At 40.9% G+C, this 72,089-nt stretch overlaps 3 protein-coding genes across 5 annotated transcripts; 1 reads left to right on the forward strand and 2 right to left on the reverse strand.

The window, feature by feature from the left end:
- The first annotated feature begins 14,861 nt into the window (after positions 1-14,861).
- On the forward strand, positions 14,862-25,970 carry LOC307045341 (general transcription factor II-I repeat domain-containing protein 2-like). Of its 3 annotated transcripts, XR_013809872.1 has the most exons (10): positions 14,862-16,962; positions 17,496-17,903; positions 19,139-19,305; positions 20,603-20,875; positions 21,939-22,001; positions 22,529-22,596; positions 22,728-24,619; positions 24,744-24,981; positions 25,133-25,273; positions 25,889-25,970. XR_013809872.1 is itself a non-coding variant. In XM_079690959.1 (9 exons), the coding sequence occupies exons 7-9, from the start codon at positions 23,294-23,296 to the stop codon at positions 25,156-25,158; spliced, it is 1,590 nt and encodes a 529-aa protein (XP_079547085.1). In that variant the 5' UTR covers positions 14,862-16,962; positions 17,496-17,903; positions 19,139-19,305; positions 20,603-20,875; positions 21,939-22,001; positions 22,529-22,596; positions 22,728-23,293; the 3' UTR covers positions 25,159-25,970. The 3 variants fall into 3 exon arrangements, 2 of the variants coding, with proteins under 2 accessions (XP_079547085.1, XP_079547084.1); XM_079690959.1 differs by having other exon boundaries at positions 25,133-25,970; XM_079690958.1 differs by lacking the exon at positions 25,133-25,273.
- A 13,285-nt stretch (positions 25,971-39,255) lies between these two features.
- On the reverse strand, positions 39,256-46,839 carry LOC307044593 (uncharacterized protein; the record flags this gene model as incomplete). The annotated part of the gene is made up of 7 exons (XM_079689904.1): positions 46,714-46,839; positions 46,455-46,572; positions 46,287-46,378; positions 46,058-46,175; positions 45,608-45,724; positions 45,312-45,490; positions 39,256-39,729 (listed from the first exon to the last, which is right to left on the reverse strand). Exons 1-7 carry the CDS (start codon positions 46,813-46,815, stop codon positions 39,256-39,258), a joined length of 1,200 nt encoding a protein of 399 aa, XP_079546030.1. The 5' UTR covers positions 46,816-46,839.
- LOC307044594 (uncharacterized protein) lies at positions 46,822-48,386 on the reverse strand (the record flags this gene model as incomplete). The annotated part of the gene is made up of 6 exons (XM_079689905.1): positions 48,300-48,386; positions 48,111-48,209; positions 47,693-47,878; positions 47,433-47,611; positions 47,249-47,342; positions 46,822-47,058 (listed from the first exon to the last, which is right to left on the reverse strand). Exons 2-6 carry the CDS (start codon positions 48,111-48,113, stop codon positions 46,822-46,824), a joined length of 699 nt encoding a protein of 232 aa, XP_079546031.1. The 5' UTR covers positions 48,114-48,209; positions 48,300-48,386.
- Positions 48,387-72,089: the final 23,703 nt, after the last annotated feature.

Below are 72,089 nucleotides of genomic sequence, written 5' to 3' on the forward strand. Positions count from 1 at the left end.
TAAAGGAAAGAAGGGCGGAAAATGTTGACAATAATTTATATATCTGGCTACCTTTCTCATGTTTTTAAGGTTCCCCAAAACCGGAGAGAGGAGGAGGCAGTGGGTAGTTGCAGTGGGAAGTTGCCCTAAGAAGGGACAGTTTTGTTTCCTATGGCAGGACAGACTTTGACAGGACGGGGCAGACTGTCCGGCTTAAAGATGGTGTTGTGCCAACAATATTCAACTATGTGTATCATTGGCCAACAAGAATTCAAGGTTTTTAAGATTGATATATAAATATGTGATTAAATGTCACACTTTAGTTTTTCTTTCTGAAAGTTTAGGAATAAATAATGTGTTGTGTATTACAGCACATTTTAAACACACAAAATGTCTTTGATTATGTTTATTTTAGCCGGAAGCAACAAGAAGCACAACCAGTTCTAGAAAAGCGGAAGATGACCTGCCAATGGACTTGTCTCAGGATGAACCTCAGCCTAATGTTGTGAGTATTCTGAATGTGGCCAAGACCAGAGAGATGGTCTTTGATTTCAGGAGGGTGAGGACGTCTCCTCTACCCCTCTAGTAGAGGATGTGGCTGTTGTGGAGGACTACAAGTACCATGGAGTGCACTTAGATAACGGGCTGAGCTGGAGGATCAACACTGATGCTGTGCACAAGAAGGGGATGAGCAGACTCTATTTTCTGAGGATGCTGAGATCCTTCCACGTGTGCAGCAAGATGCTGGAGATCTTCTACCAGTCTGTGGCCAGTGCACTCTTCTTTGCTGTGGTCTGCTGGGGGGAGGGGGGCAGCATAAGAGCCGGTGACACCAGCAGGATCAATAAACTGATCAGGAAAGCTGGGTCTGTCATCGGCATCAAGCTGGACCCCTTTGAAGCTGTGGTGGAGATCTTATCTTATTTGCATGTGGAATGTCAGTCACTAACGAATGAGAGCATCATATGGCTTGTCATATTAAATCCTTTATCTCGGTGGTACCCAGGAAGGTCGGTGGTTGTGAAAGAATACCAAAGCTGAGGCTGGACGATGATTGATTGTTGGTGTGCCATCAAACTGATATTTACAAGCTATAACTTGGCAGTAATGAACATGTAACATGATTTCTTTGATATATTAAAAGACCATCTTGTGTCTTCACAAACCGGTTTCCTCTCCTTTTTTCATTTGCCCAGTTGTTTAGTATTTTGTTACTTCCCTTTGGTTCCCCTAGTCCAGTAATTTTTTATTTTTTGCTTCAAAGTACAGTTGTAACTCGAATCCGATTCTCTAAGAACAGAGAGTTTAAGTGGTTAATTGGATTTGGCCATTTTAGGTGATGCTTGTTGAATGTGAGGTGTTGTACGTGTGTCTTATTGCTTTTGTGTTATACTGTATTTTATTGTGTGCAGCTGGTCCTTATCTCCAAGACTCATTTAAAACAAAAATAACCTTGAACCTTGAAGCCCCATCTCTCCCCACCTGCCCCTGCTTCCTACATCCCCTCCACACCACACCAAGTTGTTCTTCTAGAGCTTTTTTCGACTACAAGAACTCAGCGCACCGTGCTGTGAAATGGTAACGTATTTCAAAGGTTCTGGATTTGTTTACAAATCTAGAAACCTATACAAAACTCGGACGACATGAAGATCTCATGTCAAAAATAATTGTGATAAACAGGAAGAACTGCCGCCAAAACTGAAAACGTGACGTGGATCATAAATATATCAGCAATTAAACAACATCTTCCATTTCTTTTCACACAATACGTCTCCTCGCAGTATCAACCTTTTATATTTTATCCAATTGGTAGATTTGTCATATTTACACCATAACGGTGCGCAGCTGATAGAAAAGGACTTGTAGTTTTTAAAGATATTGCTGATTTTCTTTGAATATAAGAATGTAAATACTGAGTTGAAAGAATAGTCAGGGGTTTTGGGTGATGGGAGATACATCTATGGAATCACAATTTCAATAGCTTACCATTAAATGACGGATATGCCTTTCTGTCTGTGATGTTTTATAAATCAGATTTTAATTTTAGAAGTAAAACATGAGAAATAGTATAGCAATATCCTGTAAAATTATGTAAAAACATGAATAAAACTACACATCTTCAGATGTTATACATACATAAGTGTCCTACACTAATAATACAAAGTTATTATTAGTATGCTGTGTGTACCTTGTGTGCACCGCCTAGTGGTTAAAGCACGTTATTGAATTATTTGTGTTGAATAATGTTATTTTTGTTGAATAACGTTATTTGATGAAAAAAATATTAAGAGTACATACTTTCATAGGGGGAAAGTAGAAGGTCAATGATAGAAATATAGAATATACAAAATCAAGAAGATACTGTAAGTGATCTCTATAATAAAACAGTTTAGTGTCGGATGTACAAAGATATTAATAGGAGGATGTGCAAAACAGACAAACTAATTAACCTTTGTTAACACATTAAAGAATACTTTAGGTTAAGGTCTTTTTTTAATTAAGAAAAAAGCTTTGGGGGTATCTATCTACAGATAAATATTAAGCCTGACAAAGTACTTAATGTCTAATATATTGCTTTCCTGCAATGTTAACTATGTTGAAGCACTTATTTTAACTGATATTATACACATTAATTATACTCTTATGTATATAGATAGTAATAATTGTGCAGAATTTGACAGTTTAATGTTGGAGGTATACACATATTGATAGATGTCTTGTAATGCACTGTTGAGGAACCTGTGACCCAAGTTTTTCATTCATTGCATAACTACACCGTAGTTGTGTATGATATGTCAATAAACCTTTGAAAATCTTGAAATCTTGAAAGGGATGTGCAAAATAGCAATTATACAGTCTTTAATTTACTATTAGTAGAGAATAACGAGTAATGAATATACTTTATAAAGATCTGCAGATAAATGTTTAGTCTTCTCAAGCACCAACTATCAAATATCTCTCCTGATTGTTGGCACTTGACAATCACCTTTTCCTGAATTTTACTCAGGTGTAACTAAAGTCTGCTTTAAGGGTTGTTTATATTTCACATCATTAATCAGAATCTGGAAAGTAACTAAAATAAATGTAGTGGAGTAAAAATACCAAGTTAACCTCTGAATTGTAGTGGAGTAGAATTACAAAGTAACAATGAGCTGTCATGTGGGTATATATTAATGCTGCCCATTATGGATAAAAGCAATTTTCACCCATTTAGTAATTACATGTTTTAAATGTGTATATACCAATTTGTTTCCTATCACCTAAACCTCCAGGGCTGTACACAGTTTAATACTGTCAACTTCTAATTTTGGGAACAACGAAAACGCCTTTTAAAACTACAATTCCCAGTAGAGACGTGCCATAGTAGAACATGTTGCGAAACACGATAGCCAGCATGTGTAGTTCTCGGGGGGCGTTCGAGTCCAGTTTTGAATAGTCTGCCATGGTTTCGTTCCATTTCAAAGAGCTTGAAGCTCTACGTAACCTTGGCGCACTGCCACTCCAACATCCAATCCCAGAGCTTGAAGATTAATCAAGGGGTTTGTCAATGGGACTGTAGTCCCAAACGATAGCTGGGGATTATGGGTAGTGTAGTGTCTTCGGCCATCCTAAACTCTGATTTTTTTTCGGATGTCATATCGCATTAACACCATATCCCAACGTGCATTGCGGCTAAAACATTTCGAGCTTCAAGCTGATGATCTTGGGTAATCAGTTTACCATCTACGTCTGTTTCCGGTGACGGCTAAAAAGCATGCTAAAAAGCCCAAGATTATAGAATCAAACGAATAAATAAAAATAAGGATAATTGTGTGTTATTGTTGAGTAAGTAACAGTGTGTTATTTAGAAAAGAATAAAAAATTAGAAGGAAAGATTTTTTTTTTAAAATACAGATTTCATTATTCTGAAGCTCTGGGGCCTCATGTATAACGCCGTGCGTAGGATTAACGTGGGAAGGTTGCTTATGTAGTAGAAATCCGAAAAATAGGTACATACTGTTACGGTGAAATAAGCAAGCAACCCAAATGCAGATAACGCTGAAAACTAGGGCCACCAGGGTGGGTGGAGGGGGTCTGGAGGACGGGTTTTGGGGAGACAGCCCAGGAGCACAGCGGAGGACCCGGAAGGGATCTCGGGCGGACGGCCCGGGGGCAAGGCAGAAGCCGAGAAGGGGGACTCGGGCGGACGGCCCGGGGGGCAAGGCAGAAGCCGAGAAGGGGGACTCGGGCGGACAGCCCGGGGGCAAGGCAGAGTCCAAGGTGGGGGACTCGGGCGGATGGCCCGGGGGCAAGGCAGAGTCCAAGGTGGGGGTCTCGGGAGGACGGCCCGGGGGCAAGGCAGAGTCCATGGTGGGGCGAAGGCCACAGCGGGCGAACTCAGGGGGCCGAGCATGAGGGCGAAGGCAGCGGCAGGAAGAGTCAGGGGCCGGGCCCGAGGGCGAGGACCGCGGCAGGAAGAGTCAGGGGGCCGGGCCCGAGGGCGAGGACCGCGGTACTCAGGGGGCCGGGCTCGAGGGCGAAGACCGCGGCTCTCAGGGGGCCGGGCTCGAGGGCAAAGACCAGACAGCTCCGGAGGCCGGGCAGGACCCAGTGTCGGCCGAACAGGAACCGGAGCCGGTGGGACAGGCATCGGCAGGATCCCCCACGGAAGAGGACCAGGAGTTGGCAGGACCCCGGCGAGAAAGGTGATGGCGGGGCCTCCAACGGAACAGGACAAGGGGTTTGCAGGACCCCCGGCAGAAGAGTTGTCGGCGGGACCCCCAGAGGAACAGAACATAGGATTGGCAGGACCCCCGGCAGAAGAGTAGTCGGCGGGACCCCCAACGGCACAGGACATAGGGTTGGCAGGACCCCCGGCAGAAGAGTAGTCGGCAGGACCACCAACGGAACAGGACATAGGATTGGCAGGACCCCCGGCAGGAGAGTAGTCGGCGGGACCTCCAACGGGACTGGACATGGAGCTGGCAGGACCCCCAGCAGAACCTCCAACAGCACAGGACACAGGGTTGGCAGGACCCCCGGCAGAAGAGTAGTTGGCGGGACCCCCAACGGGACAGGACATAGGGTTGGCAGGACCCCCGGGAGAAGAGTAGTCGGCGGGAACCCCAGCGGGACAGGACATGGAGTTGGCAGGACCCCCAGCGGAACCTCCAACGGCACTTCAGTAGGGACTTGAGTTGGGACTTGAGTAAGGACTAGAGGAGGGACTAGAGGAGGGACTAGAGGAGGGACTGGAGAAGGGACTAGAGGAGGGACTAGAGGAGGGACTAGAGAGGGGACTAGGGCAGCTGGGGCCAGAACTGGGTCTGGAACCATGGATGCTGGGGCCAGAACAGGGGCCAGAACCATGGCTGCTGGGGCCAGAAATGGGGCCGGAACCATGGCTGCTGGGGCCAGAACTGGGTCTGGAACCCTGGCTGCTGGGACCAGAACCGGGGCTGGAACCATGGCTGTAGAGTCCAGTACTGGGGCCGGAACCATGGCTGCTGGGGCCAGAACTGGGTCTGGAACCATGGCTGCTGGGGCCAGAACCAGGGCCGGAACCATGGCACTTGGACTTGCGACTCCTTTTCCTGGACAGGAGCAGGAACTGGGGCAGAAGCAAGGGCCGACTCCAAACGGAACACACCGATGCGCGTGCTGTCAAAATGGGAATTGGGAGGAAGGGAGCCAGCATGCCCGGGGCCAGCAGGCAGGGGATAACAAACCGAGAGGAAATCCAGAATCCAGCTAGGTAGGAATTTCACCCAGTCTGGTTTCTCCAGTCATCTGGCGCGCCTCTGCCAGAGCAGCCTCTCGCAGCTGAACCCCGGACGCTCCCCTCCATCAATCAGAGCAGTTAGCCAAAAAAAAGGAAAAATCCAAATATTCCTGCTCAAAAGGATCTGCTGGGCCCATATCTGGTGGGTTCGTACTGTTACGGTGAGTGAAGCAAGCAGGACCCAAATGCAGATAACGCTGAAAATGCCTTTATTTCAAGGATAAAATAGACAAATGGAACACTCACCGGTGAAGACGAACCCACACTGAACACAGGAAGAGACAAGACTAAATACAAGGAGGGGTATTCACAAGACGAGAAACAGCCGGGCAGGGGAGGAGAAACACAAGGGCAACAGGTGAACACAATCAGACAATTAGACACACCAGGGAAACTAACGACAGGGGAAAAACACAGGAAGAAGGACCAGACAATATACAAGGAGGAAAACACCCATAACCAGACATACAAAACTACAACCGTGACATAACATGAGAATCCTGACACATACATTTTCCGCCACTTTCCGATTCACCAAACATTGCGTACCGGCAAGGAAAGTGCGTATGGCACTTCCTACGCTGGTTTCCCTTTATAAATCACAACCGACTCGAAATGCGGTGCAGCTTTTGCGGGCTTCACGTAACGCCCATATTTGCCTATAAATAGTCAAAGAAACGCCCATTCATTCATTCATTTTGACTGACTGCATGAAGAAGATCGCAGGAAATGACGACAGAACAGCTAAAAAAGACAGATTTTGGTTATTTTGGGGAGGTCGAGATAAATCATATTGTTTGGTGGATGCAGTTTGAACCAGAGTAACAGCATGGAGGTCGGATCGTCACCAAAATAAATAAATAAATGGTCCGAAAAAGGTTAAGGACAAAAGAATACACATAGCCTTTCTCAGGCAGTGTGTTTGTACCAGGGACAGGAGACCCCCCCTTGATGAGAAACTAAGAAATGATCGGGGAATCCCTCCGGAGTGGAGTCATGACGACTGGATCTGAATTATTTTTTTGTATTTGGTGGTTTGTGTTCCAGCTGTTGATCAGAAACCATATATCCATAATCCACCAGTTAAAGGAAATACAACTAATGTGTTGTGTTATATTAGCTGTACTACAATTGACCACATATGGTGTTCTTAGTTTCCATACCTCCTGTGTTTTACGAGCGACTTATCAAGTCTTGGCAAACAGCATGAAACATGATTAAACATGATAGTATATAAAACCATGCTCGTATCTACAATCTATAGAAATGCAAAACGGCGTCAGTTTAGATGTAATTCTTTCCTTCTGCTTACCGCATCATTTATGAGACAGCATTTCATAACATTAACACAACATATGTTTGTATCTTTTATTTTAAATTTATTTATTTTATGTTTTGTGAGCTTATCCCTCTGTATAGCACTTTGGTCTGAAGGTTTTAAAGTGCTATATAAATAAAGTTGGATTGGATTGGATATTCGAGGTGGTTTTAAATAACATATCCGTATTTCTTTATTTCTCCAAGTTATGTTTTTGTGTGCACTGAGGAATCTCAAATAGGCGTTTGTTTAATCATTTTAAGATTGGCTTTAATCAATGTTTGAAAATGAATTCTTCATATATGATAAATGAGAGGTAACATTTCATTTATGGTATTATTTCCACATATTTCTCTCCATTCTTCCTTCTGCCAACGGTGACGCAGTTTCTCGTCCCTCCCGTGTTTGTGCTCAGTGCGTACGCATGGGTTAGAGTTTGCGTGGAGGACCGCACATTTTCCTGCCAAGTTAGTATTTTATAAATCGCAAACATTGCGTAGAAACTGGCGTACGCCATTTTTTTTAGCGTATATGCCTTTATAAATGAGGCCCCTGAGCTCTATTTCTTTTCCTCACAGACGGCAAAAAAAGTACGACATTATACGATTTAAAATAAAAGAAATAATCGTGGCTTGGTATTGAGTAAGAACATGTTTTTATGAACCACACAGCTTCCAGTCTATAAGACCCGATGGACAAAACGTGGCGTATCATATGCACGCAAAACTCGGCATCAGATCTCAATGGGAATGCTTAGCGTACTAATGCACGCAAAATCGGACTTCTGTGTATCTATTGCACACATTTCCAATGTGTAAAGTCGTGTCATTTGTACGCAGACTGAAGAGAGTGGGTTGATATATATATATATATATATATATATATATATATATACACATATACAAGTATAATTAATACAACTGTTAATTAGAGCTTTGACACATATATCTTTATTTATATATGTATAAGTATGACGACTTCCTCGGGCGATATCATATGGTATAGCTAATTAATCTGGGTCAAAACGTGTTGTGCCCACATGCAAAGGTTGTAAACTCTGGCTTATCCCTGGTGGTATTATAGTAATAGCAAACAGCAACGTTCAACTCCTTTAATGGTATATTGCATGTGCAATAAGAAGCTACAGGGACGTTAATCTACGTCGGTATATTAACTTTATTGAATACAAGATTTACATCATAAAGCCCATGTAGCATAATATTTTACAAATGATGAATTACAGCGAACGTGTGCAATATATCCATTATTACAGCTCCGTGGGCTGGCAGTAAGGTGATATGGGTCCGTTCTTATTGTGCATCCAGGGCCGTATCCAGGATTTCCTAAATACCTAGGTCCAAACATGTTAGGGGGGTTCGGGGGATACCCCCCGAGATTTTGGGGATTTTCATGATCTAGGCCCCGGCCCCACGACGATGAAAACGGTCGTTTGCGTTACTGTTTAGTGTCATATAGACCGTTCGGCCACACAAGGACGACCGAATACGACAGTAAACAACTGCGGAAACTATAACGGGTCCCAAGGTGGATAGAACGGCATACGCAACGCTCTGGGGTGTCCAATGGCTCCGTGTGTGCGCCCTATACGATCATTTTCTGATAATGATGACGCAATAGCCCCACCTCTCCCCACCTCTGCTGCTCATCCCCGTGTCAAAGTAAACTGCACACTGAATTCAGATTATTTATCTTTCTCTCGATATGGAGAAGACTTTTGACCGGCACTTTTATAATTTTGTCCGGAAGATTTAAACTTTAATACACGTTGACTGGCGAAAAACTCTGCCCGGTTCCTTCGGCCCCCACCGCGGAGAATAAACAGAAGGGCAACCATGACAACCATGCTTCTTCGCTGCATTTGTGGAGGAAGTTACAGCGCCACGTATAGGCTCCTGCATATGTACTGCAGCTTCTCCAGCGGTTGGAGCTAAACGGAGCTGTCTCGTGTGGACAGACCAAGCGGCAAACTCTCATTTCATCAAATTCCCCTCCTCGACTCCTTGACTCCTCGGTCCTCCGGTAGTGACCCGGAAATGAATTTCAGCGCACCATGTTGAAGGACATCTAATTTCTCTAAATGCACTTCGAGGACCGAGGATCGAGCGTCGAGGAAGCTCTCTGGAGGAGCTCTAACCGAGGATACACTGATGGGTCCTCCACGGTCCTCCACGACACCTTCGTGGATGCATTTCCGGGAACAGAGATGTTTCAAAGAGTCGTGACGCACGGCCGGACTTATCTCAGCCAATGACAGCTCTGCATGCATCCCCTGGATATTATTTTATTAACTGCTCTCATCGCGACGCAATGTTTACAGTGAGAACAGCTGTGAGGTCCGTGCAGAAAGCTGAGCAGTGTGTATAATATATATCACTCAGTATAACAGGCCTACTCTCTTTATTTGCTTTAGTTTGGTAGATATCTACAAACCAAAGAGTCAATATTTTTCTAAAACCATTTAGTGCTTCACATAATAAAATACACAACGGCTGTAGCCTGTTTTAGGAGCTGTAGTGCGTGTGTGTGGTACAGTGTGTAGGTGTGTGTGGTACAGTGTGTGCGTAGATGCAGCGGACAGACAGGTCTCAGTTGGTTTGGTGTCCTCTGCTTACTTTTAATACTTGTAAATAAAACTTTTGGCCCGTAATTTATATTCCTCATTGTAGCGACCAGAGAGGGGAGAGGGGATATATCCAGTCTCTGATAGTGTTACGTTATTATCGGTTATTATGCGAGTGCTCTGTTTGATTCTGAAATTGTATATATTTATATAAATATATACATATATGTGTGTGTGTGTGTGTGTGTGTCCGCATCTGTAGCATGTTATTGTCTCATTATACCGCACTGTGAATGAATTCAAAGTAAATATATAAGTCATCATGAACACATATGTCCATCTGCTGTGCCTCCTGTCATCATTAATGGACGTCTCTTTAAAATGACCGCTCAGAGGAGAGGAGTTCTCATTTCTCTAACCGCCTGCTGCTTCCCCTCCTCTCTCCTCGGTTCCCCTCCTCGGCTCCTCCGCTCGCATCTCCTGTGGGCGGGACTAAGTATCGAGGATAGGAGTCGAGGAGGGGAGTTAGAGAAATGAGAAAGGGCCCGTGACGCCAATACGGAAGTGCAACACACTGCAGTTCATTCATGGGCCGCTAGGGATTGACTGCAGAAAGGAGCAATTTCCATAGACCCCCATGTTAAAATGCCCAACTTTACAGCAGAAAAAAACATGTTTCTACCCATGGATGAAATAAATATTATTATGATTATGAATCTGTGAGTGAATTGTTTTATAACACGACCCTTTTATTTATATTAGGTCTTAAAGTTTTTGCATAAATTAGGGCGTGGTCACTTTGATGGACATGTACATGCCTCACTGTCAGCTAACAGCAACTTGTCCACTCTGCTAGGCTACAACGTTAGTTAGTCATAGACTAGTACTGTACTTGACCCTTTAGCTTTAGCCGTGTTCGTGGTGATTGTGCCTTTTAGGGAAAATTGTTACGAATACCAGACAATTAAAATGTCGTACTGTGCGCTTCAATGTACTAACAGAACTTCCAAGAAGTCTAAAATGATAATATTATACATGTTAATCCCGTTCGCAGGTGTTTGTGTGCTTGGTAGCTTAGCTTGTTACTTATTAGCCAGCTAAGGACGTAACCCTTTATACATACACAGAGCTCTCATGCATTTCACTCCATTCACATTCCAGGGTGCCGCCCACCAAGTTGCGCCGCAATTTTGTAAAGGCACTAGGCTTGTCTGAGACGCATGCACTCCACTAGCACAAGCCCCCCCCCCCCCCCCCCCCCCCCCCGTTGACATTCGCGTTACAGAGGGCTTCATGGGAACTGTGCCAAAATCTCACTCTGAACTCTGTTCAAAACTTGAGAGCACTGCATACATATACATTTTAGTTTATGATTACGCCTTGGGTAAGACTTTTATAGTCTATGGCTATGACGCCCATAATGCTAAACGGGAGCAAATGTTAATAGGGGACCCAATTATCCCAGTGGTGGCCGCCGGAGCTAACGGAGCCGCAGGGGGCTAGCTCCAGCCGGTGTCCCGGAGCTAGCCCACTGCGGCTCCGTTAGGTCCGGGCGATGGAGTCCGTCGTTATAACTGGAGATCAAGGAATGCAGCGAAACGCAGACTTGGTTAGCCTGCTGTAGTATTAGCTAAATCAATTATGTTGAACAAGGCTTATTAAGCTGAACATCCAACCCAGTCTCACGGCATTTCGTGTTCACCAACACGATTTTTAATCTATTGATTCGTGTTCACCAACACGATTTCCCCCTTTTTTTCGTGTTGCACAGCAAGATTTTAAAAGCAATGTATTTCTATTGGTAGTCTTTCCCCTTTTTTTTTTCGTGTTGCACAGCACGATTTTAAAAGCAATGTATGTCTATTGGTAGTCTCACGCCATTACGTGTTATAGGAAGACCGGAAGCTGTGTGGTTCATAAAAACATGTTCTTACTCAATATCAAGCCATGATTATTGCTTTTATTTAAAATCGTATCATTTCGGACTTTTGTTGCTGTCTGTGAGGAAAATAAATGGGGCTCATTTTTCCTTCTAATTTGTTATTCTTTTCAAAATAACACACTGTTATTTAGTCAACAATAACACCAAATTATCCTTGTTTTTATTTATTTGTTTAATTCTATAATCTCGGGCTTTTTTGCCGTCCTTCAGGAACTGAATTTCAAAATAAAAATAACCGGAAACAGACGTAGGCCTATAAGGGACATTTCGAGCATCATCGAGTTTAGGACGGCCGAAGACACTACACTACCCATAATCCCCAGCTATCGTTTAGGACTACAGTCCCCGTGATTAAACTTCAAGTGGAGGCCAACATGAGTATGGGAAATGTGAAAAAGAGGCAAAGATGAAATGCTGTAATTGTGGAGGAGAGCACAGTGCGGCGTTTGGTGGATGTGTAGTGCAGAGAGAAGCCAGAGAAGCTCAGAGGGTCAAAGTACTCAGTAAAGTCTCATATGCAGAAGCTCTAAAGAAGGTTAGGGAAACGGAAGCAAACAATCAGGCTTCTAGTGGAAGGGTTCAAAGAAACTTAGTACAGAGTGGTAGCAACATTTCAGAAAGGCAGGTTACAAATCAAAGCCAAGTACCTGTGGAAATTAAAGAAGATGATAGCATTCTCGTGGTAAAGAAAGTCAACTTTATGACATTCATCTGCCATACCATTAATGTTGCAGCACAGATGAAGAAGAAAAGTGACAGAATCAAAACCATCGTGCAGGCAGCGGAGAGATTCCTTAACATTAGAGATATAAAAGCAGACCAGATACATGAATTACTAGCAACAAAAGATGTGGGAGAAACGGACAACCAGGATGAGGGTTAGCACGTTGTTAATGGTAATTCACATACTCCAGTGGAATGCTAGAAGCCTCATAGCTAATGGACAGGAGTTTAAAAAATATGTCTATGAGTTACAAACATTGCCAGATGTAATTTGTGTGCAAGAGTCTTGGTTAAAACCTCATCTAGACTTTATGATTCCAGGGTTCAGCTCTATCAGATATGATAGAGTTAGCAATCAAAATGGTGGAGGGTGTGTTACTTTCATAAAGGATGGGCTGGCCTATAGGGTAGTCCCATCCCCTGACGACAAGGAATGTGTCATAATAGAAATATGCAGCCCAAGGAAAGAAGGGAACATAAAGCTTATCAATTTCTATAACCCGTGTAAAAATCTGGACATTGAAACCTTACAGACAATAGCAGGGACGGCTCATAGAAGGGAAGTATGGTGTGGTGACTTTAATGCTCACAACAGCCTATGGGGAAGCAGTCAAACAGACAGTAATGGGGATGTCGTAGAAGAAATGCTCGAGGAAAGATCACTGTTTTGCCTTAATGATGGACAAAAAACAAGAATAGACGTGAATAGGGGGACACAATCATGTTTGGACCTCACACTGGTGACGGATAGGTTAGTTAAATCATGTGAATGGTATGTTAAAAGTGATTCTACCATAGGAAGTGATCATTACCCAGTTTTCACAATCATCAATACAAAGGTATGTAGACAGGAAGGGAGTGTATTTACCAGGTGGTGCTTTGGTAAAGCTGACTGGGAAACATTTAGGCTTTACTGTAAGGAGTCAGCGCAATTGTTAACATTAGAAGGAAGTATAGAGGAGTGCTCAAATCAAGTCACAATGCACATTAAAGAAGCAGCAAATAAAACTATACCTAAAAGAACAACAGAGGGTAGGAAGAAAGTGGTTCCGTGGTGGAATGAGGAATGTAGCAGAGCCATTAAAGAACGAAACAAGGCATTTAGGTCTTTAAAGAAAAACTTGTCACAAGACAATATTTCAGATTATCAAAGGAAAAGGGCAGTAGCCCGTAAAACAGTAAAATACACAAAAAAGACGTCATGGAGAGAGTATTGTTCCACCATTGGAAGAGGAGTAAAGTTAGGGGATGTATGGTCGATGTTTAAACGGATGAATGGGAAAAGGAAGTCGGTTAAAATTCCCGCTTTGATTGATGGGGAGAAAGTGGCAGTGTCAAATGAAGAGAAGGCAGAATGTTTAGGTAGGGCATTTGCTGCGGTGCATAGTGGGGAACACCTTGATGACAAACATAGACAGCAAAAAGAGTGTGTATTAAGAGAAAATGAAAATGTGAGGGAAAAGAGACGGGATGATAATTCAGCTCTTGATGTAGACTTCTCAATAGCAGAACTTAAAATATCTTTGCAAGGTGCAGGATACTCAGCACCAGGACAAGACCAGCTATGCTATGCCATGTTCCGGCAGCTACCAGAGGAAACATTCAAATTAGTCCTGAGACTATTTAATCAAATCTGGAGAAACGGAGTCTTACCAATGAGTTGGAAAACGGCAGTTATATTGCCATTTAATAAGCCAGGGAAGGATCCTGCTAATCCCAATAATTACAGACCCATAGCATTAACATCACACTTATGTAAATGGATGGAGAAGATGATAGTGCATAGACTATCACACGTCTTAGAACAGAGAGGGTTAATAAGTCATTTTCAGAGTGGTTTTCGTAAAGGAAGATCCACAATAGATGCTTTGATTAGAGTAAGCAATGAGGTGGAAAAGACAGTGAAAATGAAAGAGGTTATGGCAATAGTATATTTTGATATTGAAAAGGCTTATGATTCTATGTGGAGGGATGGGTTGCTCATCAAATTGAGTAGAATGGGTGTTGGAGGGAGAATGTATAACTGGATCATGGCTTTTTTATCAGACAGAACATTCAGAGTTAAAGTAGGGGCAGAGGTTTCAAAAGAGTGCAGTATAGAAAATGGTATTCCTCAAGGGAGTTCAATCAGCCCGATATTATTTAATGTTATGATAAATGACATTTTTAGTAATTTGGATGGATGCATAAAATCTGCACTATATGCAGATGACGGGGCCATATGGATACGGGGAAGAAATGTTCCATATGTGTTTGAAAAAATAGGGAAAGCTATAAAGAAAGTGGAGAAGTGGTCATACAACTGGGGTTTCAAGCTGTCAGCAAGCAAATCTTGCTTTATGAAATTTACGAATAAACGCAAGATGGAGACTGAGAAGCTTACATTATATGGAAAGCCGATGAGTGAGGTCAATGAATTTAAATATCTGGGGCTATGGTTAGATAGTAAATGTACATGGAAAACTCATATTAAACATTTGGAAACAAAATCCAAAAAAGTGTTGAACCTATTAAGAGCAGTGGCTGGATGTGACTGGGGGGCAGAGAAACAGGCATTAATCGACATCTATCGGGCAATTATGAGGACAACACTGGATTATGGGTGTTTAATATATGCAGCAGCAGCACAAACGTCATTACTAAAAATTGATAGGTTACAATATAAAGCGTTACGGTTGTGTATAGGTGCAATTAAGTCAACCCCTACTAATGCAATATTAGTTGAAGCAGGAGAGACTCCATTGGAGCTAAGAAGAGAGAAAATTGCTCTTGCTTATTGGGTCAGGTTAAAAGGAAGTGGGGAAGGAAATATCACAAACAAAATACTACAGGAGTGCTGGGAATATTCTAAGTTTCAGGGGCGTGGGTTTGGATGGACAAATAAAGAAAAAATAAGGACATACGGCATGCATGAGTTAGAGTTTTCACCATCAAATCCATTCAGTAGTGTACCCCCATGGCTCTTTCCAATAGTAAATATAGATGTGAGTATTGTAGAAAAGAAAAGAGAGTGGCAAATAAATGAAGTAGGACTCAAAACAAGTTTGTACCTCAGGAATAATTATCCCAATTACCTCAAAATATATACAGATGGTTCTAAAAACAAAGAAGAGTGTGTCGGAATTGGTATATATATCCCAGAATTTAAAGTGTCAATATCAAAAAGAGCATCAGACCAACTTTCAGTGTATACAGCAGAAATGCTGGCAGTAGTAATAGGATTACAGTGGGTGGAAGAGGTCAGACCAGACAGGGTGGTGATATGCACAGATTCATTATCCAGTTTACAAAGCATACAGTCAACAACAACTGCCAGAGAAGACATACTCATAGAAATCAATCACAGCCTGTTAAGACTTCACAGAAGCGGCATAGATCTGCGGTTCTGCTGGGTGCCTGCGCATGAGGGGGTGAAAGGGAACGAGTGTGCTGATAGATTAGCAAAAAGTGCACTACAAAAGGAAATCACATTACCAGTTCAACTTGGAAAAGGAGAAGGAAAAGCAGTTATTAAGAAGAAAGGGATGGAGATCTGGCAGAAAAGGTGGGAGAAAGACCAGAAAGGCAAAGAATACCATCAAGTGCAAAAGACAATTACAATTAATATTTATAAAGAAAGAAACAGAAGGGAGGAAGTAATGATAGCTAGGCTCAGACTAAATCACACTGCATTAAATGGTACGCTGTATGTCATGGGGAAAAGTGACAGTGACAAGTGTGGGAACTGTGGAGTTAGGGAAAATGTGGAACATATTTTATTACATTGTGTCACCTATAGAGTTGAAAGAGGGAAATTAAGGGATACAGTTTTAGAGGCAGAGAGGGAGTGGAATGTAGCGGGTATTCTGGGAACAGAAGGAGAAGGAGTAAGAGCTATCAGAAAAGCACTGTTCACCTTTTTGAGGGAAACTGGGATAGGGAAAATAATTTAACAGTAGACCATGGATGATTTGTTTTTTGTTTTGTTTTATTTATTTTATTTTATTTTATTTTATGGTTTTCTTTTTGATATGCTGGTTTATTAGAGGACTGACATGATGATACACACTCGTGTACAGTAGGTGGCGGTATGCAACCAAAAGCTGTTTGCGACCCGCCATTAAAAAAGAGAAGAAGAAGAAGAAGAAGAAGAAGAAAAGAAGAAGAAGAAGAAGAAGAAGAAGAAGATGAAGATGAAGAAGAAGATGAAGATGATGAAGAAGATGAAGATTAAACTTCAAATCGGGATTGGATGTTGGAGTGGCAGTGCGCCAAGGTTACGGAATCGAAACTGGATCGAATCCCCCCACTAATTCAAGTGGAAGAATTGTTCGTGTCTCGGGAAGCTGGAAGCTGTATTATTTGAATCCTTGTTTTATTTATGTTAAATTGTTGTTGTCGGTTAATTTTCCATTTTATTTATTTTGGTTTAAGATATCATTATTTTTTATTTATTATTATCATGTTAGATGTTTAAACTTTTCTGCATTTTATAAGGCAATATATACTTTTTTGTTTTTGTCCGTAGGCTACTTAGGTTATTAAAGAGTTATCGTGTCAACATATAGGAAATGTATTAATATTTTATTGTATAATCGGTACAGGAAATTACATCATTCAGAGCACCACCTATTCGCCAAAGACGCTGCCACCGGCATTGCGATCCATCCTCTGACAATGTAAGTTGGGTCACTAAAGTCTGATACATGTTTTGCTTAGATTTAATAATTGGGGCTTTTTTTTAAGCCTTTACTCGCATGGTTCATCATACATACTGAACTGTTTTAAGTCTGAGAAATGCTTTCGCCATAATCAGCAAAACAACATTAATGTGAAATTATTCTTGCGCGCGGCTAGCTAGCTATCTCACGTTCAACATAAGCTTAAACTAGTTTAGCTACATTTATATCGGCTCATAAGTGGTGTGTGAAAAATATTTGTCTTAATTACGGCTACATACGTCGGTGTTAAAGTGTGAGTTATACGTTATCTTAATCGCTTTTGTTTTACACATGACAGTACTAACGCTGGCCGACATTTTAATATATGTTTGGGGGGGGAGGGGCATAGTCCACGTCCATGTGCTTGTTACGCGTATGAAACAGGAAACACGTAAATGAACTCAGTCTGTCTAAAGTAGTTAAACCGTCACAATGTGCATTTAAAAAGCTAGTTTCACTACATAATTCACTTTTTCTGTTCTCTCCTGCAGCTCCTGTACCCACACCACAAACCCATACACTGATCTACACCATCATAAAACCAACGGCACTTTTAAGAGCCAAACTCAACCTATCTCCCTATCTAGCTCTCTTATATCTATCATCTATTTCTTTATTCACCCTTCTATCTATGCTGTGTACTTCTCTACTTTCCTGTGCTTGTCAGTATGTCTGTTTGTTTGTAATCCCGTGTTAATCATGCCAGGTGGGTCTACAAAAAAGAGATGTCCCTTCTGTCAGAACATTTTATTTTGTGCACAGAAGATCTGTGGACATTGCCTTAAGGAGCAGCCAAAAAAGCCGCGCCTTGAGAAGAAGCTCAAGAGGTTTGATGAGAAGCGTCAGGGCGGAAGAAGAACCACAACATTGCTTCCATCAAGGATGAAGCCATTGTCTTGGTATGTACTTTTTTACTTTTTTTTACTGTATGTTAAGGCACACCAAGCTGACACCAAAGAACTGACACAGACGGACCCTGACTGTTTGCCAATATATTGGGCCAGGATCAAGTTGAATGTTGTTTTTATATACAATTATTTCTTAATGATGTTTGTATCTTATTAACCAATATACACTTTGATATCAACTTCAAATATAGATATTATTGCAAAGGTATTATTTAATATTCTCTTTTCTTTCAATTTTAAAACTACTCTTATCTTAACTTTCACAGCCAAGGGGACACTATTTTTAATTTAACTACACATTTAAATAAACAGAGCACTTCCTTCACTTCCATGTTGTGTTCCATTCTTGCTTATGTACACACTTTTAGACCTTAAAGGCAGGGTATGTAAGTTTGACAAACCGGCTTGAGATCGCTAGAATTTGAAAATACACAACCACTTCCTTATAGAGCCCCTCCTCCAACACACACGAACGCGCACATGACCAATGAGGGCACGGGATAAGTTTGTGCACAGATGGAAGGCTGACAGGCAGGTAGGCCATCCAGTTACTTTAGCCGGGCCGGCTCAGATGATTGGTCGTGCTTTTTACAGTACTACGGCTTCCACAGATGACATTTTTGTATGGATTTTTTGTCAAAGCACTTAAGATATTCATTGCTATCGGGACGTTAAGAGCATTCCATGGAATATAACAAAAAGAGTATCTCGAGCCGGTTTTTCAAACTTACCTACCCCACCTTTAATAAGACTACATAATTGTATGTTACTACTCTATATTACTTTGACGACTGCAGCCAGAACATACAGGAACGTTTTACATCGTAGCACGCAATTTCAATTTCAACGGTGTCAAGCTATGCTTGGATTGCGTTACATTTTTAATTATGCAATAGTCATTGTAAGTGTTAACTGTTAATTGTTGAGTGGTCACACATTTGTATCTTATTGTACTTTAACTTTAAGATTATCAGGGTTTGAACTGGGACTCAGGTTACTGATTTATTTGTATTTTGTGTTTGTCTATAAAATATGTTCTGCTTCTACTGTGTAACCCTTCCTGGTAAATACATGATTCTGCAAAAGCTTAACTCAGCATCTAGGTTTATGAATGTCATACATACTAGATGCTGTCATCAGTAATGTTAAAGTTGTAGTTATATAGTTGTTGTTGATGTTTCCTTTCCATTTCTTTAAACAGTAAATATATTATTTTGTCATTACAGCTTGAGAAACTCCATGCCATTGGCTTTAAACCAGTGCTGCTTCTTGGCAAGGAGACCAGGAAAAAGGACGTCAAATGTGAAATCCTAACCCCTCGCTGCACACTGACCGCGCAATGCCCAGGATTACCTTGACAAGATAGGCACTTTTTATGAGTACCTTTTTGAAGGTGAGATGCTTGCACTATATCTTCACAGTTCACAGTATTGTGTAAACAAAATGTTTATCAATGGAGAGCTTAACATTTCCTTATAACCAACACAGTTATATGGAATAAGTTTGGATCAACTCATTTAATAAAGTCAGTTAAGTTAACAACAACTTACAGCGACTGTTTTCAATCCATCCAAATCTTGTGGGACAACAACTTGATCCAGTATTTATCCTTTGATACAGCCAGAAAGCAGTCATTCGAGCCATTTATTTGGGTTTGGCAAACTATATTTTTGTGAGACAACTAACACACATCCTTTCTATCTGTTAACTGTCACTATTTTTAGCTGCAAAGTATTACAAAAGTTGAAAGTAATTGCAAAATATTTAGGGTTATGGACAATGTTTGACTGTTTATTATTTTAGCAAACTACATACAATAAATACATTTTTAAACACTGAGTATGTAGCCTAATGAGACATGGCTTACTCTGCAGAGGGGACTTGTGGACATTTAACTGTTATTTATCAGGAAATAGTTAGGCAAGTTTACGTGAATTTGAAAAACCATTTTGGGGTATTGTGCTACTTGCGCATTCATTGTATACAAATTGAAAGTTGTAAAGTTGTTAATTTCAAGGTAGTTAGGTTTGATGACTGAAATGTATGTTTAGGCTTGAACCATCCCTTAAGCAATTTCCTTTTAGCAAACCGTTCCTAAACGGTTTCCTTTATCAACGCCCAAAAGGGAGAAATATTTTGAGGTTAATGGTAAGAGCACAATACATGAAGACGATCCCAGTTGACCACATATTCAGTTTGGCAGTTCTGTATTAAGCTCATGTTTCTCGGGTTGTAAACAAAAGCATTTATCCACTGCATCCAGAGGTCCCTTTACATTACATTTATGTTTTTATCCAAAGCGACTTGCTACTTATTTGATTGCACTTATGCAAAACACGTTTGCGTCAGTCTCAAAAATTCTGAACAAAATGTGTGGATGTAAATAATGTAAGGGAACATACATGCACACGTCTATATGTTGTCTACCGACAAATTGACATGTCACATCACATGGAATGTAGATACAAATCGGAAGAATAATATCGCAAAACCATAAATTGTTGACTGGATAAATACCACTATTTCTCTGCTATTAACTTTGACTGCACACAGTCCTATGACATGACGAGTATATTTTTGACCCTTTCTGGAAACATACCTTAAGCACGCTGTATTTCTTATTTCTAGATATATGAGTTAACCTCTTTGTCTTAAGCAAGTCAAGACCAACATTTGTTTAACTTGCACAGGTTGGACACAGGACTCCACTGGCCAGGGGGTTGCGGAAGATCCTGAGGAAGAGACAGTCACGCTGAACCTCACACCCTGTGACCCATCTGAACCAGAAAACAACTGGCAGGAGGCAGGGACCACAGAGAGCCAGGTGCCAGAGACAAGCACCGTGCAGGTGGAGGTGCTGAAGACCCCCCCCCCCGTGAAGCAGTGCACCATCATAGAGGTGGGGCAGGAGGAGCAGCCGCAGCGGGATGATGTGAGACAGGCTACCACCACGGAGGGGCCAGGTAATAAAATAGATATATAGAATCGGAGGGATGAAACCCTCTTTAATGGTCACACATGCAGAGCACACACAGTGACATTTGTTCTCTGAGATTTGCAGCTTTTATATTTATAAAAGTCAAGAGTGTTTTCTGATATTTTCCTAAAAAATTATTGTAGGTAACTTGTTGACAAGTCATGCTTCTACAATATCTCAAAACACCTAATTGCACTTCTTGCATTTTTGGGAATAATGATTGTTCCAATAGGTAAATAATAATAACAACAATAGCTTAATCTAAATAACAATTTCACCTACAACTTCATAAATATGAAAGGAAAATGGGATACTTGGGTATGTGTATATCCTTAGGTACTCGGATATAAATAAATATTAAACGTTTAGAAAAATACAGTCTTTCATTTCTGAACAGACATGTGGTTACTATATGGTTATAACTTTTTCACACAAAAATGCAAAGCAACAGCAGGCTTACTTTACATTTGATAAATCACAAAATAAAACTCCTATCTGATTTGGTTTACACACAGAAAGGGTCTTACATTGTAGCGTTGGGCAGTAGGTCGATTACATCAAAATGATTTGGCTCATGTCCATATATTGTACGAGAGGTTGATATCATTAATATTGTGGTCTACCTAAAGCAATCCCTGACCATAGGGGTAAACTTCGAAGCAACTCATGCAACAACGTCATGCAGCATATTTAAACTTTATACTCAAGAACTGCATTTAGATATGACACTGTCCCATAATGAACATACGGGGAATAAACTTAGGTTTTTGAATCAAAGTTAAATTCATTTAACGTTACAGCACAACATGTTAATATTTATCAAACTATTCCTTACACATAAAGTATGGAGTCAATTATATAGGCAAGACAACAAAACACCTAGACTTCATAGATCAACCTCAATTAAATCGCAATCACAAAAAAATATCTGTACCTAACACCTATTGCATCATGTGATGCTGCACTCGTGGGATGTATTTTGAAACTTGAGTTTAAGCTTAACTTGGTGTACTGTATGTATATAGTAATATTTCTTCTTCAACCCACAGCTGTCAGGACAGGGTCCGTGAGGGACACAGTACTTGGTCCTAGACGCAAAAAGAAAAAGTCAGGTATATTAACAGTATTAAGTATTTTGACTGATTATAAACATTTGCATGAGTCGAATTGATTGGTATTCTAATAAATCTATCGACATGTACTTTAGCAAAGTGCATGTAAACGCAGTGATTGATGCTTCTTCAGTGAGTTAACAATGCTATATTGTGACTAATAACTATAACTGATACATTATCCAAAAATCCAAAGGGCTTTAATTGTCTAATTAGACTAAAATACATAGTCATAGTTGATAAGGTGGTGATGAGAATGCTAGGCAGTAAAGGAAGCAGCAGTGCAGTATTTTTTTTTGGTCATCTCAGGCTCAGCAGTGGTATGGCCATTCAAACAAGCATCCCATGTTAGGACTGAGAGCAACTTGGTTCCATTTCAATGATGTATACAGTAACTTTTGACCAGTGATAACAGTGTGGTCAGTTTCATCGTGCAAGTCTGGTTGCTACTTAAGTGTTCATAGTTGTATTTATTTTATTTCTAATATGACTAATACTGTATGTGGAACCTGCTTTGATGTTCACAGATTGCTCCTACCACACTCGCCTAGAAACTTTCCCCATCAGGAGTGTAATAAAAGAAAGAATGAGAAAGGTTAGACGGGAATAAAAGTAATGCATAAGGTGTGCTTTATGATTTACAAACTTCCAACACAATTGTTTGCTAAATAGCTAATATGCGTTTGGTCTTTCCGAAATTAGAGATTTGTTTTCTTCTCTTGATAGGGAAAAGCAGAAATGTTGGTGGAGTGGGAGCCCTGTCCAGTATGGTATATATCAGGCATCCTCAAAGTCCGGACTCCGGTCCGGATCCGGACCGAACCACCACTGTCTCTGGACTCTGAGCAAATTATACTTTTCATATGTATTATCTGTATAATCTGTATTATCTGTATTATCTGCGAGACACAACGCCTGCCACAACGCCTGCCTTATCCGTCTGCCACAACGCAACGAGTCAAAATTATCCGCTATGTCTGCAAACAGCGCTCTGGCGACACACACACACACACACACTGTTCCACTGTGTGTGTGTGTCTGTCAACGCTTTGGTCCAATCACATTCAGCAGCCCGTCAGCGTTTTTTTCCCCCACCAACAGTCTGCGAATCAGAGGCACAGGAGGGCGGGTCTTCGCGGAATGAAAATGCGTGTGTCGTCTCTTTCAACCTGTCTGAGTCAGCGCGGGAGCTTAAAAAATAAATAAAGTCAGAGCGAGAGTTGACAGCGCATCTAGTTGCATTTAGCTAGTAGTTTCAGCTGTAGCCTAGTGTAGCTAGTAAAGCTAGAAAAATGGCATGTTCAAAGATGACCAATAAAAGAAAAGTCGACAGTGAAAACCGGCAATTCAAAGATGAGTGGACTGCAAAATATGCGTTCATCCTCCCTCCAGCGAGCACCAAACCAATGTGCCTAATATGCCAAGAAACGGTAGCTCTTGTGAAGAGTGGCAATTTGAAACGGCACTATGAAACGAAACATAATTATTTTGAGGCGACCTTCCCTCAAAATTCAGCGGTAAGAACCACAAAAATAAATGGGATGAAATCCTCATATCAAGCTGCAAGCAGGATCCTTGTAACATCTATGTCACAAGGAGAAAAGGCAACTGAGTCCTCACTCAGAGTGGCATGGGTGTTGGCTAAACACAAGAAGCCATTCTCTGATGCAGAAATAATTAAAGAATGCATGACTGAAGTGATGGAGACCATGTTTGAAGGCAAACAAAAAGAGGAAATAACAGCTAAAATTAAGCAAATCCCCCTCTCAGATTCCACAGCAACCAGAAGAACGGAAATACTGGCTGGTGATTTGATTAATCAGCTTTGTGATGGAATCAAAAATGCACAGCGCATTTCCTTAGCTGTGGATGAGTCCACTGACACCACTGACAATGCTCAGTTGCTGGTGTTTGTGAGATTTTATGATGAGGCAAAGGGGGAGTTTGTTGAAGATGTGTTGGGCCTGACGAACCTCAGTGGACACACAAGGGGGGAAGACATTTATAAAGCAGTAATGGGAATGCTGAATGAAAGAGGGATAGATCTAAAGAAAGTGGTGTCAATTGCTACTGATGGAGCTCCAGCCATGATGGGGAGAGAGAGAGGACTGGTTCAGCGCCTGAAAGATCACCACCCTGACCTGATCTCATACCACTGCATAATCCACCAGTCTGTCCTTTGTGCAAGTCTTGGAGAAGTGTACTCTGAAATCATGGCAACAGTGATGAGACTCATAAACTTTTTGAGAGCATCATCTTCACTGCAGCATCGCTTGCTGCGAACATTCCTGACAGAGGTCAATGCAACTTTTGATGATTTGCTCCTGCACAACAACATCAGGTGGCTGAGCAAAGGCAAGGTCCTGGAGCGTTTTTGGTCCATTAGGAAAGAGCTGCAAGTGTTTCTGTCAGAGCAAAAGAGTGCAAAAGCAAAACAGTTCATGGAATTCATGCAAAATGAAGAGAAGATGGAAGCTGTTGCATTTTTGGCTGATATAACATCTCATCTCAATGACCTAAATCTCAAGCTACAGGGCAAGAACAACACAGTGTGTGAGCTGATGTCAGCAGTGCGTGCTTTCCAGAGGAAACTGGAGGTTTTCAAAAGTGACCTACAGGTAAGCCTTTTTAATATTTTCTACCACACACATTTCCTGGATTCCAATGAACACCTTTTTGATACTTTATCATACCCTTTTAAGCAGTGCTCCTTATATTTTTCTTATTTATTTTTTCCTACAGGAGGGACTGCTCCACTTCCCCAAACTTTTGGAACAGACCAAAGGAGACAATCGTCCTCAGAATCATGTTGGATTCCTGGAGAAGCTGATTGAAAACTTCAAGACTCGCTTTGATGACTTCAGATTAGGAAAACAAGTCCTACTGTACATTGAAAACCCATTTCTGGTCAGAAATGTCAGAGAGTTCTCTGCAGAAGCACAACAAATCTTCCCATGGGCCAGTGCTGCTTCTCTGCAAAGTGAGTTGATTGACCTCCAGGAAAACCTTGCACTGAAAGAGGCTGACTGTGACACTCCCACCTTCTGGACAAAGATGGTCACTGCAGCTAATTTCCCTCTCCTGCATAAGATGGCACTTCACATCCTCACAATGTTTGGCTCAACCTACAGGTGTGAGTCTGCATTCTCAACAATGAACATGGTGAAGAACAAGTACCGCAGCCGACTCACCAATGAACACTTGCATCAGTGTGTCCGCCTGGCCATCACGCCTTTTGTGCCAAAGTTCAAAGTCTTGGCAACAGACCAAAGGTGCCACTTCTCTCATTAAGCAACAGTGTTTGACACAATGTACAATAGTTCTGGACTTATTTCGACTTTGATTCCTGGGATGGTTTGATTCACTTCGAGACTGTTTTTGCAATCTCGTGTTAAGAATCTTGTTACAATTGTTTAAAAGTTTGAATGACCGTATTAAACGGACCTTTGTCTTATTGAACATTTTCTTTGTGGACCTTTAAGATTTGTATTTGAGTACCCCTGGTATATATCTTCCAGTTACTTGGCTTCATGTCATCTGATGTAGTCCCATGTTGGAGAACAAACACATGATATTTAACAAATGCAAAACATCCAAATCTACCACCAGTCCTCTTATATATTTCACTGCTGTTATTCTGAAGCAGCTGAAGTAGTGTAGGAACAAATGATTGTTTAACTTCATTGTTGTTAATGTATGTGTTTTTTTTATTTTGTATTGTTTGTTAGAACATTTGTTTTCATTTCTATGTTCACTTTTTCTAAATGGTAAATGAAACATTTACTTATATAAATTGAGTTATAAGATGTTTGCTTCACACATGGTTTATGCTTTTCGGAAAGACGAAACAAGTAACTGTAACTAACATTATTCCATTCTGTTTTCAGTGGCAAGGAGTGGGCTCATTCCTGGCAGCCGAAGAATTCTCCGGGATAATGCATAAAAATAAAATCTGTTATTTGAACACCAGTTTTGTTTTTGCACGTTTGTTCTCTTGTTTATATGCTCCATTTGAGTCATATTTAATATGTTTCTATTAGAAATAAGATGACCAAAATGCATTTGACTTTTTAGGAAATTACAGTTGAAATACTACATGATTTCATTGTCAGTGATAGGAACACCATAACCTATTTTAAGCATATTCATGTGTGAAATCTGGTACTTTGCCATCCACTGCCTTATCTAATTTGTTTAACTTCCGAAGTATAACGCTTTGGAGGTAGGCTTGCATATAAAGTGCCTTTGGGTTTCAGAAAAGCACTCTAAAAATAAAATGTATTATTATATCATTTAATTATAGGCCTAATTAAAATGATCCTGATCTGGATCACTGGTTTTGCTACTACATTTAGAAAGCTTTTGGGGACAAATGCTTGAGATATTAAAATGGTAGTGATTACTTTGAATTTTCTTTTTCACTTATTGATAACCACAACTCGAGTATCAGGGTGGTCTTTATCTGGAAAGTTATCCACATCTCATCACCACGTTGTCACGGCGACCCTTTGTCACGTCACAGATACGGTACCCAAACTCAGATCGCCACCCAAACGATACTGCCGTTGCTAAGGAGGCAAAAGTGCAAATTTGTATTTTATATTTTTTTAAACACAGGGTTTGGTTTCGGATCGCGCCCGATTGACGGATTTCTGAAAGGGAATAGAGCCTATACGGCCGTCAACGCAAGACAAGTCGAACGATTCCACGCATACAAGCTGGAAGAACTACAAATATGCCAGCTCTGTGTACTTCGTAACGATTGTTGGGCGCGTATCTAATGGGAATTGTAGTTTGTAGCACTGCTCTCATATCATTTCAATGGGTTAACTTTCTATTCTTCTGTGTTTTTGTATGTTTTGAGCTGAGGTGCCAACTCAACATGCAATGTTAATGAAATGAATGACATTTGGTTATGATTCATGGTTTTTGTGTTAATGTAATAGCAGTTAAAACAGGACCGGTCAAATTTGACCGCACAAACCAAAGTAAGGGGGGGGGAAACGAATACAATAGGAGGGTTTTAATGTAACCATTGCTTATGACATTGATGATATTTTAAATCAAAAAACATTCCCTACAATGTGAAAGCTCTGGATGCTATACAAATGAATAGTTGATATTTTTTTAGGGCCACAACTTTGGCACTAGAGCACCCAGTGTTATCAAACGCATTTCAATGGTGAAACTATCCAAACATATTGAATATGACAACATTTTCCACTACGATGAAAGGCGTGTAAGCCAACAAACCTTATTTTGGTTCCATCATGGGTAACGCCACCCATCCTCTCCACCTGCAGCTGGACAGACAGATACCCCCCCCCCCCCCACCTGGACACCTGGCTTTATTATTTATATTATATATATATATATATATTATTTATATTATATTATATATATTATATTTATTATTTTATTATTTATTAACGCTGGCCATAATGGGCAGCATTAATATATTAATATATTAATGCTGCCCATTATGGGCACAAGCAATTTCCCCCCATTTATTAATTATATGTTTTAAATGTGAGTGTTTCCTATCCCCTAAACCTCCAGGGACGGGATGTACACAGTTTAATACTGGCAACTTCTTATTATGGCAAATATGAAAACGTCTTTTAAAACTACAATACCCAGCAGAGAGGTGCCATAGAACATGTTGCGAAACACACAATAGTGTGTAGTTACTACACAGTTACTACATTTGTAGTTCTGGGGACGGGGTGGGGGAGGGGGTGGACCCGTTCAAATCCAATTTTGGACAGAGTGCCGTGGTTCCATCCCATTTCAAAGTGCTGTTCGACGCTCGGCGTAACCCTCGGCGCACACTCAAACATCCAATCAGAGCTTGAGGACTATCACGGGGTTTGTCCATGGATGGGTTTGTCCAGCGCCGTATAGACTGTCTATCTGTTATCTGTTATCTGTTATAGACTGTTCTATCTATATGGCGCTGGGTTTGTCAAGCGAAGCGGAGAGAATACTTACTTCCGGGTGTAAAATTCTCTAAAGCAAATGAGCTGCTCCGACCCTCGGTCCTGACGGACTCCAACTTGTGTTTATTAATCAAACAAATAAATACACACAAGGATACTTATGTGTTGTGTTGTTCTATGTGTAAATCAAATATAACAATTTATAACAATGTATTATTTGGTTTTGAGAACAACAATGAGGTGATTCACCAAATAAACTATTTGTTGTTTATCTCAATGTCCCTAATTATACATCCTAAAAGACTGTGCATTGTACATGTTGATTGAAGTACTTCAATCAATCAGGTTAATAGCTGGAGACCAAAAAGGAAATATAACTGACAAAGCAATTAAAGCAAGTAACGCAAAAGAAACAAAAATGAACAATTAGAGGAAAGTTGTTATTGGGCTGCGGTGTAACAGGTGCAGTCATATAAAGTTAATGACAGGTAAATCCTATAAGAGATCGAAAATAATAATGCATAGGCATCCCGTTCAGGGAAAAAAGGGAAAGACCTCCTGCTCTTGGACAATGATGTGCTCACCAAGTTGTAACCAGCAAGATATACTTGGAGATTTAGGAATTTACATTCTAGTGTTTCAAAAAGGATCAAAAGTGAATGGTTCATTGCTCAGGATGCATTCCAGGGACGCTAAGCATTTTCTTCAATACAATTTAAGTTGTGTACAAGTGAAATGTTTGGCCTGATGCTGCGGCATAGGGAAAAGTCATATGGTCAACATATTCAAGGGTGATCTTCAATTGAGGAGTATGAATACAATCTCTAAATATAAAGTCAGTAAAGTATTTACATTTCTGATAGCACATCAACTCTTGGCGGATATTCGTGTTTGAGAGCAGCAGCAATCTGGGGAAATACAGAGAAACAAAAAAGAGGGGCAGATCAGAAACCAAATTTGAGGTTTTTGAATACACAATGTATGTTTAGCATTAATGAATACAAAAGTAACAGCAACATGTCTAGGTTGAGGCTAAATCAACAAAGATACTGTACATTAATTCATAAGTAAATTACCTAAATTATGTTTCCTTCTTCATCTTCACTGGCCACTTTGACTTTCCTCTTCATGTTGAAGGAAACAAGCATCAGGACCTAAAGCAGTCTTGTACTGCTGCAGTACCACCTGCAACCTCTCCAACGCCTCAGCACGCTTCCTTCTTAGGGTGCACCCAAATCCTTATTTGGACATACTATAAACAGGGTTCCTGCAGGTTTCGCCGACTCAAATTTAAGACTTTTTAAGACCTTTTTAAGACCACTTTGAATAGAATCTAAGACCTATTTCACGGCAATAAAGTATGAAGAAAAATTGCTATGAAAGAAGAAATATGTCCCATAATTTTTTTTAAAGTAAATGTATTCATGTTCAACATAAGAACAATGACTGAACATAACAGTACAGAACTGTCTTAGCGTGTTAGACAAAAAGTGTGTATGTGTGTGTATGTGTTAGGGGTGTTGAAAATAATCGTTTCTACGATGCATTGCGATGCGGACGTGGACGATTCGGTATTGATGCAGTGACGGAAGATAATCGATTATAGCGTAGTAACGTTGCTTCCTGATTTTCCGGCCGCGGCTTTACTATAACGTTTTTTTTTCTGTCACTTTAATATAAAATCGGTCGGTGACGCAGAGACCAGGGAACAGACGTGACAGCGGCACAGCGGCACAGCAACATCAAACACGGAGCAGTCTGCTTTATCCACCAACACAAGAACACCAGTCCAGAACCAACAGCAGAAGGACTCGCTCTGAATCACTCCGTGTCGCTACGGCTCAGAGACACAGGGATTTATGTTTTTCAAAAATAATCGCGTTACAATCATGTCAGGTTTTTGGTGGATTTAATTAAGTCTTGGATTGCAGAGTATTAATCTCCTTTAGCAATTTTCAGACGATATATACAATACGTGTGTAAAGTTTGTTAACAGAAGACCGTTGCTAGAAGCTGCAGCTAGACTGCAGAAGCATTAGTTTTTAGTTTTTGAGGATGGAACAAGTTCACACACAGATAGGGAGGCTAGACCTATACAATTCATTTACTTTGGTTTATAAATTAATGTCAAGACATTTATGTTATTGATTTCTGAAGCACTTTCTAAATAATAAAAAGAGAGTTCATTATGTATTTACTGCATGTATGCATTGATGAAAAATAAGCCATGTGCAGTAATATAGAAAATTGAGGATGCAACGCATTGGTATGAATCGTGATGCATCGGGATATCGAATTGAATCGAATCGTTGACAGGATAATCGTAATCGAATCGTGAGACCAGTGAAGATGCAGAGCCCTAGTGTGTGTGTGTGTGTAGTGTGTGTGTGTCTGCTTGAGTGTGTGTGTGTGTGTGTGTTAGGAATGTGCAATTAATCGTATTTTGATTGCAATTACGATGTTGGCCCTGCCACAATTACGAAAACAACATAATCGAAAAAAAACCGATTATTTAGCTTTGCTAGGTTGTGACAGTGCACGACAAAAATATTTGATCTAATTAATTTTAGTCTAATTTATTTATCATATTTATATATGTTAAGTAGCTTGTGGAAGTGCGCTACAAAATATTTGTTGATCTTGTTTATTGGTATTTATTATTTTGATAATATTTATTTAAATGTATCATTTATTTAATAAATTTTTGTATTGGTTTTTCAGTTCAATTATACGTTCAGGGTAATCAACAGTTAAAAAGATACTGTTCAAATTATTATTTGTTTTAAAGTTCAATAAATGGATGTTTTCAAAGTCAATGAATAATCGTATTTAATAATCATGATATTAATGATTGACGCAGCATAATCGTGATTATTGCCATAATCGAGCAGCCCTAGTGTGTGTGTGTGTGTGTGTGTGTGTGTGTGTGCGTGCGTGCGTGCGTGCGTGCGTGCGTGTGTGTGTGTGTGTGTGTGTGTGTGTGTGTGTGTGTGTGTGTGTGTGTGTGTGTGTGTGTGTGTGTGTGTGTGAGAGAGAGAGAGTAACAAGAGCTATATTCAGAGCTCTGCTGCCTTGGCTTCAATCTTTCATCGTTGCTGTTGTATGATAGGTGTTTAACTACGGTATTTAGCGTCTACAGCACCTCCACTTTTAGGGTTGACGTAGACCCAAACGTCGCCCGGAGGTCCCCCGGTCTTGTTGCGGGAGCTGGGTTATGGCTAGAAAGGATCCGTCTAATGTAAATATGACGTCACGTTCTCGTTCTAACTCTCGTTGTAATCGGAGCGGCTCGTTTATAATCGGAGCGGCTCGGAAGCGCAGTCACGTGGCTGAATGTTTACGTTTGGGATGGCGAGAAACTAAACTATATTAGGTATGTAAATACTTGTTAGCGGTCTTGCTGTTGAAAGAAGAATGACAACACTGTAGATCAGCAACACTATGGTTTATTTTGTATTCACAGGCAAGTCAACGTTGTTGCAGTAAAAGTCCCAAGATAGCTCCTGGTGCAATAAAATGTATGTTGCATGTTACTGCTGTAGATGTGTTTGCCTCTTTTATATCCCGTTGGGTAGTTTAATCTGCAGCAATGCATCATATTCTATATCATCATATATGTGTAGCTTTGTCTCTGTCGTATCTTTCAAAAGTAAAGTGAAACAGCTGTTTTCAGCTTTGTGATGATGCATTTTCCAGCTGATCCAAGAGGCTTTTTAAACACCTTAATTGGCTTAAGAGGGAGGAGAATTTTCTCAACGCATAAAGGAACACTTTATCCTTCAGTTTATCACAAACATTACATCAACACATTTGGAGATCCTAATTTGAATCCAGTCTGTAATTTGATATTAAGGTTTTAATAATGAAATGAGGTCATGAATCGAGTTCAAGGTTAAGATCATCTTTATTATCCTATGTACAAAAATTAACATACAACATAAATATAACAGTAACGAATAAAACAAAATAACATTATGCAACTCTGATCTTCTTGCTGATACTTTTCAAAGTTACTTTTACATTTGCTCTACTTCTCCTGCTACTGTTTGCTCTGCTTTCAACTTCTCTTTCAACTCTGCTCTTTACTCTGCTTTCCCTGTTTCCTCTGTTCTCCTCTCCTCATCTTCTCCTCAGACTATCCTCCTTTTGCTGTATCCTCTCCTCTCCTGTTCTCCTCTCCTCATACTCTCCTCCTTTTGCTGTCTCCTCTCCTCTGTTTTCCTCATCTCCTCTCCTCCTCAGACTCTCCTCCTTTTGCTGTCTCCTCTCCTCTGTTCTCCTCATCTCCTCTCCTCCTCAGACTCTCCTCCTTTTGCTGTCTCCTCTCCTCTGTTCTCCTCATCTCCTCTCCTCCTTTTGCTGTCTCCTCTCCACTGTTTTCCTCATCTCCTCTCCTCCTCAGACTCTCCTCCTTTTGCTGTTAGATATTTAGACTGTAATGACAGCTTATGATATACTTTTTATAACTACATCAATCACATGCAATGGATTAAAAACGTTGTTTTACTTACCGCCTCTTTACAGCTCCATTCATCTCCAAGCTTCCAACATTCACCTGGCGGTGGTGCCTTGGATGAAAACAACTTTTGATATGATACACTACAACAACAATAGTTAACACCTACAGTATCCACAGCAATAAGCACAATGAGAAGACTAATGGTCTCTTTTATACCAATTTCTATTGGAGTGAAATGAACTGTGCCATGTCACATAGGATTGGAATGGATGATTGGCTGTGTTTTGTGAATATAGAGGAGATGGCAAAAGTAAATATACTTTGTTCTTACCTAAAGCATCTATCCTCCTCTTCGTACCCCTGCCTGCTCCTCCCGCATTAGACTCTGGGGACTTAGCTTTTAAAATCTTGTTCAAGCTGTCCACTCTGTAGTTGGATCTCATGACCTCAGCTTTATGACCCACCCGGCCTGAAAAAGGGTGTCTACGATGGCTGGTACTGAGAGGTGTTATGGTCCTCTTCTGCCTTTTGTGTTTGGGGGGCGTGAAGGTGAGAGGAAGACTACTGTCATGTGGGGTGTGTTGCTTTACGTCCTCCAAAAGATAATTTAGTCTTGATATCACTGTACACATGAACGTCTCATCCTGTAGGTGGTATGTGTGCTCAGTAATTTCCCGCAATAAGGTCCCACACTGCTGTCGTTTCCTATCTCTTGAGGACTTTGAGTGGTTACCACTGCTCTGATTACAACGAGAGTTAGAACGACGTCTCTTCTCGATCTTCCCGCGTCCCGCCCACCCCGACCCTTTCCGATTACAGCCGAGCCGCTCCGATTACAACGAGAGTTAGAACGAGAACGTGACGTCATATTTACATTAGACGGATCCTTTCTAGCCATAACCCGGGAGCTGCTGCACTAGCTAACGCTCCACTAGCTAACGCTACATTAGCAAAAAAAACGCTGCTTTCTTTTGCAAAAGGTGCAGCGGGCTTCAAACACGTTCCCTCCACTGGTTTCAACCAAGCACTAAATTAGATGTTTTCCAACCAAATATGGTTGAACTTACACTTCCCCATATTCATTTGTAAGTAGATTCGAAGATACATGAGTTTCTGACTGCCGCTAGCTGAAGCTTGGTTGCTAGCTGGGTGTTCTCCAATAAGGGGCCGGGGGAAACAAATTTAGTGATTACTGGTTCCATGTTGATTTAATTCAATACAAATTGTTGGGGGGAACTGAAAGGCTATTACCGTACTGGTTACTTTGCAGCCCGGACATTTCCCCCAAAACACATTTAGACACATTTATCGCAACACAGAAGTACCTTTCAAATCCGATCATTTTTAAAGACCTTCTAAATCATATTTAAGACCTTTCTTATTTTTTTTGTCATATTTAAGACCTTTTTAAGGACATAAATTCAGATTATCAAATGTAAGACTTTTTAAGACCCTGCGGGAACCCTGTATGAAGTAAGATTGCTTCACGAGGCCAGAGCACTTCAATGGAGTATATTCTCTCCCATGTACATATAAAGATGATTGTCACTTTCAAGGGACTTCATTATGTAAAATGGCCGGGTCGAATGGGCAAAGGCCATTATACTCCATCCAATTTCTGTGACCAAGAATGATTTGGGCTGACTTTTTTTCCTTTAAAACTCATACTTTACAAAGTAGGTTAAGTTTTGCTTTCAACTTACCTTCCTCAGCCACCTTATTTTTTAGAGCAACTGCCATGTTCTGCAACCATGTGCAATGCTGCGCCATCTCCCACAATAGGATGCCTTTCTCCTCTTGCAGTCTCCGTGTAAGCATGACTTGATCAAGTATATTTTTCTTGGCTGTAAAGTTAGCTAAAATCCAATCACAGTTATGTATATACATGAATCACATTTTCATTATAGCATAACAATATGTTTAAAACTCCAAACATCTACTTTCAAAATAATCAAATGTATACACAATAAGAAAACTTAAGATATACTGAAAGCAATTCTAGAACCCTGAAGGCAAGGAAGACTGAAAAGAGTCAAGGGAAGCTTATAAAAGTTAACAGCATTTAATTACACAAAATATGCGGTGGTGTACAAAATGAAATGTGCGAGTGGAGGCGCTCTCCACATCCGACCGGTCAGTTCAGGTCAGGGGGTCGAAGAGATCAATTCTTGGCTTGCTCTTCCTGTTGTCATCTGAGGTCTTCTCCTATTGGCCGGCGTTGTCGGGGGGCGGGTCCAATGCAATTCCTGCCTTTTTCTGTAGCTAAATTGCATCATTCTGGCGTCTGTGGTTATTTAAACATTCCCTGCTACACATTATTCAGCGTCAATAAATGAGTGCTAAGCCCAGTGTGCTCAGTGTACAACATCACATGTCATTTAATCTTGGTTCAAGGTTTGAAATCGTATGATTCCGCCAGATGCTAAATGCTAACCGGAAGTGACGAATTTTCAGAATAAAAGTGTTAAGCTAATAGTGAGAACTTCCGGTTTTTCAGAATAAAACTGATTTAAATCAAATAGTGTATTTAATTCAAATTACGCCATATCAACATTGATTTTAATTTCTAACAATCCCTCCTTACATACCATTTAAGGTATGTAAATAATATTGAAATCAATGCGTTCTTCATCCGAACATTGCATGGTACATAACTCATAAAAGTCAAAAATACAAATAAGAATACATATTCATCATAAATATAAAGTTTTTCATTTGTGCATAACTTCTATCTTAAACCTTTAATGTCACTTCGCAAAATAGCAGCAATTAGCTTGGTATGGAAAATGTCTAACGCCCTCCTTTCACATCATAAATCATCTTCATACTGTATCTGGTGTAAAGGCACTTGTTCCTTTACAAAGTATAAGAAGGATTAAACTATCTAAAAATAGCTAAATATTACTCTTTATTTAAACAAGTCTAGCGCCATTCTATCGGTCTGTTTTTATCTAACTGTTTGTGTCATCCTTTTACTGTGTCTCTGGTGCAATTTACGAATCTCTGCTGGCTCCAGTAGATATAGTTCTCTCCATCCACATTCTTGTTGGTTCTGGGACAGAGGAATAATAATTCAGAACCTGCTGATATTTGAATCTTACTACTTGGCATATGTTACAAACAAAAAACATCTTCTTGGTGAACTAAATAAAATCCTTGTAATCTTTCTCAAATCTAATATAACAATTAACTATTCCTGTTTGTGGTAAAAACACACTAACGTTATGTAATACAATTTCATTATGATTCAAAAACAACTAAAGTCATGATGATGTCAAAGTGAATGATTTCCTGAGTGTGTCTGTCCTGTAAGGTACGTCATTCTCTGCTTGGATCGTGTGCAAAAATCCCATCGATTGCACCTGGCAATACTGCTTCTACCTATCTATTATCTAGCTGAAAAATGAATACAGAAATCCAACATACTGTCATCAAATGTCTTTCTATTATGAATTTAAATGAAATGTATATCCCCATAATGATAATAATAACCTAAACAATAAAGTCTACGGCCTTTACTTCTTTTACCAGGCTAGTTACAAGATGTTGTCAAAATTAAATTCTGTCTCATTACATTACTATGTTTCAGCTTAACTGTAATATGTTCTTTCTACATTTCAAACCTCAGGTACTTTAATATCTGTTGAAATATTACAAAATTGTTTCATTATCACAGGTCAACTTTTTCGGTATTCCATTCTGGAATTACATCTCTCACAGTAGCCCCTTGGCCACTGATTCTGCATCTGTGTTACCGGTTATAACTCAATCAATATTAGAAACATGTCAACATTCACCAAACAGTATATTATCCCTAGATATGGAGCAGGTTAATCCTAAAACTATCTTCAATGCTCAGTTTGAACATCTGGGTTGAGGCGGAAAGTTTCTTTCAATCCTTAAAGAAACATTTTAAATTGTGAATTTTACATTTACATGTTGACATTATACATTATACACACTCCCCCCTATTTACACATGAACTCATGTGTAACAAAATCCTGTAATGGGGAGGGGGAAAACACTTTCAGGTAAATATTGGTTAGGGACATAACGAACATTGTTTACAATTTTAGATCCATTATTATTATTTCCACAGTAAACACTTCAGTGAAAATAAGTGTTTCTCTCCGTCTTTCAGGCCCAAAAGAAACAGAATCTTCAGATTTTAGATTGAGTTTTACATTTGCAAACCGCCAACTCCTGTGGGAATAAAATATCATCAAGTAGATTAGAAACGGGTCACATGTCCGGTTTCCCCTTTTTATGGAATTTTTAGGAAACTTCTCGTTTCCCTTGGAGCTCCAAAATAATATGTTAGTCCAAAAACATGCTTGGTTAGTTATTGTTTTAGAATCATGCAGTTACACTGATCACATGCCGGCATTCATTCACACTCACACTATCTGGTTGTCAAGTCAGGTTTGGTCAGGTACACCCCAGGGTCAGTCATTGACAGTGCTTTTGTCACACTGTCAGTCAGGGTCAAAGGTAATTTGGTCTCGGTCTTTTGGCCATGTCGTGCTCTGCAGAGTCTTTTCAGAGGTATTTCAGCATAGGCGGGTTCCCTTTATCTACAAAAATATGTCATATGTGGAGCGCCATTCCTTATTCATTCACGATTTCAACTATGATTTTCAAGATAGTTCTAACTTTTCTTTTGGACTTCTGCCTCCCATCTTTCCTGAAACTTGGTACAAAACTCACTTCCTTATAGTAGTACTACTACTGCAATTCATTTACACCTAATTAGTATTACAATGTCTAATAGATCTAATTCAGAAACTTGTGTACATAACTATTATCTTGAGTCAAACCATTACTAGGATCTGTGTAGCTCTGCTATGTATTTCATAGCTCATCTATCTTCAATTCTGGTCCACTTAAAAAACAACGTTAAACTCTTTAGCAGTGTGTGGAACCTTGGGTGTCCGAACATGTAACAATTACTCCCTCCTTTATCAAGGATTTTAAAACAGAAGTCATTTCATATTTCCATCTGAAAGCCCTCCTATGGTAATAAGTATGCTACAATGGTGAAATCAACATTTCAGATTGGAATACTATATTTGGCTTGGCACGAGCTCTTCCTTTAACATGATCCATACAAATACAGATGTGTCGTATAGAGTGGTTCCTAAAACTATCCTTTTAATGGTGATCAATATTGTAACAAATGAGATCACACGTGAATAAAAATCTCTAAAAGAATAATTTGTTAACATGATGAAAAGATTGAAGCATATGGTTCTACTCTGTACTCCACAACACCCACTGCTTAAAGTGGAGTGAATATTTCCATCATGTCTCCCTCAGTGTGATTTTCTCATTTTACTTTAATAGTTTCCTCTTTACTGCTATTTTTAATTTACAAATTGATTAATTCATGGTTAATAAATCTGTTTGTCTTTACGTATTTATCAAGTCAATTCAAGTTATTTAAATGTGGTCTCTTTTATGTGCGTTTGTGAATAAGTGTGTTTATGTGTAAACTCACTCATTCCCGTTCTCCTTTTCTCCTCCTCTGGTTGTCTCAAGCCGTGACCCCGGCCTCCTCACTTCTAATCGACCATGCCAACTCCTCTGATTCTGTCTTCTCTTCAGTCCATCAGCTCTTGAATCCATCCGCTGTAACTCTTTTAGGCAGCCTTTGGCCCAGTTACATCTGCAGCCCACATCATGCCACTGTTCTTGCACTGCTTTTTATATGTCATCTCCTCCTTTACAGTCTCTTCGCTGTTTATATGGAGGGCGGATTCTGCTCTCAAGTTTCACACTTTGCTCTTGCCAAATCTCGTGGCTCAGCTTGGAACTTCATGCCCGGTCTGAGGGACTGATGAGAGCATCTCTGTATGCCTCAGGTGGAGATAGTTCTGGCTGCAGTTCTGTTGTTGTTGTTTCAGCTCTGGTTCTCTTTCTGTTTGATGGAGAAGGAGGAGTCTCCTGTTGGGTTAGGTCTTTTGTCTGCTTGGCGGGACGGGGTCGTAGCCTTTCTGACTCAGAGGGGGAGTCCAGGTCTCGGGACGCATTATCTATAAGAAATCTAGCACACTGAGGTTAAATAAATCGAACCCTTTCCACTCTGTCCCTTTCTAATCATACTATCCGTCTTAGTTGTTAAATGCCATCTAAACAACACAATGAATGTCTACTAATGATATTACAAATACTCCCTCTAAAAATTGTTTCATCCATTGCTACATATTTACCCAACCTGACTCTTTCAGGAAACCATTTTCTCCTATAAATTGAAACACCTGTTTCAAGCATCACATATTTCACACACTAAGAAAGAACATCTCCATATTTTCTCCAATATTTTAAATCCCACTGTTACTTAGAACAATAGTAACCCTGCAGAGCACACTAATCAGATTACAGTAATGAAATTTGACTCAAGTGTAGGCCTATGTCTACTTTCCATTATACTTATTACTTTTAGTGAACATTTATTTATATTGTCTAAATCCCTTGTCTATGATGTGCAAACAGTTCGAGTATAAAAATGTGTTTTTCTCTATGTATTTACACTCTACGGATTCTTGAGTTTACTCATCTCCTGGTGATGTCGTTGTAAAAATGTTCGATTCCTTATTGTTTTGAACCAGTTTTCCAAAATCAGTTCTAACTGCCATGGCGTTTCTGGAAATGTGGCGGTGCGGCTACACACTGTGTAAGTGGGTGCCAACATGTTCCTTTTTTAACTTTGATCCGGAGTGCATCTGCAGTGCGTTCTCCAACTTCCCACGGTCCACTCCATACAGGTCGCAACAAGTTCATCTTGTGGATTTTTACATTTACCCAATCCCCTGGTCCAACAGAAATATTCGTCATGGCCCTGGCATATGCTTCCGCCTCAATTTTTCTCATATCTAACACTGGTTCTCCTCTGTATTGTGAGGTGATACCTTGTGGTGGATATTGCTGAGTGGGGCAATCTCTGGCCAATGTCTACAATCACCACATATGAAGCAGCCGCTATCTCTTCTTCCTCTTGAGCGTTGCTTTCCTCTCCATTGTCCCTTTTGTTGATGCTGTATGGGAGTGTATAACTGTGCTTGTGTAGGAAGATACACAGGTATTTGCTGTTGCTGGAATTGTGTGGGAAGATACTGTGGTGCTTGTGGCTGTACTTGCGTAGGAAGATATACAGGTGTCTGCTGTTGAAGATACTGCTGTGCTTGTGGCTGTACTTGCGTAGGAAGATACACAGGTATCTGCTGAACTTGGTTTTGTGGACATACACTTCCTCCTCCGCTTTGTTGGTTCTGCGTTTGATTCTCTGGTTCTTCCTGAGTTTGAACTGTTGGAGGTATCCACCCTGCCTTCTCTGCTAGTATGGCCATCTGATTAGCTTCAGTATCTTTCTCAGCCACCTGCATCTTCAAAAGTATTTTTTCCAGTTTCTTTGTTTCTTCATCATCTTCCTTTGTTATTTCCTGGTATTTGATGTCATGGTGAATGAGATGTAGTCTCCATTCTTCTGGGATTTTAGCTTCTAACCCCACCACATCTCTAAGGCGTGCCGGCACTTATTGGGGAAGGGTTTTAATGACCGCGTCCTTCCACAGCATTGTGACAGCCGGCGAAACGTCATGTCGTTCTCCAGTACAGTCCTCCCACACTCCTTCACATCTCTTCAGGAAGGCATGCATGTTTTCCTCCGTGCCTTTCCTCAGGCCGGTGAGGGCATGTAAACTGCGTGTTGTCGGGTAGATGTGACGAATAGCAGCCCAATGTAGTTGAATGAAGTGTCATCTGGGTCGTGCGTGCAATTGGCCTCGGAATCTACTGCTCTTGCTTCCAGTCGTCCTTCAATCCGTCCGAGCAGGGCCCTCATGTCTCCCAAGCACAGGTGGTCTTGGGCTGTGTATCTCTCCAGATCAGTCACCCACTTCTGACCTCCTTTCGTGAGTGGAGGTAGTTTTGCCACTAATGCTTCCATGTCCCTGTGAATCCATGGTTGGTATTGAAATCCTCCTCTTCCAGCCGCTATCAATGGAATGGAGGTATGTGCACCGGTCTTGGATCTTTTAGTTTTCTTGGTTCTTCTCGTTTTGGGGCATGTCCCAGGGTAATGTTGCTCATTTTCGTTGCTACTATTATTCTCAGGAGGAGATGCAAAACCGCGTTGTTGCTGTGGCTGTTCATGGTATGGGGAGTGTCTACTGGTTTCAGACTGTGTACCGCCGTCGTCATCTTCACCTCCCTGTCCTTCGGAATAGTCAGGAGAGTAGTTTGTTCTGCGTTTTCTTTGAGTTCTTCATTCTTCTTGTTCTCTCCTTTCTCTCTGTTGTCTATCTGCCTTCATGTCCTGAAATCTTACATCTTCTTGTCGTCTTTCCACCAGAAGTTGTTGGTATTTATCTTCCTCCCTTTGTCTTTCGGCAATAATGTCATTATGTGCTTCATCTGCTTTTCGTCTCTCTTCCATTCCTCTGTTGAGCTGCTCTTCCTCTCTTCTGCAGAGTTCTGCTTCCATTCTTCTGTTGGATTCTTCCTCTCTTCTGTAGAGTTCTGCTTCCATTCTTCTGTTGGATTCTTCCTCTCTTCTGCAGAGTTTTGCTTCCATTCTTCTGCCGAGTTCTTCCATTCTTCTGTTGGATTCTTCCCCTCTTCTGCAGAGTTCTGCTTCCATTCTTCTGCTGAGTTCTTCCATTCTTCTGTTGGTCTCCTCTTCCATTCTTCTGTTGGTCTCCTCTTCCATTCTTCTCCCAAGTTCCTTTTCCATTATTCTGCTGAGTTCTTCCATTCTTCTGTTGGTCTTCTCTTCCATTCTTCTGCTGAGTTCTACCACATGTAAGCTGTTTGTCAATCCTTGGCTGGCATCTTCCAGATGGAATACCAGACTTGCAACCATAGCTTTTCTTTTTTCAGCTCTGTTCATAGCAATGTTTACAGGTCCATACCAAGAGGGTTGTCCGGCTTTGATCCATGCTTTTTCCTGTTGTAGGTATTCAGCATTCTCATGTTCAACTACAGCTTTTCTATGGGCTTCCGTTGGTCCAGGCTGATCATCTGCTGGAATCAATCCTCTTGTTTGCCACTGTTCTAACAGTTTCTCCATTTGGTTCCATATCCTCTGTCTTTTACTTGAAACTGTTAAAGCATCTGATCTGATTTTTACCCTTTCCTTGATATCTGCAGTTGAGCCTGGCTCTGCGACTGGTCTCAACTTGGTGTCTTTTGGCGACATGTTTAAGTACTTGGATAATATTATTAAGTTATCAAAGATGAAAAACTAATCCTCTGAATAGTACCTTTGTATTCTTTATAAAGATATCCTATGTCACCTGGACTTAACTTTAAAATCTGGTTGTTGTTTTTTTTTTTTTTTCAAATAAATTAAAATGTTGGAAAATCAAAATCAAAATTAGACAAATTAAATTAACATTTTGAAATTATGCAAATTTTAAAATCTGAATAAAGAAATAAAAATGAACAGGAGTTGACTTAGTAATATGAAAATAGGAATATGGTGCAAATCCAAATAAACCGTGTACAGTGTATACTCAAGTTTATGAAATTATGCACATGTCATAAAATGAGTCAACTACAATACTTCAATTCATTGAAACCACCTGTAATCTTTATCTGTGTGGTGAAGAATGTATTAACTGTAATACTTATTATGTCCGCTAGGGGAGCGGTTTTATTTTTGAACTCCTCTCAAATGTATCAACTAGTACTTCCGGTTCATAAACCTACTTCCTGTTTAATTTCCCCAAAATAATAAAGTTCAAATGACTTTCTTTGAAAAGCATGAAAAACAAAACAACTCAATCTACTCTCAACGTTCATCTACACCATCCCTGTGTATTTAATCAGTAATTACCAGTTGTATCTTCACTCAAACTACTTCATCATCTAGTAATGCCAACTGGCTAGCTAACTAGCTTAGCAGTATAGCATAAACCTCATGTGACTGGGGGAAGGGGAACACTCAACATGTGCAGATTAAAACCACACTGCTTGACAATACAAAACAACACAATCTTCATTTATCTTAGCTCTAAATTCTTTCGATGCTGACCTTAAAAGCTGATCTCATACCAATCTTGTACACAATCGTTTCAGCTTAGAACATCGCACAAAAATATACTTTTCGGCTTAAAAACTCCACACAATATACTTTATTAAACCAGACTACGCCGGTTTAACACATCAAACATATAGACTAACATGAATGGACCCAGTCCAGTGTAAACCAGATCAAGTCTGGTACCTCCCCAGAAGGTCTTAATACTATGTAATATTCACATTAATCGGGCGGCGCCGAAGATACAACAGAGATGAATAGAAACACTATACAGGACTGTCTCAGAAAATTAGAATATTGTGATAAAGTTCTTTATTTTCTGTAATGCAATTAAAAAAACAAAAATGTCATACATTCTGGATTCATTACAAATCAACTGAAATATTGCAAGCCTTTTATTATTTTAATATTGCTGATTATGGCATACAGCTTAAGAAAACTCAAAAATCCTATCTCAAAAAATTAGAATAGTTCCTCAGACCAAGTAAAAAAAAAAGATTTATAACAGCAAAACACAATCAAACATTTGAAAATGTCCATTAATGCACTCAGTACTTGGTTGGGAATCCTTTTGCACGGATTACTGCATCAATGCGGCGTGGCATGGAGGCAATCAGCCTGTGGCATTGCTGAGGTGTTATGGATGCCCAGGATGCTTCAATAGCGGCCTTTAGCTCATTAGCATTGTTGGGTCTGGTGTCTTTCAGCTTCTTCTTCACAATACCCCACATATTCTCTATGGGGTTCAGGTCAGGGGAATTTGCAGGCCAATCGAGGACAGTAATGCCATGGTCAGTACACCAGTTACTGGTGGTTTTGGCACTGTGGGCAGGTGCCAGATCATGCTGGAAAATGAATTCCTCATCTCCATAGAGCTTTTCAGCAGACGGAAGCATGTAGTGCTCTAAAATCTCTTGGTACACAGCTGCATTTACTCTGGGCTTGATGAAACACAGTGGACCAACACCAGCAGCTGACATGGCTCCCCAAACCATCGCTGACTGTGGGAACTTCACACTGGATTTCAAGCAACTTGGATTTTGCTCCTCTCCAGCCTTTCTTCAGACTCTGGCGCCTTGACTTCCAAATGAAATACAAAACTTGCTTTCGTCTGAAAAGAGGACTTTGGACCACTGTGCAACTGTCCAGTGCTTCTTTTCCTTAGCCCAAGTCAGACGCCTCTTCCGTTGTCTTGAGTTCAGAAGTGGCTTGACCATGGGAATACGGCTATTGTAGCCCATTTCCCGGACACGTCTGTGAACAGTGACTTTTGATACCTGGACTCCAGCTTCAGTCCACTGTCTTTGAAGCTCCCCCAAATTCTGGAAGCGACTCTTCTTCAAAATGCTGTTAAGGCTGCGGTCATCTCTCTTGGTTGTGCAGCGTTTCCTGCCACATTTCCCCCTTCCAACAGACTTTTTGTGGATGTGCTTTGAAACTGCACTCTGTGAACAGCTTGCTCTTTGAGAAATTTCTTTTTGTGTCTTACCCTCCTGATGGAGGGTGTCAATGACGGTCCTCTGGACAGCAGTCAGATCAGCAGTCTTCCCCATACTTGTGATTTAGTTTACTGAACCAAGCTGAGTGTTTTTCAAGGCTCAGGAAACCCTTGCAGGTGTTTCGAGTTAATTAGACGATTCAAGTGATTCGTTGAACACCCTACTAGTATACTTTTTCATGATATTCTAATATTTAGAGATAGGATTTTTGAGTTTTCTTAAGCTGTATGCCATAATCAGCAATATTAAAATAATAAAAGGCTTGCAATATTTCAGTTGATTTGTAATGAATCCAGAATGTATGACATTTTTGTTTTTTTAATTGCATTACAGAAAATAAAGAACTTTATCACAATATTCTAATTTTCTGAGACAGTCCTGTATACAATCTCCACACCACTCGCAATCACCACATTATCACCACAGATCAATCTACAGATCACTACCAACGCTTGCACCTAATGTAAGTTATTTAACTATACAGTTTTTGAATTGAACAGGTAACTGTCTCATCTTTCGTTTAGGCCCAGACAAAAACTCCAGCAGTGAGTCTGTAGCCTGTCCTCCCTTTGTGCAGCCTGGTGTGATGCTAGTTAGCTTGCAGCCTTCCCCTCTACTCAGCTCTATCCTGCTTCAGGTCCACCCAGGGACGCCAAATTGAAAGCAATTCTAGAACCCTGAAGGCAAGAGAGACTGAAAAGAGTCAAGGGAAGCTTATAAAAGTTAACAGCATTTAATTACACAAAATATGCGGTGGTGTACAAAATGAAATGTGCGAGTGGAGGCGCTCTCCACATCCGACCGGTCAGTTCAGGTCAGGGGGTCGAAGAGATCAATTCTTGGCTTGCTCTTCCTGTTGTCATCTGAGGTCTTCTCCTATTGGCCGGCGTTGTCGGGGGGCGGGTCCAATGCAATTCCTGCCTTTTTCTGTAGCTAAATTGCATCATTGTGGCGTCTGTGGTTATTTAAACATTCCCTGCTACACATTATTCAGCGTCAATAAATGAGTGCTAAGCCCAGTGTGCTCAGTGTACAACATCACATGTCATTTAATCTTGGTTCAAGGTTTGAAATCGTATGATTCCGCCAGATGCTAAATGCTAACCGGAAGTGACGAATTTTCAGAATAAAAGTGTTAAGCTAATAGTGAGAACTTCCGGTTTTTCAGAATAAAACTGATTTAAATCAAATAGTGTATTTAATTCAAATTACGCCATATCAACATTGATTTTAATTTCTAACAATACCCTTAAACTAAATGAACGTTCTAACACTCTACATGATATGTGCATAACTCAGCAAGGTATACCTTCATATAACAGAACTTCAAATTAATTATTATGAAATATCTGAAAACTGACCCATGCCATGAACTTCCCACGGCCACAGCGGGGACATGATGCTCCCTCCAGAGATGGAATGCTCCACCGCAGCAACATCTATGCCTCTGGCAGAGTCGTGTACCAGCTGGTTGTACTTCAGTACCTCCTGATTAAGGCGCTTTTTGTCGTCTGCAAGCTTCCTTCGAAGTCGATGGCGGAGCTTGCTGCTGTCTGAAAAAGACATGAAGTAGTGGGATAGGGATATGTGACAAACTATATTTGCAAGTGCAAAAAATATATATAATTCAGTAGGTTGAATCTGCAACCTAAAACATTATATTGTTATACCATTCTGTCGGTAAAGGGATTGCTTCCGCTGCCTCACACTTAGGTAAAGCCCCTCAATGCTTTGCTGCAGTGCTGTTTGAAGGATGTCTTCAGAAGTACCCGATGTTTCTGATGTTCCTGTAGAAATAATATTGGCAGTAAAATGTACTGTTACACAACACGTAACGGTTTTGAGAAACAAAGTTGTGCAACATATTTAACACCTTTTAACACAAATTGATGGTACAACTATGGAAACTGGAACATGTCAGAGATAAACATGGACACATAGTTGGCTTGCTATTGCTTGAAGATTATGTCCCTGTCTACTGAAATCCAGTGAGGGTCCCATTATGTGGCATGAAAAATCAGCCTTATTGCCTTGAAATTGGCTGCTCTTTAGGATCAAATCTGTAAATTCAAACAGTCATGGACAATGATATGTAGCTGGTGTTACCTCGTCGTGCTTACCAGATGCCCATTCCTTCACGTCGGAAATCCACGTCGACACCATGTCATCTGAGACACAATGTAGCTCCGTCTTGAGTTCCTCAAGACTTGCAGTCTCTTCCAGGAGCCTCTTACTAGTCTGATAAACAGTAGACGATGGACATTTATCAAGATTAAAACTTGCTATGATTAACAACAAGCCATGTGCAAATGACAAAGGACACAACAACACCTTTAATAGGAGGCTCACCTTCACATATCTTGTGGAAAGTGCCTGATGAAGGGAGTCACCTTTTTTCCTGTTCCATCCCATTGCATGCACTGTGAGCATGTCCAGTCGTGCTTTTGAAAGCAATAATGAGGTTATGATGTGTCATCTAAAAAAGTATGCAATAATAGGGCAAAACCTTCCACTCACCTGCTTTGGACATGTATTTTGTTGTCAGGGCACAACGGGACAGGTAGCTGTTGACCTGCTCCACCTCTTCCCCAGCGGTCATCCCTGCTCCCTCCTGGTTCTTCCCACTCCATATAATCTGATGGTAAAAGGTTGCTGGAATTGTTGTGCAAAGTGGCTACATACTACTATACTAAACAGTATAGCTTAGATATTTACTACTTCAGTATTATAAATATAAAAAATATAAATGTACGTGATACAAAGATATTTCACATACCTCGCATTTGGTAGCATGGGCTCGAGCATGCATTACACTGAGGAATGGCTTCATGGTGGTCAGCTCCTGGAGAGCAGGAAGGACACTTGCAGCTTTCTCCATGTACGGCTAGTACTTGCAAGCCACATCCATGGTGAAGAACTTGGCTTTGGCTGGCATGAGTTCCTTTTGAAGATACAGGGGGTAGGTGAATATCTCCCCCCTGTACATATTTAAGGCCTTCAAAAGAAACCCATGGCGACATACAGCCACCTCCATGCCTTCTTCATCCAGCTTTGAAGCCTTCCTTGACCTCTCCCTCGCTGCTGTCCACTGGGAGTCCCCACATGTGCCTCTTCCCTGGGTCTAAGATACACATTACATCATGACAAATCAGTTAAAAGCAATGGAATCACGATCTACACCATCTGTTCTAATTATCTGATTTTGGAGTAGATGGTGAGGAGAAGTAGCTGAATTTAAGAAACTCAGGGTCGGATATACATGGCTATTTTTGTGATATACCTATAAGGTAAAATGACGAATAAAAACTTGCATTTTTCAGTGATCTCTGTATTTTGTCGACAAATGCAGCCACCGCGCTGTCTTCTGCTACAAAGAGCCCATTAAAAAAGGCGCTGCCATCAGAACTAAGGAAAAAAAGATTAGCAAATTTATCCATGAAATATAAACAGTAATCAAAAAAGTTACCGTAAATAACAACATTGTAAAAACAGCACCTTCCACTTAGCCGAAAGCGATACAGCTTCCTGTTTCCATCGGCAGAAACAGCCAACATCTCCGGCGTGCAGGCAGGGCAGATGAAAGGAGTACCACAGCAGAGCTGGTCTTCCTCATACGAGGCATAGGAGAACTCCAGAAAGCTGCGCTGCAGTGCATCTCCGTTGACAGGTCCAGACTGGAAGATAATTACATATATTGCTGCGATTTTGTCTATTTACGGAAATGTTATAATATGGTAAAGAATATTTACACTTACTCTTCCTCCACACTTTGTGCGATGCTCCAGCAGCTTTGCAAAGGCCTGTCTGGAGAATCCCGGAGAGATGACCTTGAGCTCTTCAAAGGAGCTCAGGAGGTCCAAGGTGTAAAGTGTGGAAATACTGACCGAAGCTGGCCAGTATCCACTCTTAAGGAGGACTTTCAAGTCGGGGGTCCACTGCTGCTGGCAAGTTTGACAGACATATATTGGCAGATGCAAGTCATAACGCCATTGGAACAAGTAAATAAACATAATTAAGACAGATTTTACAACAGTTCCATCTACAAATAGTCAAAATGAACAGATATTACATGAAGGTTTTACTCCAAGTGGAAGCACATAACTCAGCCCACAACAGTAAACATATAACAACAATTCAATAGAAATCCAAATATATATATATATATTTGTTTACCATTGATGGTAATTAAAATCACTGGTTTGCCTGGTACCACAGTGAAGTTTGTGCCTTTACAGGAGCAGTTGGGTGCCTTCACAGTTGGCAATATGCAAGCTGTCAAAAAAAAAAGAAAAGCACTAATTACCATTATATGCTGGCCGAAGAGACATGTGAACATCAAAATGCAAGTTTGAGAGAGCATACCTTGGTCATGGGTGTCATATCCACCTTCCACTCTAACAACACACGTTGTTGGACTAATTGGTTTAAAAAAAACCATTAATTAAACTGTCCCTGTTGTGGAGTGGCTGGTTCTTGTGATGAAGTACATCACAGTCTCCTCAGAACCACTCCTCGGGGAGACACTCTCTATACCTTGGGAGGAAATACAAAATTATTCTAATATCCTCGAATTACTCTCTAGGTATCCAGTTTTCTAACATCCCAAAAGTCATGCATGTTAGCTGAAATAGCAGGGCACTGAGCATTAATACTGAAAGATTACAATTAGGTAAAGTAATTTAAATAAAGGTAAATGTTATCTCACCTAATAACAGCCGGCTCGTGGCAGAGGCCACACAGGGGGTGACCAACAGCCTCTTTCTCTAGAAGGCATTGTAGGTGGTGTGGTCTCGCTTCTTTCCAGCGCTCTGAGGCTTTCTGCTGCCGAAAAGACCAGGATGAGGCAGAGCTTTTTTGAGGCTCAGGAGGAGGACATGAGGAAAGAATGTCCGAGAGTCTCTCCATATTCTTTTCTGTGAACAGAATGGGAAACTTTAACTGTAAATGACTATATTTAAGATGAACACTAAAAATCAAGGATCATTTCTTTGCTCAGTATGGAACTGGCCAATATCTTTACTGAATTACATTCCTCGTTCGAGTCCTGAACTGTCAGTTGTGTATAAGGTTATTTTCTCTCACTAACACAATTTATTTAAAAATTGATTTTAGTTTTAAACTTAAAGCCATTTTTGTGATTTACCAAATTCGTGTTGTGCTGAGGGTTCAGTACGCAGAACCTCCACACTGGAAGACTGGAAGCCCTCAGTCGGGGGGGATGTGACTGTAAAACATCACCGGAGGGTTAACAACAGATAACTGATGATTTGTATTATCTACCTATTGTTTAAAAGCTTGTGAAATTAAATAAAGCATAGTTCTTATGACACCACAGTGGGAATGTCTCCGACTGTAGTGTCACTATGCGTTTATATATTGGAATTATTGTAGACCCTCAACAAGCAATTACTGTGTTTTAATTCGATTTTCCAACCATTTACTTAGTAAATTCATAAAAATGTAAAATAATTGGGATTTCAACCTGTAGCTGAGCCTTGGCGTCGCCCTCCACCCCTCCCTCTCGGCTTGCCACATCCTACACAGCCCCTTTTAGGGGACTGTAAAGTGTCTCCTACAGAGCGTGCCCGTTTCCTCTCCTCAGCTGCTTTCTGTGACCAAGTAACAACTCATGTAAGGTTGATGTTGCTGATAAACTGATACCATATGAAAGTGGACAAATAAAAGTAAATTCATTCACTTGAAGAACATTTTTGCTTCAAGTTTTTCCTACCATATACAACTAATGAAGTAAAACAAGTTGAACAAGCTTTATTTAGTAAGCCTCTGCCGCCCATGTTGTAATGATGAACCGTTTTGCAAAGGCCCTATACATTGATCCAAAATCCAGTTACTCTTGGCCTGTTCAGCATTTTTTGGATAACAGATAGTGCCAAATTCAAGTGGGAAATGAATGAGGTCATATGGGTTAAAACACCAACCTTACAGTAGCTTCAGCTAGCATGTGTTCATGCTTCAGCTCAAGAGCCATGCGTTTCCCTTCTTTGGATGTGGGATTATTGGGGTCTGGGTTGTGTTTTGTTGCCATTGCGACACAACAGATATGGAACAGCTGCTGTATGAGACAAACAGAGATAGAGAGACAGATTGTAAGATTGAGATAGATAGATGAAGAAATAGATAATGAATGATAGAGAAAGATAGAGACAATAACTATAAGAAAGGTAGGTAGATAGACAGAGAGATAGGTTGAGTTTGGCTCTTAAAAGTGCCGTTGGTTTTATGATGGTGTAGATCAGTGTATGGGTTTGTGGTGTGGGTACGGGAGCTGCAGGAGAGAACAGAAAAAGTGAATTATGTAGTGAAACTAGCTTTTTTAAATGCACATTGTGACGGTTTAACTACTTTAGACAGACTGAGTTCATTTACGTGTTTCCTGTTTCATACGCGTAACAAGCACATGGACGTGGACTATGCCCCTCCCCCCCCCAAACATATATTAAAATGTCGGCCAGCGTTAGTACTGTCATGTGTAAAACAAAAGCGATCAAGATAACGTATAACTCACACTTTAACACCGACGTATGTAGCCGTAATTAAGCATTTCTCAGACTTAAAACAGTTCAGTATGTATGATGAACCATGCGAGTAAAGGCTTAAAAAAAAGCCCCAATTATTAAATCTAAGCAAAACATGTATCAGACTTTAGTGACCAAACTTACTTTGTCAGAGGATGGATCGCAATGCCGGTGGTGCTCTGAATGATGTAATTTCCTGTACCGATTATACAATAAAATATTATTACATTTCCTATATTTTCACATGATAACTCTTTAATAACCTAAGTAGCCTACCGACAAAAACAAAAAAGTATATATTGCCTTATAAAATGCAGAAAAGTTTAAACATCTAACATGATAATAATAAATAAAAAATAATGATATCTTAAACCAAAATAAATAAAATGGAAAATTAACCGACAACAACAATTTAACATAAATAAAACAAGGATTAAAACAAGGATAAGTTTGACTCAATGTTGTGAAAAGTACCCGTTATGGTTAAAAAACATATTTTTTTATTTTTACTTTTTGAAAAATAATACAGCTTCCAGCTTCCCGAGACACGAAGAGGAGACACGAACAATTCTTCCACTTGAAATGCGTTTAAACTGTGTCAGAGAGATGTTTAATCGGTTCATTTTAATCGGTTAATAATTGGTGTTTAATACTGGCGACTTCTAATTGTTGGTGCGGGGTGGCGTTCGATCCAGTTTCGATTCCGTAACCTTGGCGCACTGCCACTCCAACATCCAATCCCGACTTCAAGTTTAATCACGGGAACGGTAGTCCTAAACGATAGCTGGGGATTATGGGTAGTGTAGTGTCTTCGGCCATCCTAAACTCAATGATGCTCGAAATGTCCCTTATAGGCCTAAGTCTGTTTCCGGTTATTTTTATTTTGAAATTCAGTTCCTGAAGGACGGCAAAAAAACCCGAGATTATAGAATTAAACAAATAAATAAAAACAAGGATAATTTTGTGTTATTGTTGACTAAATAACAGTGTGTTATTTTGAAAAGAATAACAAATTAGAAGGAAAAATGAGCCCCACTTATTTTCCTCACAGACGGCAACAAAGGTCCGAAATGATACGATTTTAAATAAAAGCAATAATCTTGGCTTGATATTGAGTAAGAACATGTTTTTATGAACCAAACAGCTTCCGGTCTTCCTATAACACGTAATGCCGTGAGACTACCAATAGACATACATTGCTTTTAAAATCGTGCTGTGCAACACGAAAAAAAAGGGGAAAGACTACCAATAGAAATACATTGCTTTTAAAATCGTGCTGTGCAACATGAAAAAAAGGGGAAAATCGTGTTGGTGAACACGAATCAATAGATTAAAAATCGTGTTGGTGAACACGAAATGCCGTGAGACTGGGTTGGAACATCGCCACAATTGTTCTGCTATGTATCGGTACTTATTTTCTAAACGTGTGAATGACAAGCATTAAGAATAACAAAATATAGCTAATTCTCTTGCAGATTGTGTCATTTGATTATGAATGTAATGTTTATATAGGGGAACTACACTGTTAGGAGTAACTTGGTATGCATGTATTTCATGTTAGCTTAGCTTCTTAGCCTGAGCTAGCTCTGTTTACTTCCAGTTCGGAGGCAGCAGGTCCCGACATAGAATCCTATGGGTGACATCATGGACACTACGTCCATTTATATATATAGTCTATGGGACAGACACTATCCAGTGAATATTGCGTGTGGACGGAAGCTTTTTTGCGATTGCGTTTGCGTTAATCCTATGCGTTAAGCCGTAGGCCTATGCGTCCTCTTGGGGCCGGGGCGCCCTAGTTAGGTGCTTTTTAAGTCCTGTGGGGGGTCACAAATGGAATAATATATTGATTTCATACCATGTCAGTGGGCTGCAGCATAAATTATTTTTGAAAGTGTAATGCATAATAATCAGTTGATTGTTATTATTAATGATATGGACATGCAAAAGAGGCTAAAATGATCACAAAACATTGTCAACATTCATTTTTCCATGTCTCTCTCCTTTCCATAACCTGCACCCTCTCTTCCATCTTCTTTAGTCTCTCTGTCTTCTTCCTGTTCATTACTCTCTCTGTCCTCTACTCTTTCTCTTTGTTCAATCTCTCCCTCGTTGTTCACTTTTTGCTCCTTCTCACTTGTCGCTCCTGCCAGTGAATCAAAAGCAATTCAGCCATTTAGTTCATTTCACTTGTTTGCATTCTTTTTTGTATTTAAATCCGTTTTGTTTGATTCTCAAAAGAGAACAAAGATGTAAGCAAATGGTGTTTTATACAATTGTATGTTATTATGACATCATAACTGCAATAGATGTATGTTGTTTTAAAATGATGCCTATTGTAAATGAAGACTATTGTTATAGACAGATAGATATATAGATAGATAGATGCATAGATGGATAGATAAATAGATAGATAGATAAATAGATGGGGTTATTAAGCCTACATTATTTTGTGTGACTGTAGGCCTACCTGCAGTTCCTCCCCGACTTCCATCACTTTCTCTCTCTCTCTCTTTCTCTCTGCCTGTCCTGGGGCTGCTAGTGGATCGCCGGAGCTGTTAGATTAACATTAACATGCTTATTGTAGTTCTGACTCAGTGCAATGCCTTGCGGCCTGTAGCACCATCCTCTTGATGGAGCATATGTATGGGCTGGACCAGGAGAGGAGTGAGTGAGCAGAGGGTCGAGTTGTCGATTCTTGTTCTGTTTTTCTGTTACTATCTAGTTGCGCACGCTACTAAAGAGACACGCTACCATGGAAACCAAACAATGGTGTAGCTGTAATAAAGTCAGAGGGGAAACAGTCGTGTGTAAATCTGATTTTGTCAGAAATCGGGAGAAATGCGGGAGAAATATGACCCCGGGAGGAAACCGGGAGAGGGCTATGAAATCGGGAGTCTCCCGCGAAAATCGGGAGGGTTGGCAAGTATGGTCCGGACCTCGGTGACCTCAATGGTGGATACGGCCATGTTTGCATCCATGGGTAAAGGTAAAACTCATGTAGTACTTAACACGTCACATGAACGTGCCGGGCGGCGCGGTCCCGTGGGGTTGGATGCGCATTCATAATGCAGATGGAAATAACTCTCAGAATAACGTTATTAGCACATTTTTACAACTTGAGGAACGAATGTTTTTAATAAGGGCTATACAAATTAGGACGCGTCTCTCGTCTCCTCTTCACACACAGCACACTTTTCGCGGCACACATACTAAAGATTAAAGTTAATTTGTTTGTTCTAAACTGTTTAGAGTAAACATGTATTGTTTTGAACTGTTTAGGAACATGTATTATTTTGAACTGTTTTGAAGTAAACATGTGTTATTTGGGACTGTTTTCAAGTAATCCTATATAACCTTCTCACTTACACTCACTGACCCAGATATCAGCACAGACACATATTCTTTTCAAGGTTCTTTCTGGGGCCAATATAATCTCAGGCACGAATATATCTGTGTACAATGTTTGATTGTTTGAGGAAAGAATAGTTTGTGTGAAATATTCCTTTGGAAAGTAAAGGAGTGAATACAGGTGCATAGATAAAGATTGACTCTGGCCTTGTTTACTTCCAAGCTCTCGCTCTGTTCAGAAGAAACATACTTTTTCCCAGAACTCTTATTCGCTATATTGGACCCAACCAGAAGTGAATCCAACCAGTAAAAACACCCAGGGGAGTGAACACCTGACACAACTCCTCCCCACGGACTCTGACTCGCTTAGGAGTGAAATCGACCAATTAGAGATTTGGGGGGCGGAAGAGAAACTCTGCCCCCAAATTGTTCTATGTATACTGATGTTTATTCATGCACGATGCCCCCTGTTTCTGACTGGCTGGTCCCGATATCTGTATCGCACGGCAGTAGAGCGGGGAGCCCGGAGTGCTCTGTTACGAGGCACTCTGTATTTCGTATTGTGTTTTTTACCATTAAAATCAGATTATTGTTATAACTTTTATTCCAGTGTTTTGAACTCCTTCTCTTATTAATGTGACCAGGCTCATCTAACGGACGGCGCGGAGCGGAGGTGGGCTTTAAGTCACCACCACTGTGTTTGCTCCATCAGTACTTACAGCCAATTAGCTCAGAATTATGTGAGATAACGTATGGTGGGGATAGCAGCTCAGTGCCCCTATGGTCATTATTTTTTTGCCACATACATTAAATAGGACAATACTCTGAGCATGTGCAGTGTAGTTTTTACAGTCACCGTTCACTTAGACAGTGAGAGGGAGGGGCATGATCGGGTTTTGTCCCACATGGCTCTAAACGGTTCAATAGGCACACACTGTCGCAGGCCCGGTTCCAGAACAAAATGACTCAGGGTGCATCTGAGATTAGAGAGGGTGCAGTGGTAAAGTGCTATTTTTATAAGTGGGGAGTGGACCTAACACCCTCTAGGGGGGTCCTCGCCTCCTTTAGGAGGGTCCTCACCCCCTCTAGGGGGGTCCGGGGGCATGCTAAACATTTTTTTTAAATATTGAAGTTAAAAGCATCAATCTGGTGCACTTTGAGAGCAACATTAAGAGATCTATGGATCTATGTGCTCTTTGCTTGATTCATGCCTTCCCAGTCCCTTATCACGTACAAGAGCATGGCACCAGTTGTAGTAGCCAGTTGTGGTGAAGGCATCTGACTTACTTGAACCGAAATGTCTACATGCATAGCAGAAGATGGCATCTTTTTTTACATGAATATTCCAGCCAATCTCTGTTTTGAAACCATGAGCTGCAAAAGGAGCGCCTTACCCCACTGTACAGGCGAGTTGGGTACTTTTTTAAATATACCTGGGCAGGCTCTGTTTTGCCGAGGTCCTCTGGCACTTGCGGGCCGCCGAGGGGTGGGGTAACGAAGACGGCTGCGGCTGCTCCGCCTCCGTGGGCAATCCGGGCAAATCCGGCGAGTCGGGCGTTAGTGTCCACGGCAGTGGCCGCGGGTAACGTAATGTCCCCATGATCTGAACGGTTATTACCTGCAGTAGATTCAGTGTTACTGCTGGCGATAAGGGCTGGTTGTTTTAATCATTTTCTGATGTCCATCATTGACTGCTGTGTAAGCACCTTGCAGATGATGAACGCGCAGCGGCACAGGTCACGCGCACCTGACATAATAACGTTACCGTTTAAATTGACCAAATAAATGCAACAGACAATGCTATTTAACCACAATTACAATTTATTTTATTATATTATTCTTCTTCTTCTTCTTCTTATTATTACTACTATTATTATTATTGTTATTATACATGTAATCTTTTTCAATTTCAAATGAGGGTGCATAACGACTCAACTGAGGTTGACCCTTATGCACCCCCGTAGAACCGGGCCTGCACTGTAGACACTAATCAGAAGAACACAGACTAAAAGAGCAATGCACAGATGAATCAGATGATTAAACATGATCTTAAAATACCCCATGCCCCACCTGCCCCTAATGACCAGTCACCACTGATTACTGTACTGAAGTAGAATTTTGAGGGACTTACTATTTTTGCTACTTTGTACTTCTACTTCAATTCAGAGGTAAATGGTGTTCTTTTACTCCACTACATGTATTTAATACCTTTAGTTACTTTACAGATGTGGATGAATGATGTGGAATATAATCAAGTGTTAAATGTTGGAGTAAATTCACAAGCTACCCTGCAGTATACAAAGTCATTCAAACTAGCTGCACCTTTACCAGCTTTGAGAACACTTTAATGATCAATCATTATAAAACATAATATATTTTATTCTGAAATGGACCAATCTGCACAATGAGTACTTATAACAGAGTATTCCTAAACTCTGATACTTCTATGTTTACTTAAGTACCAGATTGGAGTAGTTCTACTTTTACTTAAGTATAAGATCCGAGTACTTTTTGTGAGTTTTAGCGCACAAGCAGTGATTAAGTAATAAGGGGAAATGTGTGTGCATGCTGCAGCAGGTGTCCAGCTGGGGGCAGTGTTTGTCTACACATACTCTTCTCACTGCACACTGTATGATATTCATCACAGTGCATTCATAACTGATCCATTCAGCTTCTTGTTGTGTTAGGCTTGCACAATCAATAAGATATCAACTCCCTTTGAATGTAAGACTTCAGTAGGTTGCTGCTTCTCTGATTATTGTGTTATTGTCTTCTGCTGATGTATAGTTACATGGTGACAATAACAGAAAGATGACAGAATTATCATGAGAGAGTAAGAGTTGATACTGTGTCTCAAAGTAAACCCTTTTTTAATCATACAATAAATGGTCACTAATATACACCATAGAGTTCTTTCCTATACTAAACACCAAAATGTACTAAAATAGCAACAATGACATGACAATAAATGAACTGTGCAAACATGTCAGTATGGTATCTGACTGCTGCTCTCTTGTTCAGTTTGTCTGTTCACACTGTGTGTATTTCTGGGGACCCAAGATGTGCAATTTGGAGATGTCAGTAAACTGCAGCAGCAGGCAAAGTAATGTAAAATGTAGACAATTCCTTATTACTCTACTGACTCTAAAATGACCTAAACATATGCTTGTGACAATACAGTTTGGCTTGTTTGCCTGAAGTAAATATTTTCGTTTGTAGTGTAGTTTACATGTTAAACTACCCCTCCTCAACTTTTCACAACATGTGAGTTTGCAGGCGATTGCAAGTCTCCTAAAAGAAGATGGAGATTATTGTCTTCATCAATCATTTTCCCCACGCCGGACAGATAATGGTTCCTGCGACTGTACTGTGTAGCCTGACACTGGAACTCCTATGTCTACAGATGTTGCTAACAAATAGGGAAACTATGTGTACCAAAAAAGGAAAATGTCCCCCTTTTGAAAACAAAGTGTTGCCCATGCTCCCGGGTGGCGTGATGACACGCTGCTCAGGCAGGCCTCTGTCCGGCTGCCCTCTTGTTTCTCTTGACCTCCTGGAGGAGCATCGACCCGTGGCCCTCAGTCCCACAGAGGGCAGCGGTGCTCCTGCTCCAGAAGAAACCCGAACTGAAATCAATGCTGGTCAGCTGCTCATACTGTAGCTGCTCAATAGCTCCACAGGAAGGAGCACACTGAGAAACAGAAAGTACAGGTGTCTTTGTCTGGCTGCTGCCAATTTATTGAGCGGAGTACAGCTGACGTGAAGCCTGAAAGTGGAAATATGTGTGAAAGACTCGTTTTGGATAGTCTTTACTTAGGTATCTGTAAAAAAATCCATCAGAAAACTGCAACTCTTCCAAAACGCTGCTGCCAGAGCCCTCGCCAAACCAGAAGAATGGACCCCAGCTCTCAGAGCTCTGCACCGGTTGCCAACCACTCAGAGGAAAGACTTTACTTCTTTTTTTTTATACAGCTCTAAATGGACTGGGACCACATATATGTCTGACATGCTGCTCTGTTACGAGCCCCCCAGACCTCAGATCATCGGGAAGGGGTATACTCATCTACCCCAGGGTCCGAACCAATTTGACGATCTGGCAAGAACTTCCAGAGAATCTGAGGTCCACCCCCACCCCGAGTTCTTTTAAATTAAGGCTTAAATTCTTCTTCTTCTTTCTCTTCTTTTCCCCTCCTTCGTTCCTCTCACTCCCGGAGGGAGCTGTGGTGTGAGGAGAATCAGTGGAGAACAGTGACCGGCGTTATACAGTTAATGTTAGCTAACGTCAGTCACATCACAACATTGTAAAGTTAGCAATCATATATCAGGCTATAACTAAAGTAGTATTGATAATATAGTAACGTCACTGACAGGACTGTTGATACTGATCCATAACAGAATCTAATGCACAAGTAAGACGTACTGTGGAGTTACTTGCGCATTAGTTTCTGTTATGGATCAGTATCAACAGTGATGTGATGTGACTGACGTTAGTTAACATTAACTGTAGCTAACGCCGGTCACTCACCAAGACAGCTGCCCTGTTCTCCACTGATTCTCCTCACACCACAGCTCCCTCCGAGAGAGAGAGGAACGAAGGGGGGGAGAGAGATGTAATACGGTTTCCTGATAAACGTTTTGTTTGATAGGCCTCAGCTGTGGAGAGTATGTGCTGCAGGGAGGTGGATGCACCTCGCACAACGATACCAGGAACAAAAGCTAGCTCCGGTCCTTTTCCTGTTAGTGAAACTGTGGACTCGATGTCCTGACAGGCTGGAGTTTGTGTAACCTGCACAAACTCCAGCTCACCATGATTAAAAATGGTGAAATGCAATGTAAAATTACCGAAAAAATACCAGCTCAGTAAATCAAAACCGCTCAAACCAACAACAAACTACCGCGGGTTGGGCAGAGAAGGAGTCCGAGAAAGTTGCTCCCCCATGTGACATAATATGACGCGTTTGACATATGAAGCAGTTTTTAGTAGCAGAACTCAAAACGGCTCCTTTCCCTCTGAATTCCTGCCCTTATGTCTCGTAAAACATATATAATCCTGCATTAACTTTTTTAATTGTAATTGTCATGCAAGGTTAAGCATAAATCTAGTAAAAAAAAAACCCTGCAAGTTTCTCTTTAAGTAAAAGTAGCACACAAGTTCAAAGTTCAAAATATCTCACAGGCTCTGCCCTCTACTGGACTCTATGGGTACTACCCCTTGACCTTACTATGCGAGCGTTCACCTACTGAGATATCTTGAAACGTAGCCGGCCCCTCGGGGTGGACCTACCTGAGTGCAAGCCCACCCTATATAAGGCGGCCTCGCCTCCTGACTGTCATCCTTTTCTCTTCAGCGAGAAGGATTAACAGCTGAGAGCGAAAGAGAAAGAAGAAGATTGAAAAAAACAAAGAATGGAAATCTCGCCAGTCCTCGAGCACCGACCCTGTCCTACGTGCACCGGCCTAATCGCAGGTGCCTATCCCCACTGCCTTTGTTTCGAGTGTCTGCGACCTGAACACGCCGGGGACGGCTTGACCCAGTCTCCCTCCTGTAATGCCTGCCTGATGCCACCACGCCTGAAGCATTTTCAGGCCTACTACGTGTCGCTGGAGGAAACGGAAGACCACGTGGACCTCGAGGTGATGGAGATGGAGGAACAGGATGCGGCTGAGGAGGTGCCATTCCTTATCGCCATCCCGGCGGGCCGGTCGGCTCCGTTCATCGAGGAGGAAGACGACAAAGGATCCTCGATGTCGGGTGCTTCCGGTTCCGGCGCCCAGGAGGGGTCACCGCACAAGTCCGCACGTAAGGATTTCCCATCGGTGATGATGACCATCGCGGCGGTGCGTGAAGGGCTACCGCTCCACCCACCACTACCGCCGAAGCCGGTGAGCCGCCTCCGTCAGGGGTTTTACGCCTTGGCTTCTCCGGTGCAGCCGGCCTTCGTTTCGCCCCTGTTGCCAGATATATGGGAGTGTGTGGAGGCGACGTGGCGACAGCCACTGAGGACGAGGGCTCCAGTGGCAGGTATGGCAGGTATCCTGAGGGTGCAGGGCCGCTCGGACACGGTGTGTTCCGGCGTGCCCCCCGTTCATGAGAGCCTGGCGGCCCATCTGCTTCCGCAGGCAGCTGGATGGAAGGAGGGGAAAAAGCCTCTGCCCCCGCTGCCGCGTGAACGAGAAATGCTGGATTATTTGGACAGAATATTCCGGCTCAGTACACAGAGGGCAGCAGCGGCCAATAATCTCTGTGTGTTGGGCGTTTCTCTGATTTCCCCTCAGTAGGCCGCCCCCCAGCCTCAGGACGGGAGCGATTATTCGGACAGCTGTATTGGCCAGATGAACAATCTGGTCCACGGTGTAGCTGCCGCAGCTGGCCGTGTGATGTGCCTGGCCACAGTGGCGTCACGTCACGTGTGGCTGGGACTCACCGCGCTGTCCAGGAAGGACCGCAAGGATCTCCTTGGGGCCCCCGTATCCACGGAGGGGCTCTTTGGAGCGATCACGTCGGTCACCCAGCCCTGCCTGGTAAGTAAGCTGCGGCCCCGGCTCCTCCACGGTCACATCCGAGGGTGGAGATGTTGCGGTGCAGAGGCTGTTAACCAAAAAGCCGGTCAGGGGCAGTGTGATGGGTTGTTGGACGACAGGGCGTGTATCCATCAGGGCTCCACCCACTGTACCCATAGAGTCCAGTAGATGACGGAGCCTCTGACATATAACGATGGGTTACGTATTGTAACCCTAGTTATATAAGCACAGGTGGAGCCCTCTACTAGAGGCCCTGTCTGTCCTATGCTGCTCGCTGAAGAGGGTGTAGGATGACAGTCAGGAGGCGAGGCCGCCTTATATAGCGTGGGCGCACTCAGGTAGGCCCGCCCCGAGGGGCCAGCTACGTTTAAAAATATTTCAGTAGGTGAACGCTCGCATAGTAAGGTCAAGGGGTAGTATCCATAGAATCCAGTAGAGGGCTCCGCCTGTGCTTATATAACTAGGGTTACAATACGTAACCCATCGTTATGTTTCATGTCAGAATGATACAGGCTATTACATTACTGGATTATAATTCATGCATTACTGTGTTTATCTGTTAAAGATGGAGCTATTTGTAATTACTTCATATACAGCTGCTTTAGATCTAAACCTTTAATTTAAATTAAATAAAAGCTTAACAGATAAACACCGACATATATGTAACTTATTTAAGTTAAAATACAAAACAATGCATCAAAATGTGTAATAGCCCAGTCCAGAATCATGTACATTAAATGACTGGATTATGATTAGTGACGAAATAATGTGTTCATCACAGCCGGTAATTGGGAGATGATTTATTTAAATACGTTGTATACTGCTGCTGGATATCTTAACCTCAAAGCACTTCTACTTCTACTAACTACAAGATCTGAGTACTTTTCCCTCCTTTGAACTTGATATAAACTTCACAGCTGTTGCTTCAGTAAGGATTCCTTCATCAGCTTGGGGCCACAGAGTTTTCTAATTGATACCCTGGAATTGAACTGCACTAGCAGAGCCACTGTATCATTTCACTGGCCACGTCTGCTCCATTAGCTTCAGATAATGGGGCAGCTTTTCACACTTGGGATGGCACACAAGCCATTTGAGACATTTGCATGTGTAGGTCCTTGAAACGCTAAACATCAATGATTGCAGCCATTTTGGGAATTGGACTGAGCGCAAGCAAATAGACAAAATAAGAATTGAATAGCAATAGCAATGTATGCCAATCACCAACATGGAAATGTAGGTTCAGAATCAAGTCCAATGGGAAAAAAGAGCTTTCTGTTTGGAGCCACAAATGAATGCCTAATGATCAAGGAAAGCATCACCAACAAAATCATTGTTTGTATAACAATTGCTTAGCTGTGTTACTATGAAGTCTTAAAAATAACTTGATGAGTTGAGGTAAATGGGGGCTGCATTTAACAACAGCAAAAACTATACAATAATACATATTTTAACAAACTCTCACAGAACTCATACCGGATAATCTGAGTCTCATAGAGCTTCACTCTGTGAAGAGAAGTGGTGTGGCTCATATTCCAAAATATTTTTGAAACAGTCTTTAACAAATAATATGTTATTTGTTACTTATTTTGGACAACTCAAATTGGTTTCTTCTATGTTTTCTAATTATGCAAATAAATCCCATCCATTTGTTATATCCTCCTGTGATTTCCTACCTATTTAGGGTCAAAAAAACATCTTGCAATTTAGACTTTTTTAATTTATTTTTTAAATGTTACAGTATGTCCACTGTAGAGGACGTCGGGACCATTAGACTATGTAACATATCATGGTTATAGAGTGATATGAATACAATAATACATTCACCTTTATTTAAAACATGAATAAGTAATTGATCTGAACATTGCTGTTTATTTGGTCACTAAAAAACTAGCTTGGTTTTTGGTGAACCTTTCCAGATCTTCAAAGACTTTGTAGTCAATGTTGTGGGAAAAGTACCTCATTGACTCCAGTCGGCACGGGCTGTAGGGTCATCTTGACTAGTTTTATGGATGTGGTCTCCATTTGACCATGCTCATAGAAACAAAGCTTGCATTCCTGAGGCAATTCTCATTGTTCATGGCTCCACTTAAAATAAAAACAACAATAAGACATACGTGCTACTCTAGGCCCACAGAAGGCCATGTCTTTCCACCTCGTCCCTATCTGTCTCTCTGTCTGTATCTGTGCGCTCATGGAGCCTCCTGCATCTTCCCCCCCCCCTTCTTCTTGACCCTCTTCTATCCCAGCTGTGAAATCCTCATCTCTCCCATAATCCTCATCTCTTTCTAAATCTGAATCTCCCTGAACAGAAAATGTCTGCTTCAGTTCCGTCTCCTGCAACAATATTGAGTCATAAAGTCCATGAAGACGGTCCTGACGTCCACTAGAACAACACACTCTCACTCCATAAACGTCCAGGAGCGACGTTTGATCAGGGTCCCGTGGCGTGCAGTTGTGACGCTCCTAGGCTCCTTCAGCTTCATAAAGGGACGCAAATAGCTTTCAACTGATTGCAATTTATTCCCATCTGCAGCGGGAATTGAGGCTCATGGAAGCACGGCATTCGTTTGTGTCGGCTGCCCTTAAAGGCAATGTGAGCGTCCATTCCCATTGGATAACGGAGAATTGCACACCCGGAAGTAAGTACACCCATTACTGTCGATTGATTTTACAGTGATATTTGCACTACTCATCGACTAAAAAACATCAGATTATCCTTGTTAATTACACAACATTGATAGGTTTAAATTGTGTACAATGCTTTTGTGTTGTTCCCCTTCAATTCTGAGAAACAACTTGTTTTCTCTGAAATGTGGAGGCCAAAGAGACTACACTACCCACAATCCCCAGCTATTGTTGTGAGGACGCCTGTCCGCTTTGCGACAGACCTCCTGATAAGTCAACAAGCTCTGTGATTGGATGAAACATCAATTCATACAACAAAATAAGTTTTGGATGGTCAAAGACACTACACTACCCAGAATCCCCAGCGTTCGTCGCGACCACGTAGTTCACGTGATACATCGCTCAGCCGGGAACCTTGAAACACCGGACCAAGGTAAGTTGTAATAAACTTGACTGCTCACTTAATTTTCGAGAACATTCAAGCATAACACAAATAAAATATCTCTAGGCAGCAGGATTCGTAAGACATTAAGAGAAACTTAAAGAAAATGTAGTTTGTAACAGTTTTTTTCTTTTTTGGAATAAGGGGCCCTTAGGGCTCATTTAGAAGCTGGCATTAGCCACGTGTTTGGCTAGCTAGCTGACCAATGTTTGTACAATGTAGTAGAAGTAGTCATCAAAGGAGCTATAGCACTTTTAGTTGTATCGCTCATCAAAAGAAAGACGACTCTCTGGAGCTAAAATATTTGTAATTATTATAATTTATTCAACACTTGGATAATAATATTCATATTAGTAGATATGTTATGTCGCTGGTCATTTGTTATTTTTAACATAAGCTGTCATCAAGAAGGAATGCCATCATGTAATGTCATGATGGTTTTATATGTGAACAAATTATACAGTGTATTACAACTCAGTACACATTAGCCTTTAAGTGTTACATTCTATTATACAAAAACCCCACTTGTCATTTGTGTTTGAATATATTGAATATTCTCATACATATGAATATATTAATTAGATTCAAACCATTGGAAGTTTGCGCATTATCTCAAGTATTGACAGCATATTAAACTATATCTTCTATCTCTCCAATTGCATTTAATATTGAGCATGAACTTAATAACATATTTGTGTATTTGCAGAGAAATTGATCAACTGACAGCAAACATTTTTGAGATAATCTCTCTGTTTAACTTTCATTTGCAGAATGACAAAGCCCAAGCAAAAACTGTGCCCCTCCTGCCAGGCCCCAAATTCCTTTGGGGCGGAAAACGTGTGTCATGTGTGTCTCCCCCCTTCTCAGAAATGAAACATTTAGAAAAAAAGAAGGACAGCTAAAGGACTCTAACTGGGGGGCTTCAGTGAAGAGCAATCGAAACGCCAGCAGGACCATTAAGTCGGCGGAGCTATCTGTGAGTTTAAATGACTTATTATTTAAGATGTTTGGCCTCCCAGACGATTACATATCTTATTTGTCAAACAAACAGCCTTGCCTTCAGTGAATGTGAAACCATTTTTAGGGCTTTAACAAACCAAAAGATTTGTATCATTGATCAATGTGCCTGTTACTCACACTTCTCACTTACACTTATGTAATAGGTAATGCATAAAATATAATAGAAATATTGTGAAGGATACACATAGCACCATAGCTGCGAAGAGCTGAGCAAAAAAATACTTGCAAAGCCAGTGAAGTTGAAGCTTTTGAACTGGTCTTGCTTCACATACCTAAACTGTATGCAATCTTTTTCACTCCAATTCTTGCAGGTTCTCAAACTAAACGCCCTTGGCTCCTGCCCGGCCCTTTTCCTAGCCAGTCAGGGCTGCAGTGGGGAGATCCATGGGGGTCTGGTCCACCATTTTGGAAATGCTGATGGGGTCGTTAGGGAGGTATTACTCAAAATGGGGAAACTCTACGAGTACCTCCTGACAAGTAAGATCATCCTTTTAATTTATTATCTCATTGTGTGTCCATGGGCTTTGTGTCAATGCATTCATCAAATTCACACTTCTGTTACATCTATCCCGTTATATCATTAAAATGTCATCCCCCCTGAGCCTTTTTTATATAATACAACTTATACTGTATTATAGAACAAAGGCTGTCAACATGTGCTTGTCAGGGCCAGCATTTTATCAATGTGAGAACTAAGATACTAATATGAGGATACCACACTAATGGTAGTGCAGTTAGTTTTTGTCTTGTTTTTATTTATAATTAATTATTTGTATGCATATTTCTTTATTTTGTATTGTGTTTTAAACTTCTACAGCACTTTGGATAACATATACGTTATTTTGAAATGTGCTATACACAAATATTTAAAGGTTTGAATTTATGCAAATGTCGACATTACTCACCCGTAGTTAGCAAGCTATGCTATGCACGTGTCCATAATACAAACACATCTCTGCAGGCATCATAAAGATATGAGGCTGCTCTGATTTCCCAGTTTGTAACTCTTGCCTCCTCTCTTCATGTCTTAATCCCTTTCACATGAGATGGGAGAAGAGGAGGAGACACCTCGAGAGACGAGTTGAGGCAACAGACATTCAATGAAATTAGACATCATGACACTCCTACCTCGCACCCTAATGTCCAGGGCACACATGATGCCTAAGCTGCATGTGTGCTTATCATTATGGCTTATGCTTTTTATCTGGGCATCCATAGAAACATGTCAGAGCAGCCATAGTTTCCACATGAGCAGCACAAGTCATGCATATTTTCTTCTGGGACACGCACGTGGTTCTCTGCAAATATATACCCGGCAACAATAAAGAGGCTGTGGCTCAGTGGATAGTTTGATGGACTTCAAATCAAGGGATAGCAAGTTCGAGTCCCACTGCAGTCAGGATGTTGTTGTGTCCCTGAAGACACTTCACCCCAAGTTGCTCCTTTGGGGATTGTCCATAGTGTTGAATGTATGTAAGTCGCTTTGGATAAAAGCATCTAACAAATGATATGTAATGTAATGTAATGTAATGCAACAACCTGTAAAAAGTCTTATCACCATGTTTCATTACAGATTTAATGTATTTATCTGCAAGTTTTAAATGATTTCTAATTTAATGAGAGAAGCTGCTCCAGACTGCGACTACATTTTCATTATGATCATGGTCTTAAATAAATACGATAAGTTGTTGCGTTAAACACTGATATGAGAAACATAGCAATATGTCTACAAATATTATTTTCACACTACCTGCATTTCATTCACTTAAGAACTATCTGGTTGATAAGAAGGAAATTCAATGCATTTTATTAATTTCTTGCAAGTAAGGCCAAAAATAATTCTTCCTTAAAATTAGTTCTGTTAATTATCCCTTGTATTATTTTCAACATTTGCAGTGTGGTTTGATGAACAACAAGCTCGGACAACTTCTGCTGGTCCTGGATCACCACCTGGTCCTGTAACCCCGGTGGAAAACATTCGACCAGCCCCCCCTGGACCAGAGCCAGAGCCAGAGCCAGAGCCAGAGCCAGAGCCAGAGCCAGAGCCAGAACCAGCAGAGCCAGAACCAGCAGAGCCAGAACCAGAGCCAGAACCAGAGCAAGAACCAGAGCCAGAGCCCTCCGGTCCCCTTCCAGAGCCGGAATTTCTTCTTCAACTTTTTCCTCTTGCTTCACCATCTTTCCCGTCTCAGCCTCTTTCTCCACTCTCCTCCCTCTCCTCCCAGCCTCCTCCCTCCCCCTTCTCTTCTCATACACCTCCTGCATCCTCCCAGCCTCCTCCCTCCCCCTTCTCTTCTCCTCCTTCATCCCTCTCCTCCCAGCCTCCTCCCTCCCCCTTCTCTTCTCACACACCTCCTACATCCTCCCAGCCTCCTCCCTCCCCCTTCTCTTCTCCTCCTTCCTCCCTCTCCTCCCAGCCTCCTCCCTCCCCTTCTCATACACCCCCTACATCCTCCCTCTCGTCCCAGCCTCCCCCATCCAAAAAGAGTCGAAGAGGTTCGATTTTCACTATACTAAATACATATTTTTAAATTATTGTTTGGAAGACTTATTACCTAATTATTACAATTTTGTTTTTTATTTTTTAGAATGCAGGAAACACAGGACCCAGAAGGTGTTCCTGTATTAAAGCATTGTGGACAGAAAACATTTACATGTAAGTATGTTCTAATTTCTTCCTTTTTTGTTTTTCTTGTTAAATAAAATAAAAACTTAATAGAACATTATTGGTACCGTCTACAGACCATTACATGTTACTTGTTAGACACTTTTATCCAAAGCGACTTACATACTCAATACTGTGGGCAATCCCCACAGGAGCACTTCGGGATGAAGTGTCTCAGGGACACAACGACATGCTGACTGCAGTGGGGTTTGAACCTGTGACCCCCTGATCCGAACACCAATGCACAACCCACTGCACCACACGCCTCCATCAGTGAGATATCTGCACAGAGCCCTAACGATACTAACATATAACCGCCTCTGAATCCAGAGATACACAAGTATCCACTATCGTACCAGTATGGAGCGGTGAGGTTCCTCAGTCGATCCTCGACACTGCACCTTTTTTTTGTCATTTTAATAGGGATGTGCATCTCCATCACTGAGGCCGATGCGATGCGCATCTCGATACGTTGCCACGATACGATACATTAACGATACCTTTGAAACACCAGGCGATGCGATACGATACGATTCACCCCTGTTGCGATACAGTTCGATACGATTTGATTCAACATTATGCGATTCGGGGCGATACGATGCGATTCAACATGATGCAAAAATAATGATACTTCAATATGGTACGACAGAGGATTTTTGTTTTATTCCTTATATGCAGCAAATCATACATTAACAAAAAAGTGCTTTACATATTTGGTACTGCACATCCCATCATGCCGTTTATTTTTTTACCTTTAAAAGCTCTCCAGAGTACAATTGTATAACACCTCACAGTTAAACAATGTAAGGATGCATTGCTCATGATTAACAATGTGCAAATAACAGCTACCATAGAGCAATGCCCATACAGCTGCCAGCCTGATGTGCTTAACACTCAGAGGCTAACACACCAGTGAGCAGAAAGCAGTGGTTTCTATATGAACAATAAAGAAAACAAATAACCTTTCACAAACAGGTATTTCATAACTGCTTACAGTAAGGAAGACATTTAAATTATTATTGGCCGTCACAGGCTGCTGTAAGCTAAACACCTCTCTCTGACAGAACACCTCACTGAGTGATTTAACTCATATGTCTAACTTTCAGGTTTCTCTTTTCAGCCGCAGACCCCACGTCGCCTCTTTATGTGCGTCGCTAAGTTCCTCGTACTACTTGTGTACTTTAAAGCGGCTCGGCATCGTTAACAATTTGCGAGTGATTTTTCAAGTTGACCGTCTGTAGTAATAGTGCCGCGCACATATACCATCAGGACGTTACTGATGGGGTGCGGCTGCGGAGTGATACTGTGTGTATGCAAGTCCGCATCTAGGACGGATCTATGTATCATGGCTGTAGACCTGTTAAGTAATAAAGATACCTCATACAAAGGTCTACGGATACCTTATTACTCTCCATGACCTGCGGTCAACTATATAGCATAAATGACAATTACACCGTCTTTCTTGAACAATCCGAAGTGTTGCCAAACGTTTGATTTGTAGGTATTTTTCGGTGCGCTGTGTTTCTCTTTCTCCTCAACTTCCGTGTGTGTTGATAACTGAGACTCTCGTTCTCCGTAGTGGCGAAGCAAATATCAAAGATCGTCTCTGCTGAACGTTGACAAGATAAGGGGATTTTATATGAATGAATCGTTTTTTTACCGATGCAAAGACGCTACGCAATCGATGCATCGCGAGTTCAACCCAAACTGTAGCCGATGTGCACTCTTTCAACCGGTGCACTCGCATCTTGAACGTTTATGCCGGTGCACCGATGCGAATCGGTGAATCTTAACATCTCTACATTGTAAGCATTACAGGACTACGTTTTGCATCACCTTATAACCTTGTGTTGTAGGAAACTCCCAGTCTTAAAGAAGCTGCTCCACACTGGTACGACAGTGGATTCTTCTGTATCTCTGGTTTCAGATGCTGTTGTCTGTTAGTATTGTTTGTGTAGAAATCTAACCTTATTGATGGTCTATAAATGGTACAAATAATGTTCTGTAAAGTTGTATCACCTAACTTTGGAAAGTATCTCTCATTAATATTTCTGTACATTTCATGTCATGCCTTTCAGCAAAGAGAAGAAGTCAAAATTCGCTGGACACCATGCTCCGAGTGGTAAGTTTTTCCTTAATGTAGTAGGCTCATCTCAATTGAATATTTCACCTCCTCCTTTCCCTCACTTGCGTCCCTTCCTTGCGTCTTAGCTCCGCCTCCGTCAGATGCGAGCGAGAGACGCGAGGAAGAGACGCGAGGAAGAGACGCGAGGAGAGAGGAGTCCTCAGGTATGAGTTGGGTTGTCCTCGTTCACTCCAGCGTCACCATAAACAACACCCTTTACTTCTGGTGCGCAGTTTTATCCCCTGTCACTGGACTCCCCTCCACATCAATCCCTTCAAACCTGGGATTTAGTTTCACATAGAAATGATTCGTCCATCTCTTCCATTCATTTATTTTATTATAGTTTTCTATGCATTACTTTCGGTCCTGTATTTATTTTTCCAGCTATAAAATTTCATTTAAGTTATAAATATAATCATAACAATAATAATAATTGATGGATTAATTTCATTATGGTATTTGAGCTTGTTTCAGATCAACTTTTGTATTGGATGTTGTTATGTAATTTGTCCTACAGAAGAGAGACACAAATCACTCAAATATGTATTAGTTATGCTACCCGTATTTGTATATATCCTAAATGTTTGACGTTCTGTGGGTCTGCCACACATGCATCACAAACTACAAGTAAGAACTGTAGGCTACGTTATTTTATAATGAAAACATTATTATTGAATTTGTAAGTATATTTCACCCACTTTAATGTTTTTATAGTATCAATCTCTCATTCGTTTAAGAGATTTAATATATTTTACTCTTAATGAAGCACTTTAAACATTTAATGACTCTGATCCTCCTTTAACGGTAAGAACAGCTGCAGTGAGCAGAGGCTGTGCAGCTGGGGGCGGGGCTCTGATGCGTGAGTAGTGTGCTCTCGTGTATCCTACCTTTCGTCTCCTCTGGAAGCCTCCTCCCTTACCCCTCCTCGACTTTTCCGTTTGCATTGAAGCGATTGTGACGTCCTTCAACATGGCGTGTCTTGATTGATTTCCGGGTCAAGTCCCGGAGGAGGGGGAGAGAGGAGTCGAGGAGGAACATTGAGATTAACCTAGTGTTTCAAATCCTATTTTAAATTGACTTACTTGCCTGATTAAGTATCAGAAATATATATAGCATGACATATTAATAATTATTCAACTGTTATTTATGTATGTTTTGCCGTGGCAAGGACTGGGAGGACACATGGGAGCCTGCCCAACAGTATAGCAGCTGAAAATGATCACACAGACACACACACTCTCTCACACACTCTCTCACACACACACACACACACACACACACACACACACACACACACACACACACACACACACACACACACACACACACACACACACACACACACACACACACACACACACACACACACACACACACACACACACACACACACAATAAGTTGTTTGAATAAATTGTGTCATTAAATTGTTGTTTCTGTTGTGTATATTTTGTAAAATTATTTCTCAATAGGGTAAAGCCTCTTAAAATGTTTGGTATGTTAGTGCAAATGTGACAATCATTATTTGCAAGATAGATATCAATTTTTGTTATGGTCTTCTATATATGTCATATGAATAATACTGGTGCAATTTGAATTTGCCCAAAAACGTGGAAATGAGAGCAGACCAGATTTTCTAAATGCCAGTGTCTGGAACATCTGGAGCATCTCTAAAAGACGATATGTGACAGTCCTGCAGCAATATGAGAAACATTATCTTTTGTAGCATTAAAACCTATAAACTTATTCGAAACCAACTATCAAAGTATTCACCTGAAATGTACCACAATTTGGCTACTGTGAAAAGCACTATTTGAAAATGTGGATTTTTCAGGTCAACATGTGACTTATCTGGTTTGCTATAACAGTGTTACTCCCCAGTTGAACTGTATTTGACAATCATTAAATTCACAAACATAATTTGGGAAATAAATCAAAGACAATAGTGTAAATAATTGGGTGGTTTTGGCGCAGTGGTTAGAGCGTTGGTCATCAGATCAAGGGGCTTTGGTGAACTCCAGTTCGAATCCCGCCTCGGCCGCCACTGCGTCAGGCCGTTGTGTCCTTGGCAAGACACTCTACCTGCATTTGCTCCTGTGGGTAATGTCCACAGTAATGACTCTTACATGTCTAATATGTGTAATGTGTATTTGTAAAGCGCTTTGAGCACCTGTAAAAGCGCTCTAATAAAAATTGTAATAAAAAAAATAAAATAAGAAAGGTTTAGTCTTTGAAACTAGTAATGGGGACGTTGATAACTGTCAGCAAGTACATTTCTGTCATATTTAGAAAATAGGAAAAATAAAGGTGAATAAGGTGAATAAGTATTCTCTCTAATGTCGATTGATTTTACAGTGATATTTGCATTACTCATCAACTCCAAAACACAAGATTACACAACTTATTCATTACTCATTATTCTCTAATCATTCATTAAAGACTGTATGAAATGGCTATTTTGCACATCCCTTTCAAGATGTTTCGACATCTGCTATCGATATTATTTCTGTTATGTTGTGTAACTGTTTAATGGTGTTATCTTTATTGCTACCCCCTTCACCGTCAATGTATAGTGTTGGTCCACAGCGCAAACGTATTAGTTTAACAAAATCCGCATCTAAAATGGTGGCATAGATCTACGTTATTTTCCCCTGTGCAATTCCAGTCTCACATCTCACATCTCACATCACATCGTCATAAACAAATACCGGAAACAGACTGAAAATACTTTGAAAGTCATCACATAACGGCATTGTAATACACGGTTCGGCTGCATTAAATATTACATATCTGCCGTAGTTCTCTATTTATAGAGCCCTGATGAGAAGACTTCTAGACAAACATGAGGAACTGCCGCCAAAACTGAAA

The sequence above is a fragment of the Notothenia rossii genome, assembly GCF_949606895.1.
Source record: "Notothenia rossii genome assembly, chromosome: 6".
NCBI lineage: Eukaryota > Metazoa > Chordata > Actinopteri > Perciformes > Nototheniidae > Notothenia > Notothenia rossii.

What these genes read in the sequence shown, in the direction of transcription:
- LOC307045341 (XM_079690958.1), top strand. Translation starts at nt 23,294, where the DNA reads ATGGCATGTTCAAAGATGACCAATAAAAGAAAAGTCGACAGTGAAAAC. An exon ending in TTTTCAAAAGTGACCTACAG is followed by an intron (nt 24,620 to 24,743) that starts GTAAGCCTTTTT and finishes TTTTTCCTACAG; the next exon opens with GAGGGACTGCTCCACTTCCC. An exon ending in CAGTGCTGCTTCTCTGCAAA is followed by an intron (nt 24,982 to 25,888) that starts GTGAGTTGATTG and finishes TTCTGTTTTCAG; the next exon opens with TGGCAAGGAGTGGGCTCATT.